This window comes from Gymnoscopelus braueri (genome assembly GCF_963280865.1).
Source record: "Gymnoscopelus braueri genome assembly, chromosome: 1".
In the NCBI taxonomy this organism is placed as follows: Eukaryota; Metazoa; Chordata; class Actinopteri; order Myctophiformes; family Myctophidae; genus Gymnoscopelus; species Gymnoscopelus braueri.
In genome coordinates this window covers 42656585-42726939 of record NC_137603.1, presented here as the reverse complement: position 1 = coordinate 42726939, position 70355 = coordinate 42656585, and the positions used below count along the sequence as shown (strand labels likewise).

The window sequence follows — 70355 nt, the reverse complement described above, 5'->3', positions numbered from 1 at the left end:
CACGAAGTTATGCTGACCCACCGTCTTGCCATCGTCGAAACCTAGGTGGCAAGCCGAAATGGCCGCCAAATACACTTTCACCGTCGAGAAGGATAAACCTTGACTTAACCTTCCCTGTAGAAAAGTAAGAACGCTGCCCACCGGTGCCTGGACAGCCACCACCACTGGTGACTGCTCCAAACACCAAGATGCGAACACATTCCATCTGACCTCGTAGGCCTCCCTTGTGGACATGGCCCTCGCGCCCTGGATGGTAGCCACCACGTCAGGGGGGAGGCCACACGAAGTCAAATTCGCCCTCTCACGGGCCAAACCCATAGGTCTAGGTCCCGAGGGCGCTCGTGGAACAGCTCGTTCCCTCCCTGCCTCACCAGGTCTGCTAAGGGAGGGAGGGCCAGAGGCGCATCGTAAAGGAGCGGAGCTATCTCCGACCTCCACGTGCCCCACGCTGGAGCCACCAGCAACACCGACAACCCCTGGAGCCTGACCCTCTCCAAGGTGGGGAGGATCAACTCCATTGGCGGGAAGGCATAAAGCAGTTCGCTCGGCCAACTGTGTGCCAAGGCGTCCACGCCCATGGAACGGTCCCCCGCCTTCACTGAGAAAAAGCGAGAACACTTCGCGTTCTCTTTGGAGGCAAACAAATCGATCTGGGGCCGACCGAACCTGCACCAGATCTGTTCCGCCACCATCGGATTGAGTGACCACTCTCCGTACCGGAGACTGCCTCTGGACAGTAAGTCCGCTCCGCAGTTCTGGAGGCCCGGTACATGAGACGCCCGTATGGACGCGAGCCGTGAATCGCCCCAAAGTGTGATCTCGCGTGCTAGACCATCCAACACCAGGGAGGTCAGGCCTCCCTGCTTGTTGATAAAACACATGGTTGTAGTATTGTCCGTTCTGACTGCGACATGACAACCCAAGATCTGTGCCTCGAAATGCTTCAGAGCGAGGAAAACCGCCAGCAGTTCCAGGTAGTTGATGTGGGCCGACCGCAACGTCGGATCCCACACTCCCCTGGTCCACCTGCCCTCGTGGACGGCTCCCCACCCTGTCAAACTGGCGTCCGTGGTGATGACCTTCCACGAAATCACAGCTCCTACACTGACCCCCTGGGACAGAAAGGCTGCTTGTGACCATGGTCTGAGTGCCTCCACACACCATGGAGACACCATCACAAGCCGACGACCTGAGGTGGGTGGGATCCGAAGGGCCCTCAGCCACCTCTGAGCGGGTCTCATGTAGAGCCTGCCTAAGCGGATTAAGTGAATGGCAGAGGCCATGAGACCTACAGCTTGCATGCATTGTTTGTAAGTAACTTTCCGCCCCAGGCGAAAAGACCTCACACAAGCCAAAACGCTGTCTATCCTTTCCTTGGATAGACGTGCCCTGAGCGTGTTCGAGTCCAGCGAGATCCCCAGGAAGGTGGCCCGCTGGGACGGAACCAAAACGCTCTTCTTGACGTTGATTGTGAAACCCAGTGACGTCAGGTGGGAGATGGCCATGGCCGTGTGCCGCGCCACCTCCTCCCCCGAGCCTGCGGCTATCAACCAGTCGTCGATGTAAGTCGACAACCGGATTCCTTGTCTCCGTAGTGGAGCAATGGCCGCGTTGGTACACTTCACAAACACCCGTGGGCTCAACGACATACCAAAAGGGAGAACCGTGTACTCGTACACTTCCCCTTCGAAGCCGAAGCGCAGGAATTTCCTGTGCGGGGGATAAATCGGAATGTGGAAGTAAGCATCTTTCAGATCGATGCTCGTCCACCAGTCGCCCTGACGCACCGTGCGTAATAACTTCACGGTCGTCAACATTTGAAAATGAAAAACCGACAGGAACCTGTTGAGGCCCTTCAGATTCAAAATGGGTCTTACGCCCCCCCCCTTCTTTTTCACCAGAAAATATTCCGAATAGAACCCCAGACGGTTCTGATCCGGAGATAATTTCTGTATCGCGCCCTTGCGCAGAAGGGAGGCTACCTCCTCTCTTAAGGTTTTGGCCGCTTGACCCGACGCTCGAGTGTACAATACCTTGTCTGTCATGGGCGGCTTCCTGGTAAACTGCAGTCTGTAACCCTTGCGAACGGTGCGCAGCACCCAAGGATTCGGCTTGCAAAGTTTCCATTGATCCAAGCATTGAGCGAGCGGATTGTCGCTGGATGCTGCCGTCGCTAGTTCCACTGGTCGTAGAAACGTAACCATGGGAACCGGAGACGCTAAAACTCTGCTCAGCGGAGCTACAGCTGTGGAGCCCGCTAGAGACAAAAGAGGTCGCGTCGATTCTGACGTCCTGCGTGCAGAGATCACGTGACCTAGTGCGGAAGTGTTCCACACTATTCCCTTGTTGCCTACAAGGCCCGCCGCCATCTTGTCTAGGCCCCTCGGCCTGACTAAAGGAAGCGACGGACCCGCCTCCACTGACGGAGGCACTCTGTTGCCCTCCAGAGGCTGGCGTGACACGGTGCACGGCCGGCTGTAAACATTGGGGTGACCCTCGACCCGCGCCGCCATTTTGCAAACCCTCCTCTCCACAGTGGGCCTCTGGCGCCCTCTGCTGGATGGATGGTAGAAATGGGATTTTTGGCGTGACCCTTGTACATTGGCGTTTAGAATTAGCAATGGATTTAATACCTTTGTTTTGTTCATAGCATGCACAGTATTCATCCCAGCAGCGCTTGGACAGTCTCCAAAGGGACTGTCCAAGTGCTGTGGGCTTATGGTTGGAGGGCATTGATACGGAGGGGCCCCCCCAAGGGGGGTCCCTCCGCATCGCAGCTCTGAGGCGGGTGAAATGATGAGAGGTTTTGTAAATTTCAGAACATTTATTCGAACCACATTTGACACACATACACCCTGGCAAACAAAATTCTGACACGTTAATACAGCAGAGGCCTGGCTCTGTAATATTGTCATTTTTTGTCTTTTCAAGTCCGTCGGGGCCATGAAAGGGCCAAGTCTCTTTCCCGAGGTGACCAGGGGGGCTAATCCCCCCCCACTCCGTCCGTGTGGATGTGGGGGGGGCAGCCGAACAACCGGTAACACCGGGGGGCAATTGTCAGGTATGTTGCCCGCGACCACGTCCTCTCCCGCCGCGTCGTGTGGATCGGGGGGAAGAAGGAGGGGGGGGGCGGGGGTCTTTGCGACGGACGTCGCCGGCTCCCAGCGACATGGGTCCTTCTGCTCTGGAAGGACGAGCCGAGGAGTTGCGGGAGCTGCCGCTGGCACTCGGCTGGCGAGACGAGGAGAGTCTCCCCCTTATGGCAGACCTCTCCTGGCGAGGTCTGCCAGGTTGGGAAGGCTTCGGGGCCAAAAGACCCGCTGCTGCCTCTTTTCGGGCCCTCGCCGACTCCGTGGAGTCCTTTAGGTACTTCTCCGCCCCGCAGAAAAGATTACCTGCTGTGAGAGGAAGGGCTAACAGCTTTTTCTTTGCGTCCAACTTCTGCGCGTCCCTTGTGAAAGTGGCGAGGTCGAGCCACCTCACCCTCTCTATGGTCGCGCAGTCATCCAACACCCGGCCGGTCCAGTTGATGGCGTGTTGGGTGCAGGCGATGGTGAGCTGGTTAAGACGCTGCAGCTCCTTCGCGTCATCGCCCCATGTCTTCTTCAGCTCTGCGAGCCGCACGGCAGAGGAGCCCTGGAGGATGGTGACGGCGTTGAGGGTCTTTGCGACCTGTCCAGCCGCGGCGTAGGTCTTTTTCAACGCCGCGGAGGATTTTCTCATTTCGTCGTTATAGAAAGACGGTGTGGCGCCTCCGAGCACCACCGTGCCTGACTGCATGTCCTCCAGCCCCTCTGCCAGCACCGGGTCCATGGGAGGGACCTCGATCAGCCCCAGGTCCCTGGCGGAGATCAGGTCGATGGGGAAGGCTAATCTTTGTGGGTCTTGATGATCCCCCCAGGAGCTCATCAAGGCCGTCTTGAACCCCATCGCTTCAGGGAGCTTCTTGGACTCCACCACCCGTGTTGGTGGAGCCTCCAAGCCCTGGAAGCCTACTGCGAGAGCGGTGGCGCTGCGGCTCTCCACGGGCTGTACCAAACCGCACCTGGCGATGGCCCGCTTAAACACCGCCGTTACCGGTTCGATGACCTCTTCGACGGTTTCGCCTTCCCCGTCGGCGTTCGCCATGGACACCTCCTGGACGTCCTGGTATGGCGCGAGCTCCAACTCATCCTCCTCCTCCTCCTCTTCGTAGGCCAGCGACTCCTCGCTGTCGGCTAACGAAGCGGCCCAGTCGTAGTGTCGACGGGGGGAGGTAGAGGCGCTGCTGGTGAGCTGCGGCGGCGACATGCTTGCAGCGGCGGCAGGTGGCGTCAGCGTCGTCGCCGCTAGACGCTTCTGCTTCGGCATCGGCACCGGTGGGGGTCCCATGAGTGTCCTCTCGGGCGGCACTCCTGGGGTCCCTGTGCTGGTGGCGGCGGAAGCCTCGCCGGGGTCGCTCCTGGCCCAGCCGACCAGGGTCTCTACCCTGGCAAGCCGGGCGTCGAGCTGCTGGCTGGTGAAAGACGCGCACCCTTGGCACTCGTCCCTCTCGCCCTGGCGTTCCTTGGCGGTGGCGGCATGATTGACCCCGCAGCAGTAGATGCAAACACTGTGGGGGTCGTCTGCTGCGACGAGGAGGTCGCAGTGCGGCCGGCTGCAGCTCCTCGGAGGTTCCATCCTGGTCTGGAACACAGCGGTCTAGACTGTGTTTGGCTAGTAGCACCTAGCCTAGCTGCTACCAGTAGCCTAGCCGCTGGCAGAATGAATGAAAAGGCGCTAACCGGCTTTTTCACAGGACCAGGAAAGGAAGTATACTGTGGATAGACAAATACAATAATTATTAAGTTCCGGGAGAGAACTTTCTAGCAAGGTTTTCCCGTGGGGAAATACTCCTTATTCCCGCTTTGGGTTACAGTTGAAAATTCCTTGCTTATCTGTGTGTGAATTTCTGCGCATTCGCATCTGCAGAGTGGAGAAAAGAGAAAAGAGAGCCTACGTCACGAGGGAGCTTTATACTCCCGGGTCTTCCGGACTCGTGACATACCCTTAGCCAATCAGTATTGGCGTCGGGAGCGTGTGTGTTGCTCTGTCTCATCGCCTGAGGGCGCTGATATCCCATAGTGAGTAGTAAACGGAGAACCGTGGTAAAACAATGTATAGGGCTGATTGACAGACAATCAGTTCAATTGACTACAGGTGTTTATGCTGAACCAAAACCTTGCAGCCAATAAACCACACCCACTGCCACAATATGCAATGGAGCAATATGCATCTGTGTATATCATGTTGAGATATGGGCTGTGTCTGAAATCCCTCCCTGCTCACTGTATAGAACACTATACTGTATAGTTATTGATTACACCATTTTGTAGTGGCGTCCGAATGTATAGTGATCATTATTATACACATAGTGGACTCATTTTATCCCACAGCATCCTGAAAAGTAGGGCACAGCTGACTATCACAAAACCTACATACATCATGCATTATGCTGAAAGAAATTTTGATCTGGCACGTTTTAATTGTGCGTCAGCAATGATGTCATTAACATCGACCCGTGTAGTGGTTTTCTGCCAATGAGTTCACTATAGTCTCATACATAGAACTCCCTGTATAGGGAGTAGTGAATGAGAGTGGTTTCAGACACAGCCTTGAAGACTTAGAATATTGTTGAGTCAGCAGGAAGTTGTCACACAACTGCGGACTAAACATACTGTAAATACTTTAAAAGAAAACACAAAAAGTAATGTTCTTTTATTTGACCGTCAGATACTAAAGTCTTTATTAAAACTCACATAATTGTGTGTATTTTTATCAATAGTTGTGTTCATATTTATATCATTCTGTGTGACTGTTTGTCTCTAGTAGTAGAACATCTTTTATTCATTTTAAGCCTCTGAATTCATTTTGTTGGCTGTTCTGTAGTCTGTCTTATGTAGGCTGTTAATTGACTTAACTGCACAACTTGAGTCCTTGTCTTAAGAATTGTAGGATATGAAGAGATGTTTCAGTCTGGAACTTGGCTTTATCACTGGTCTTTACCCTTAAAGCAGATCCAAATCTAATATATTTTCTGTGTACATTTCACTTTATTCTGTGACAAAATTGACTAATTTGATTAAGTGCTTTAAAAAATAAATCCTGGAAAAATCATTTATGTCTTAAAGACACATTTTGCCCAAAGGTTCGGTTCACCTTTGCATTTTCAATATTTTATTATGAAACTGAATGAATACTCTGGTCTCTACTTTGTAAAGAAGGTAAACATAGTTTCTGGTCGATTCCTCTTTTTATCCTTTTATTTGCACTTGTTCTCTGACTGGTTCAGATAATGATAATGATCGGGTTTAAAAATATGAAGATTATTGGACATAATTTTTGGCATGGTAGGATTTTATTTTCTCATCCTGTGTTCTTTTTAAGGTGATTTATTTTGAAAGGTAATTTTCTCTGTCACATTTATAGGTTGTGGATATTTTTATGAATTACCTGTCATTTGTTCCTAATGATGATTAGAAAGGGGTGAATGATGAATCTGTACCATTATTCTCATCAACATCAAGATAAGGGGCATTTAGGCATTTGTAAGTTGACTCCTCTGACATCATCCAGCTCAATATAATTTCATTCATTTTGATTGTTTATCGTAAATCAACTGAAATGAATGTATGCAAAGAGATTAATCAGTTATTTTGTGAATCCATCTTTTGGCAATGGCATATTATATTTAATATTTTCATGAATACTTTCACTTTGTTTTGAAAGCATTTGTCAAGGATGTGATTCTGATGATCTGTTGTTAAAGCCGTCAACAAACAATGCGTCACTGTCCGTTAATTAAGAATGCTGGCTCATCTCGTCTGTTTTATATTAATCAGTCAGTTGGAAGCTAACGCTTTGTCTGGAGTGACATTACCCTATACATTTACATTTCATGCATTTAGAAGTGAACTATTAAGTTTTGTTCAGGTTAATTGATCTAAGTCCAATTACACTTTACTGTTAGGGGCAGGTCTGGAGGATGAAAAACAGAATTAAGTGTAATATGACAAATATAATAGAATGGCAAATATTTAAAGTAATGTGTTGTAAATACTGTATAACTGAAACACTTAGAAATGCTGTTTATGCTTCTCATACTAATTCTTATACATTTTATTTCAATTTCAATTTCCATTTGATATTAAAGAGCATTATACTGAACAGTCAACATTTCAGCACAACATTAGCATCTGTTTTACATATGTTTGTTTATAAGCCTGATTCTTTGGAGGGGGAAGTAGCCTACTGCCACTGCAGAGCATCTGAAACATGAGAGAAAGAAGTGTGCCTCCAGGACTGGGTAGAGAGGCCGTCTGGGAATCAGAAGATCCCAGTTTCAATTTCCGGCCCCGGCAGTGTGTCGAGGTGTCCTGAGCGAGACACTTAATCCCTAACTGTGTACAGCATGTACAAGCACGTTGTAAGATGCACTTAAAGGACTAGTGTGCGTGCTCTTAAGGCCTCAAAAGGCCTCAAACAGTACTACTTCCATGGGAGTATGCGCTGGGTTAGCAACTTTCATTGAAATGAGTGGGCAGGGATTTTCTGTGCCTCCTCCAGTTCAATGGTTAAAACATCAGAGGGTCATGGCTAACAAATCTAAATTATTATGATGTTGTTTGTGTATGTATGACAGTCTTCAAAGCTGTCCACCACATGGTGCTGAACTATGCACTGCTCCAGGTTGCCTTGTTTTCATGAACTTCTGCCCATGGATCCACTAGAACTTGATGTGTGTTCAAGGAGAATGATTCTTGTTTCAACTCTGACATCATGGGTTCCAGTCCAAAGTCCAAAGCCTACGTTGTGTTTTTCAGGACTGAAGCACACATTTTGTCATGTGTCCTGCTTCCACCTCGTAGTCTGCACCCTATCCTAGTTATGTCATCATTGTACCATGTCAATCATGCCATGTCCAATTATTTCCAAGTATGGAGGGGCCCAAATATGGAGTTACCTGGAATGTAATCATTATTTACAATGACATCACTATGATGTCAGCTATGCACAAATATGCAGTTCCATGTGTACTGTCACTGTTAGATCACTTACTTGACACCACATCACCTCATGTCATCATCATAAAAATGGACTCATTACTCTGAGACACTGCCAGTGTGTAAAGATGTGTTATGGTGTTTTTACTTTGCTTCACAGACTCAGTGTTTCTGACTTTGTTGTAAGCCTTCACCCTTAACTTGCTTAATAAATCTTCAATGGAACTAGCGCTCTGCCATGCTGTTGTCTGCATGTCAACCCTAGGCTACACTGTGATGAATTTAGAGTGATCGGAACTTGACAACCTCTTTAACCACTCATCAAACCATTTTGAAACGATATGGAACCCAGTCAACCATTATTTTAAATAATGAGGTGACTGAGGTTAGGCATATATAATAATATAATATGATAATATAAAAATAACAATACTATAATATATATAATAATAATAATAATAATAATAATAGTAAATAATAATGCTCCAAGCAGCAATACCGGGGGCCAAGCAATTCTTTAATAAACAGGAAATTCATTTTCAGGTGGGTTTCCAATTGAGTCCAATCAGGAGAGAGTACCCATTTATCAGCTTCAAATGTAGTGTTCCAGTTCCAATTGTGTCCGCTCACTTTGTGTCATCACTAGATAACATTGTTACACCGACCTGAAAATGTATTTTCTATTTACTAAAGGGCTGGAGAGACTAAACAAACAAGTTATTTAAGACTTATTTTAACAATTATTATTTTTACTGCACCTGTAAGGGGGCCTTACCTCACTGGCAAGAAGTTTACGTAAGACTGGGCATGGTCGTTATTTTGGGCCATTCTCTATTTTAGACCCCAAGGCCAAATTAGGCCAGTCCAGTGGGAGAAAGGTTACAAAAAAGCTTATAACTTAAGGATGCTGCTCACTCTTATCTTCATCAAATTAGCAGAGGTATGAACTAGGTGTCTGCCCTACAGCACCAAAGAGTCAGAATGTAATATACCAAAATAAATACTAAATTATAGTATCATACATTTAGTTTAGGTGGAAATGTTACTTTTGTAGAAAAGAGGACTCCTTCACTTTTCTCTCACTTACAAGAAAAACATGAATTGTTGTCACATATAGTATGCTGTTACTGCATTGTCTAAGATGCCCTAACCCTATGGAGATATCTAGAACACAGCTTTATTTCAAATTAGATTTCTTTAGATATACCCCTCCTCTGAAACAGCCAAATTGGGTAATTTTGGGGGATAGGTGACATAATAATATAAGCTGATGATGGTGGTTTAGGGTGGCTGTACTACATCACCAAAAGTAAGGTTTATTAAAAAACACATTGAGTATGCAAGGCATGAACAGAATTATTTGTCTAGCAGGAGGTGCCCTCAGATTGAGGTACCTCTCCCAAATTATAACAAAACTATTTGTATTCCCCCTCAACTTCAGGGCCTCCCATTCATACAGTCAGGCCTACTCAATCACACTCAAAAACCTTTCTCTTTTGCATGATTCTCCCTCAAATGAGGGCTTTCTAGACACGTAGATGTGGGCAGTAAGAATTGGTACCTTACCAGCAGGTAGTGCTAGCTACAGTAGCTGTATCTCCCTTTTCTGTATCTTCCTTGTGTTTCTCTGCCATTGAGGGCATTGACAACTGAATTTCCCCCACTGTCTGTCTGTGTGTGTGTTGGTCTGTCAGTGGTGGAAAGTAACTAGGTACATTTACTCAAGTACTGTAGGCTAAATTTTTTAGGTATTTTTTACTTTACTTGAGTATGTCCAATGTTCAGTACTTTTACTTCTACTCCACTACACAACTTTAGTTTCTAGTTACTTTGTAGATTTTGATTATTATTAAACATACATTGACCACTTCAGCCACATACATTTCGGCCATTTGAAAATAGCAGATCTACAAGCTCACGTAATTTCAAAAAGATTTTAATACATTTTATACATTTGAACACTTGTGAAATGGGGACATTCTGCATAATGAGTCTGTCTGTCTGTCTGTCTGTCTGTCTAAAATGGATGGGCTTGCGAGGTTGTGACGTCATGACGCTGATCGCACGTTCAATGCGGAAGTAAACAGTGTGATTGGCATCACATGCAGGATCAGGACCATGTCTTCTAAAGTAGAACGTTTTGCCAGTCTGGGTAAAGGAAACGGACTGCGGGCGACGAGGACAATAAAAGCGGGAGAGCTGGTTTATTCTGCCCAACCGCTGGCCAGTTGTGTGTCCAACAAGCTGGCTAAGAATGCCTGCCATCACTGCTTCAGACGGTAAGACGAGCCTGAACCCCAGTCCTGTATGTATGCTGCCTGTCACTGACTCCCAGTGGTGGAAAAAGTACTCAATTTTTTTTTACAAAATAAAAGTATCAATACCGCAATCTAGAAATACTCTGTAAGTAAAAGTACGGAATACAAAAGTATTCGCATTAAAATATACTTAATTACTTAATTAAGTAAAGGTACTCATTTAGCAGAATGTCCTATTTCACAAGTTTTCAAATGTATAAAATATATATATGCAAATCTTTTGAAAATAGCTGATCTACAAACTTACTATAGTAAAACATACCTCAAAATTGTACTTAAGTACAGTACTTTAGTAAATGTACTTAGTTACTTTATAACACTGACTGATCTCTAAACTGAAGCTCTTTTGCTTCATATTCATGTTTTGACCACCAGGTGGAAGCATGTCTCTTTGGTCGTTTCAGACTCAAACCCCAACACTATGCTGCTGGTGAAAAGACCATTAATAATACAATAATAAACATAATAAAACATTTCAGACAATTGATTCTCGTTGCAAAAACGATTCTGGCTGTAGGCTAATTGCCTTATACACAGTATATTCACATCCTGTTCATATTTGGAATTAAATTACAGATGATATATAGAAGGGTATAGGACTTCAGTGCTGTTGTGGAGAAACATAATCACTTTATATAGGCTACTGAGACTGAACAAAGACTCACTGCAGCTCATATGAAAAACAAGACATTAGATGTAATCAGACAACATTCATAAACATGGTTTCGTTTTTTATTTAGTCTATATATTGTATACAGTATAGGAACGTCTGTATTTATGCTGTATATTTAATGTAGTATAAACACCATTGAGGGGTATTATCTGAGGCTTATATACTATGGTGGTCTATATATTATTATCCCATTCCCTAATAGCAGTCAGTGAGTTGGATAGTTAATTAGGTAGGTAGTTATTTACCTGGTTGGTTGGTTGGTTGGTCGGTTAATTCAATTGTACATTTTATAAGAGTGTTGTAGCTTTCAGAAACTGAACAGGCTTTCATTTGTTGTTTGTCAACAGACTGACAGGAAATTCAATCTAGACTTTGATCAAATCAAATGTTTTCTCATTCTCTGGTGTGTGTGTGTGTGTGTGTGTGTGTGTGTGTGTGTGTGTGTGTGTGTGTGTGTGTGTGTGTGTGTGTGTGTGTGTGTGTGTGTGTGTGTGTGTGTGTGTGTGTGTGTGTGTGTGTGTGTGTGTGTGTGTGTGCGTTCTCACTGATTGTTAGGATGTAGCTTAAAGTCTCTACACTCTCTCTCTCATCTCTGTCTCTCTCTCACTCACTCACGCACGCGCGTGTGTGTGTGTGTGTGTCTCTCTCTCTATTTCTGTCAAAGCCAAAGATATAGTCATAAAGCCAGAGATCAATATTAAATCAAATGGTTTGAGTAGCAAGGTGGCCTGCAGGGAAGTGTGTGTGTGTGTGTGTGTGTGTGTGTGTGTGTGTGTGTGTGTGTGTGTGTGTGTGTGTGTGTGTGTGTGTGTGTGTGTGTGTGTGTGTGTGTGTGTGTGTGTGTGTGTGTGTGTGTGTGTGTGTGTGTGTGTGTGTGTGTGTGTGTGTGTGTGTGGTGTGTGTGTGAGAGAAATGGGGGTCATGTGCAGAATATGTTTTCAGGTATTGACTAAAAGGCAGCTACTCTCTTCAGTGTGTGTGAGAGAGAGAGAGATGTGTGTCTGTTGGCTGGTTGGTTGTATTCGCTATACACTGAAAGTTTATGTCACCATAACAACCGTTGCCGTAGTGCGACCACGTGTTCTGTGCCATGGTAACTACAGATATGGACTACTGCTATGTTCCTCTCTTCATTACACTAGTTCAGTTATGATGACTGGTAAACTGTAGCTGACAACTTTACAACTGGAACAATTTATAATAAACTGAACTGGTTCAACATTTCCTATCTGAAAAATAAATTAAGTGTGCGTGCGTGCGTGCGTGCGTGCGTGCGTGCGTGTGTAAAGCAGGCTGATCTCAGTAGCTACTGTCTGCAATGTCACAATGATTTCAGGTAGGCAGTGACACTGACACTTGTGGACCATGAGTTTTGATCTAGGGTCAAACTGACTCAAGAACGTTTTTAGTTTGTTGAACAGCCAAAATGATTCTATTTAAACATCAAAGCAAAAGGACAGAAAAAAACCCACAACATCTGTATCTGGTCCTAGGTCAGATGGGTAGTTGTTCTTGTCCTCAAAACATTTTAATACTTTACATTAAAGTTTTAGGGTGTATTAAATGATGCCCCTGGCTAACACAGATGTGAATTAATGAGCTAGCCTTATACGGTCAGAAGGATTTTATTGCATGCTACGGGCTAAGTACCAGATTTTCAGTTTAGAAAAACATTTCTATGTGTTAACTCATTCTGTTAATTCAAAGTATTAATGTTAACTTGGTGTGTCAGTTACTCAGCTTGTTAACTCTGGATTAACTGTGTATTGTATCAATGCGATAACTGAGGGTATTAACTCAGTTTATTACACGGTTTGGTTGAATGCTTGATTCTGATAGGTCAATCACTGAATTCAGCAGTGTATTATTATTTCTGAATAATGACCGCTGAGCTCTATAACAGACCGCTGTCTAAGGCTCAGAGCATCTACTGTGCTGCTCGATTTTATGCCGTATCCAACATGGTAGCCATTGTAAACAAACACACAATGTCATTTACAACTAAACATTGCTCTTAAGAATGTTTTTGAAAACATTTGAAGCGAGAAATAGACAATGCAGTAACTGAATATTGATTCTATTTGAACAACACTTGCTTGTTTTCCGAGGCGACCGCGTTGCGCTGGACGGACGGCCAGTGCAACACTTATGGAATACTTTCATTACCGTAAGCAAGGAAATACTTCATTTTGTTGTTACTTTTGGGTCAATTCATTGATTTATTTATTAAGTAGAAATTAATAATCCTGTCAAGGATTATTTCTCAACAACGACTGGCGCGCCTTCAATTATCCCTTGCGTATTATTAAGTCAGTGTAACTCAGTAATAGAACACGCTGTAATAGATGTAGGAAATATGACTTTCTTCCTTTGTGTTTCTTTGTGTCTGTCTTCAGAAGGGACTCCCTGCTGAGATGTTCTCAGTGTAAGATGGCTCACTACTGCAACACTACTTGTCAGGTACTGTGTGTGTGTGTGTGTGTGTGTGTGTGTGTGTGTGTGTGTGTGTGTGTGTGTGTGTGTGTGTGTGTGTGTGTGTGTGTGTGTGTGTGTGTGTGTGTGTGTGTGTGTGTGTGTGTGTGTGTGTGTGTGTGTGTGTGTGTGTGTTAAACCATTCTCCTGTCTCTGCTGTCTCTGAAAACAGAAACATGCCTGGTCTGCTCATAAGAGAGAGTGTAAGTGTCTGCAGAGCCTCTCACCCAGGATTCCCAGCGACTCTGTCCGCCTAGCTGCTAGGATCATCTTTAATCTGGTAAATCCATCACTCCTACCTCTCTGTCTCACCGCTTCCTCTTCATAATTGTCTGTCTCTCTCACTCCGAGTGTACACATGTAACCATTAAATATTTTGTGTACACTCTCTGTGTTACAAATTGATAAATTAACACTGTACTGAGGATTTCACTGTATACCTCTGTCTCACCTAGGGCTGGGCGATATGACTTCAAATCAATACAGGATTATTTCAAACTTTTGTCTCGATTATGATCAATGAACAATTATTTCTATTTTAAACATGAATGAAAATAGCAAGTCAGCAAGTCTACATTGAAAATGCCAAAATCCAGTCAAAAGATTAAAGCTCTCTGTCTCGACCTCTCTTCTTTCTCTGTTTCTCTCTCTCTTTCTTTGTCTAGAGTTCTTCTCAGAGCAGTAGTGAGGAATTGTACACCTTAGAAGAACATGAGTCACGTAAGTCTTCAAAATCTTTGTGTATCTGTGTTGTATTACAGAGCTGAAGCGATGGAGAATGGATTGAGGGATAGACAGCTGTATAACAGAGTGTTATTTGTTTTAGACTTGAGCAGTATGTCGGACCAGAGGACAGAGGGCCTGGCTCAGCTGGCCTCCATGTTACAACTGTACCTGCAACAGGAAGTAAATAACCACACACAGGAAGTGACATCAGCACTGCCGCCCTCCTGCCAGGAACCTCTCGGGCTGATTGCAAAGGTGGGCTTTACACACATGTTTTTCTTAGGTTACTGTTTACCAGTGTTGGGACTAACCCCAACACTGGTAAACGCAACTGGTAACGCAACTACCTTTTGCGGTAACTAGTGGACAGTTACTTTTTCCCAGATCGGTAGCGTGTTACAGTTACTGACATTTTAATGGCTGTGTTACTCGTTACTTTATGTGAAAAGAGCCGACAACTTCAGAGGATTAAAGGTTCATTTTGATCCGCCTTCTTCTCTCACACTAGCCGTTTCTGCACTTCACTCTCCCCTCGCTCGGTGTTCAAACTGTTGTTGTTAAGAGGGGACGGTCGGCGCAATCAATTCTTACCTTTTTCTGTATTGTATCAAAAAAGGAAAGGTATAATCCCGTTATAACAGATGCCTGTAGTTCCGACCGTCTGGAAAAAAGTTAGCGATGGGTTGAAACAACCTGCCAGATCAGATCCATGTTGAATATAGATGCGCGTTCATGGCCCGGGAACGTGCATGCACTGCACATTCGTCAACTTGGAGGCGCGTTCAAGATCACGTTGAGCCGTTGTTGTGCCAGAATTTGTCCACTGCCGAGAAATGTCCGGACCGCTTCGGGAGTGAACAAGCAATAATAAGGTTGAGACCCTCCCCAATAAATGTTCAGCCCACTTATTTCGAGAAAAGTTGTTTTCATCAATACATAATATAGAAAGGACCTTCTAGCTGTGAGGCTGGGTTCGATTCCCGCAGGGGACGCTGGGGGCGTGTCCTCTCCTCCGTGTCATCAGTGCCCATACCCTAGGTGGGGTTGGCGAAAGGGCTTCTTTGTGGTGTGGAGTTTGTATATTCTCCCCGTGTTCCCTAGGCCCCTAGGGTAGGTACCCTCACAAAAACATGCAGTAATCCTGATCACTATACTGCCTCCCCCTGGCCAGTCAGGGCGCCTGATGGAGGGGAAAGGAACTGGTTGGAATAACGTGTTCCTTCCACGCGCTACGTCCAACCTGGGAAACTTCCCCCCTGTCGGGTGATAAGAAGGCTTGTTAGCTCTCATGCATTCAAGGAGGCATGAGCTCGGCTCTGACCTCTCCCTAGGTTGGCAGAGGGAGTGTAGTGCCCAGGATTACTTAGACAATTGGCACTGTTGTCTTCTTCTTCTTGCATGTTGACTCCATAGCACACTTGCATAGGATGTTCTGTTAAGATGGTCTTTGGGGCTGTTTGGAGTTGGCATAGCCATTTTCATTAATTCACCACTCACCTGGTCTGAGAAAAGGGGGGTGGACAGTTCCTGGCAAGCAAATCGGTATTGCCGAATCGATCCGCCTCCTTTAATTTCTGTTTCCGGAATGAGTGGCGTCAAATAGTGCTGGCATCGTGTCTTTGCGGCTGTTTGGAGTTGGCATAGCCATTTTCATTAATTTACCACTCACCTGGTCTGAGAGAACTGTGGGTTGTCATATGTGTGTGTATGTGTGCATGCATATTGTAGGTGTGTGTGGGTGTAATTTATTCTCATGGTTGGTTTGTATATTTATGAACCATCTGTTGAGAAAGAAAATGAGGTACAGGCAGACATACTGCTCCGCTGTGGCCATTTGAGGTAATGCAGATGGGGCCACTGTCGGCGGTGACGGTGGTAGACGGTGCTCGTTCATGAGTCAAGCCCCGGCGCGCTCACAAATAAACTCTATGACGCAAAACGCATCGTGTGACATAGGCTCGTAGTAATAGTAAGAGAGCCAGGTGGTGGGTTGACTGTTTGTTTTTCTTTGGAACAGTGTGACTGTCTGTCCCATGTCCTAACCAGTTCCATAGACCGATGTCGAATTATTTAGGTAACAAGTCAACTACTCTGTTGTCCAGTGAGTGCTTGGTACTGCGCTGAGCAGTAAGAGCAGATTACTAAAAAGGGGAGGGGCATGCATGAGGAAAAAGAACAGATCTTCAAGCTAACAACGCGTTGAGTCGCGACGTGTTGTTAGCTTGTAGATCTGTTCTGCAAAAGTGTGACGAATATTGCGTCACACCACTTCCGGCACTAGTGGGAAAATGTATTGTACAATAATGGAGTTCTACAAACTGTACATCGCGCAAGTACATTAAGGGTGCGGAAAGCAGCTGAACTTATAGCCAGAATACTGAGCAATATTTGTGCAAAGTGTGGAGTTATTTGGAGCACGCGTCTGCTGTGAGACCATCCCCAACACTGACTCCGAACTCCATGGGTTTCCTCCTCAATTCTGGTAGAAGGATTTGTAAAACCTTGCACATACACAGGACCAGCTCAATGCACAGGATGAAAAGGAGCACTCCTCTTACCTTGTCATATGAAAAACAAAATCAGTAATATATCCATGGAACGGCATGGTGAATATTGTAAATAAGTTGTAGGCGCAGTGATACTGATACATGCAGTCCTAGGTGTGTGTTTATCAAGTATTTTACCATGGCACTCAACCAATCGGAATGAAGAACTGGAATTTTCCATTTTAGAATTGTTTATCTCTCCTCTAAAATAATAAAGATTCATAGTAGTAGGGGGGATTCTAAGGATGGTATGTTACCGGCACACACGTAGACACGTTTGTCAGCACAAATTGTTAATTTTCAGCCGAATATAGGATTTTTTATTATTTCAATAGAGTGGGTTAGTTCTGATTTGTTCTCTCTCTCTCTCTCCTCCCTTTCTTCCCCTCTCTCTGTCCTCCTTTCTCTCTCAGTTCAATAGAAACATGATAAACATTGTACCACACAAATGTATGATATCAGATACAACATGATGTTATTAACTAACAATCACACACACCGTCTGACACACATTACTATTGTTTGCCAACACCAGATACACCCTGTTACATGTGTCAGTAGTGTGTCTGTGGAAGAGTGTGACAGTAGAGTATGTAGGTCAGAGAGTTGGTCTGTGAGTGGGTGTGGTTACTTCCAGGTGCTGCCTATCTGCCGAGTGCTTGATGCCAATCATCAGCCCTTCCAGTGATTGGTTGGGGTTGGCTACTTAAAGACACCAAACACCGTAGGACTTTGGCAGTACTTGTTGTAGTGCTGTCCCCTGCTCACCTGCGATATTGTTTGTTCTGTTGATATCATGTGTTAACTTTAGTCATGTTCAGTAAAACCTTCATTAGGCTTGCTGGTGCAAGTAGTTCTGAAGGTACATTGATGGTTAAGTTTGTTACCAGTTTGGATTCTTCCTTTGCTGGTTAATAATGGTGTATGGGCACCAGCTTTTTGTACCAGTAAACTTTTGGACAGATTAATTTAGTGCAGTTAGGTTAAAGTAGAACTCACTCTGTAATCTTTATTTTTATGTTCGTTAGATTAGACAGTAGTTCAGATTGATTTTGATTATTTATTGAGTTGCCCCATATATCATGTCTACTGTTAAGGTTTAAAATCATGTTTAAAATCAAGTGTTGAAAATCATGTCATAAAATAATTCATGCTTTGTCAAATCATGCAATTCTCACAAGAAATAAGAAAAGAAATGGTCATATAAAAACCAGACTTCACTTTCCAACCCGTATGTGACAATCCTTCATTTCCCCTAGACCAAAGGATTGTAAAATAAAGGGAGGCTCGTCCGGGATAAAAAACCTGTTTGTAACATTAATGGGTGCTCGTTTTCGGTTGGTGAGTGAAATCTGTGTTTGTTTAGCAGTGTTCAAGTGTGTTCAGTAGCAGGAAATGGCAGCTTTTGATTGGGAAGCATTTGTGGCTGATCCGTCAATTGGTGAATGTGATTGTAGGAGGGGTGATGTTGTTCATTAAGAACCACTTCAGAGTTATGGTAAACAGGGGGATGTTAAAAGTAAAATCAAGGAGTAAACTGGGGGACATGGGGGTGTTGGTTCTTCCAGAGCGGCCCGTTCCGAAGGTGTCTGACGTTGGAGTATCTGTTGACAAGGGGGGAGCCGATGTGGCATTAATAGGTTGTGTCTGAAAGGGGGATATGGATGGGGCACAGCTTGATGTGAAACCCAAACCTCCTGGCACATCACAACCGCGCCTAGATTTGGACTCCTCTGCTGGTTCAGCTGGCAAAAAAGTGCATTGCACGTATGGAAATGGAGGAAGGGGAGACAGAAAAAGCTTTCCAAATAGAGCTCAAGGAAATTGAGTCGAGGAAAGAGATCCGCATTCATGGATGCGGTGAGGAGATCTGGGTCTCCAGAGGCCTTGGGTACCGCTTCTGCTCCTTGGGTACCGTGCAGGCACCCAGTCCAGGTACAGTTCAATTCGAAAACACCTAGCACATTGGTTTAGTGCACCCCTTTCTGTGAGTCTGAAGTGGATTCCGTTTATGTTTAGAAAAAAATAATTGCCCATCAGGGGTGGATCAGTCACAAAATGGCGATGCAGGTTCGTTGTTTTTGTATTGTCTGTTATGTAGAGATTATTACTTGTGGATGTTTAAATGTAGTGATGTCTACTTGGTTTGTGTATGTGGTGGTAGTTGCTACTCTGTGTTATGTAGTAATATTCATTACTGTGTTATGTAATGATGTGGACTATGTTATGTAGAACTATCTCTATTCGTAGTTATGTGGTGCTCAGGGTGTGTTTGGTATGAAATGTTTGTGTCTAAAAGTTTAGTAACACTGCATTCTTGGTATTCACCCCTCTTGAATTCTGGAACCGGAAAATGTTCTGTTTTGATCTAAAACGTTGGGTGCTAAATGTTTAGTAACTCTCCGTTCTTGAAAGGTTGAGTCTGCTAAGGGGTTAGTTAAAATGAAGAGTTTCAGGGCAGCCTTTGGCTGACTGTTAGTCAGATTACTAGTCAAGCAGTTAACTTTTGAGTGTGTGTGTGTGACTGAGCAAGTGCAGGGGGCGTCTTTTTAAGATGTTTCCTCGCTGGAGAGTAGTTGAGGCTACTTCTCAATTAAGCCTGTGTGTCAGGTAATGCTCACTTGAGTAGTTGTGGCCACTTTTAAATTAAGCCTGTGGGTCAGGTAATGCTCACTTGAGTAGTTGTGGCCACTTTTCAATTAAGCCTGTGGGTCAAGTATAATGCTCGCTTGAGTAGTTGAGGCTACTTCTTAAATAGACCTGAAATAGGGCTTTCAGCGTAAATCAACTTAAATCCTCGTAAATCTGGTAATCCCTCGTAAATAAACAAACATCAGGTTAGATGTTTGATTTTAAGGGTGGGGGTGTTACATGTGTCAGTAGTGTCTGTGGAAGAGTGACTATAGAGTGTGTAGGTCAGAGAGTTGGTCTGTGAGTGGGTGTGGTTACTTCCAGGTGCTGCCTATCTGCCGAGTGCTGGATACCAATCATCAGCCCTTCCAGTGATTGGTTGGGGTTGGCTACTTAAAGACACCAAACACCTGTGGATTTTGGCAGTACTTGTTGTAGTGCTGTCCCCTGCTCGCCTGCCATATTGTTTGTTCTGTTGATATCATGTGTTAACTTTAGTTATGTTCAGTAAAACCTTCATTAGGCTTGCTGGTGCAAGTAGTTCTGAAGGTACATTGATGGTTAAGATTGTTACCAGTTTGGATTCTTCCTTTGCTGGTTAATAATGGTGTATGGGCGCCAGCTTTTTTGTACCAGTAAACTTTTGGACAGATTAATTTAGTGCAGTTAGGTTAAAGTAGAACTCACTCTGTAATCTTTATTTTTATGTTCGTTAGATTAGACAGTTTCTGAAACTCCAGATTTTGTTCAGATTGATTTTGATTATTTATTGAGTTGCCCCTTATATCATGTCTTCTGTGGTTTAAAATCATGTTTAAAATCAAGTGTTGAAAATCATGTCATAAAATAATTCATGCTTTGTCAAATCATGCAATTCTCACAAGAAATAAGAAATGATCAAATAAAAACCAGACTTCACTTTCCAACCCGTATGTGACAATCATTCATTTCCCCTAGACCAAAGGATTGTAACACACACACACACACACACACACAGCATGTTCTCTCAGATAACTTATTTTACTGGTTTCATGTGCAGCAGCACAGTATTCGTTTGACCAGTAACATTAGGGGGCGCCGTTGTGTCATTCTCTTTTATTCATTCTGTCCCTCTCTACCACTCTTTTTCTCCATTTTCACCGTTCTTCCTTACTTATACTTATGTTGCTACACAGAAAAATCCTGTACATAGGGTACCATGTTCTCGAGGGGGGCACCAAATGAGGCACCATTAGACCATTATGGGCAATATAACATATACATATCTGCTCTAAATAATGGCTGCGATATCAGTGGTGCCTCTATAGAAGGCCCGTAGGATTTGGGGATTTAAGTAAAGTCATTACATACATGAGTCCCGAGTTGGTGTTGGCCTGTCTGCACACTTATTACATCGCATAACCGTGATTATACAGCATTATAAGCCTATTACAATATATTTATAGTTAAAATGTTTTACAATATGTTATGATTATTGTTATAAAAGCATTATGAGTACTTATTAGTTATGAGAAGATTATATTGCATTTATAAGTATGTTCATAATGCATTACAGAGATGGGATGCATAGCAAGTGTTACCCAGTTGGTTTTCTATGAAAACGTCTTGGTGTAGATGTAGCCTGAGACCTCCAGATTTGAACAGCAATGACGCTGCGTGTGTGTGTGTGTGTGTGCGCTCACTGCTCAGACCACACCACATTTCATTGTTTTCCCTGGTGTGTGCAAGTGCAGTAGGTTCAACATGAAGGTGGGAAGGATGCAAGGAAGTAAGAAAGGGAGATGGGAAGGAAGGTACAGCTGGATAGAAAGGAGTTGGGACACACCCACATGTGTACGCATGCGTATGCTCTTGAGAACCAGACTTCCAATGTGAAAGTATGTTGTATATCAGCCATGGAGACAGTTTAATACACACACACACACACACACACACACACACACACCTGGTTTCATGTATAAGGAGTGTTGGGAATAAATTCACACCAAGCAGTAAATTTTCAGTAAATTGTTTTGGCTTCAATTATAGAAGCAGAAGTGTGTGTGTGTGTGTGTGAGGTTTTCACTGGCTTTGTGAGAGTGTGTATGTGGGTTGTCATATGTGTGTGTATGTGTGCATGCATATTGTAGGTGTGTGTGTGTGGGTGTAATTTATTCTCATGGTTGGTTTGTATATTTATGAACCATCTGTTGAGAAAGAAAATGAGGTACAGGCAGACGTACAGCTCCGCTGTGGCCATTTGAGGTAATGCAGATGGGGCCACTGTCGGCGGTGACGGTGGTAGACGGTGCTCGTTCATGAGTCAAGCCCCGGCACGCTCACGAATAAACTATGACGCAAAACGCGTCACCTCTGTGACGCGCAGTGGCCCCAAATAGGCCTCGCCCACCACATTTCAAACCCGGAAGAAGGGGTGAATTCGCTTCATGCGCTGGGTGAGCAACTCAATGCAAGAGGATGGGAGGGGATATCCGGTACCCTCTCTATTATTTTAACTCTATGATCGTGACCCATACAAATCGGTCCGCGACCCAGTTAGCTAACATTCACTAACAGTTTCTCCGTCTCAAATAGAAAACATGCTGTCTTCTAAAGACACTGAGTTATGAAGTTAGCATAAATCAGTGATTCTCAGGAATCCCAGGGGTCCTTTAGTGGGTTCCAGGGGGTCCCCAGCAAAACAAATTAATAGCATCAAAATCAGTTTAACCACTTTAACCCTATATGTATCGGCTATTTTCAAACAATCTTGAAAGAATGTGAAACATTTGGAATATGTTTGAACATTTTTGACAGCACAAATCTTCCATGGGTGTCCCTGGCACAAAATATTTTCAGATGGGGGTCCACAGCCAAATACATATTAATTTGGTAGGTCCATGATATGAAAACATTTGAGAACCATGCACTAGCATAAATGCTGTCTGCTAAGGTGCTTTCTCCTTCGTCCAATTCCGAGGGCAGCATCAGAGTATCCTTCTCAGGGTAGTCATTATTGTAATATACAGTAAACCTTAGCGCAAAGCGTAAAACACTGTTTCTCAACGTCGGGTTTGGGGACCACCAGCGGTCCAAATGGACCTCTGAGAGTGTACAACTGGAACCAAATGGACCCACTCTCAGAGTTTAATGAACACTGAGGTTTTTACAGTGTAGACTGGGGTTCCAGAGATGAAAATGTGGTATCAAATGTGGTTGCATGACATATGGCCTAATGCATATCAATCTGGGGGTCCTTGAAATGAAAAAGGTGAAGTTTGTGTAGCACAGGCTGTGGGAGGATGTCTCAGATAGGACTGCTGCGAGCATGTAAAGGTTCACCATGTCAAAGCACTGTTCAAGGTCCCTGAGCAGTGGTTTGATCTAGAGCAGGGGTTTGATCAGACCAAGGACCCCTTAGCTGAGAGAGAGATGAAGCAGGGACCCCCACTAGTACATTATTATTCATAGATTTAATAGATGGCTTCATAGACCTGTTTGACAGCACTATCATCAGTGTATGTTGGATTCATGTTCAGACATTTAACCACTTCAACCCTCAGTACTTAGAAAACTTGACTTTCACTCTGTACTTGGTCTGCTCCTTTTTCCCCTCTACACCAAACGTCTTTGCCGAAAATATCCCATCTACAAGCTCACTGCGAGGCGTTGTGAGCTTGTAGACCTGCTATTTTTGGCTGAAGTTCTCCTCAGAAAAGGGATGCTAGGGTTCAAGTGGTTGAAGTAAAAAAGAATCCTATCACTCAAAGATTTGTTGGCCCCCCTGTAGCAACTCTGAGGACCCCCGACCTGATCTAGAGCCCAACCAATGCCAATCCTGTTTTTAGAGAGTCCAAGACCACCGATTACCAATGTTTTGACTGATATTTTGTCCAAATAAAGGGCAAAATTAAAGGTTCTATTTGTGAACATTTAATTTTACTTACAAGCAAGAAAAATAAAATAAAAACTGATAGCTTAATATTAAAATTGTATTAAACGTCAGTATATGAAAAGAACATTTAACTTCAATTGTACAATGCAAAAAGCAAACAAGTAAAAATATACTTGCTTACAGTATTCACACAAATATTGTATTCCAGTGTGTATGAGACTGTGTGCGTGCGCCTATCCAGAGAGAACCACACCCTCTCTTTCTATTTGTTGGAATCTCTCATATTCTCATCTCTCTCTCTCTTTATCTCTCTCTCTCTCTCTCTCTCTCTTTCTCTCTTTCTCTCTTTCTCTCTTTCTCTCTCTCTCTTTCTCTCTGTCTCTCTCTTTCTCTCTCTCACGAGTGTGGTAACAACAAGGAATCTGCACACGTTTGCAGTTTTCAGTGTCGTTGAACAATTTATCATCCTGACTGGCCAATATCCTCCTCTCCTCTCTCTTTTATCCGTCTGGTAAAGTGCTCTATTTGACTAGATATCTATTTAGATATGTTAAAAGTATGTGTGTGTGTGAGAGAGTGTGAGATATAGAGACAGAGATCATGTTTAGTTGAACTCTCTTTCTGAAGGTCACAGACTCTCTTGTTCATGTAGTACAGTTCTCTCCTCAGCTCATTTCCCATTGGCCAGTGGCTGTTGTTACCATGGTGATGCACAGTAGTGACTATTAATGGAGAGACTTCTGTCTGAAGGAAGTGTTATTTTGTCATCCTCTCTTCCTTGCCTGGTCTCTCCTTCTCTCTGCCAGCGTGTCTCTACAGTCTCTCTGTCTCTCTGCAGCCTCTCTCTCTACAGTCTGGCGGTTTGCCTCTCTGCAGCCTGTCTCTCTCTACTGTCTGTCTGTCTGTCTCTCTGCAGTCTGTCAGGCTAACGCGCCATATTTGTAATGCTTAAAGTGTGTCTGTTTTAACTTGGGACAGTAATGCTGTACACCTGGACTCTTTGCTAGTGTCCCCCTGGCTTTCTTGAAGATGCTTGGTAATACCCTATAATTATTTTTAACCACAAATTTGAAGATAAGTCTGGAAGCATTTTTTCCCCTATCATGATTGCCTGCACTCCAGGTATGTATTGTAATGTCCTCCACTTTTGTGGATTTTAAATAAAGAGAAGTTGAATCCAGTTAGCCTGCATTCTTGAAACATTGCTTCTAGTAGTCTTGTTCATACACACTAAGTCGGGGAATGCGGGACTACTGGTGTACTACTGGTTTGATTTTACAATGCAAGACGACTGGTGTCGAAGTGTCTTTGAGCAAGACACTGACTGAACCACTAGTGCTTCCACCAAGTAGGTTGGTCCCTCTCATGGTTGCGTCCGCCATCGGTGTGTGAATATGTGTGTGGATTAGGGCATTAACGAATAGTGATTTATGGTATTCGAATTATTCGACCTAAAAGTATTCGAATAGTCGATTATTCGGTTTGATTATAAAAAAAATTAAAATTAAAAAAAAATATATATATTTTTTTTTTCCAGTGGCATTGATGACTCGACTCAAGGAATGCGAGTTGACGTCACACCAGAGCTCACAGCTGCGTGTCTGCTCTAGAAGAGCTATACAAAAAAAAAATCTTAAAAAAAAAAAAAAAAAAATTAATTTATTTTTTATTTTATTTTTTTCGAATAATCGAATAGTGGTTTGATAGTCGAATAGTCGGTTTGATATTCGAATATTCGAATATTCGACTATTCTGTGAATGCCCTAGTGTGGATGGGTGAATGTGAGGCATATATTGTAAAGTGCTTAGTTAAAAGTTAAGTTAAAAGAATGATATAAATGGAGTCCGATTTACCTGCAATGTACCATAGTGTTAGATTTTACAATGCAAGAATACTGTAGTAATGTTAGATTTTACTACGCGAGACTACAAGTTTTAGATTTTACAATGCAAGACTAATGATATGTAGCCTGCGAGTTAGTTCAGGCAGCATATACTCGAGAGGTTACACACTGCGGTTATGCGGGTGCATACAGAGTTACTACAACGCTATTACGCAGACCATACGTCATAGCTGACGTGACAATCAGCTGACCGATCAGCAGGTTATTTAAGCTCACCTCAGTCTCGGTTCATCCTCCTGCTGTCATTTGTCCCTGGTCTGTTGGTATGCAACTGTTTACTCCCACCACCACCCCAGCACCACCAGTGGGCATTGATTCTGTGCCCCATGGGGGGTTGTTATGGTATATCTATCTCCCTACTCTTAATGGTTAATGATGGCTGTATGATTGTGCTGAGCAGGGAGAAAAATGTTGTAGAGCCTGAACGCCAAGATAAATTATTATATCCACACTTGTATTCACATTCATAATAAAATATTGGTTCAAACTATTCGTGAATTATCTGACTGAACTGTAGTAATGTTAGATTTTACAACGCAAGACTAAAAGTTTTAGATTTTACAATGTAATACTATTACTGTTGGATTAAAATCCAACAGTAATAGTATTACATTGTAAAATCTAAAACTTTTAGTTTTGGTTAGTTCAGACCAAAAATGGAACAAATCGTCTAGAAAACCACATGGTGGGCATTTAATTTTGAGGAAAAGTAAATAATGTGTTGTTTCTATATAATTTGTATGTGCTGAATCCATTTCTGCCACATGCCAAGCTGTAAAAGTCACTGTTTAATCTTTTGAGTAATTAGCAGAATGGGCTAATTAGTCATCAAAACCTGGAAATGGCTATAATTGTGCTATTAGTTAACTTAAAGTTGATCTAAGAGTCTAAGAACACGTTTGATATCCAGAAATGCATCTATTACCATGGTGCAGTCATGCCACCTTTCCTTATTAGCATAATTTGAACATTGAAACAGAAATGGCTACATTTCTTTTTAGTCAACTTGATGTTTATTTGAAAGATGTTTGTATTTTCTGCAATTTTCGCCCTGTGTTTGCCTATTAACTCATTGAGTGCCCGAATTATTTCTGGCCATTTCTGGCCAGTGCGATTTTGATATATATTTTTTTAAAGTAAAAAAAAAGTGCTTAGGAAGCGAGATACAGCCTTTTTCAGTTATAAGTTAAACAAGGAGTGGATGGAGCTGCAAATCTTCGGATAATGATATCTTGGGTTCTATTTTTTTCAAAAACACGTGAAACACGTTAATGGCACGTTGCACCATAGCGGTAAAACATGTGAAACACGTTAATGGCACTCAATGAGTTAAGACATGCCTAGAATTGGGATGCTAGGGTTCAAGGGTTAAAGTATAGTGTCAAAAGAATTGTCAAAGCATGGCTGGCATACTTAGTACAAATAACTGTTTTGTTAAATGCAAAAAGGCCTATGTGACCATCTACATACTGTATAGGCATTTTGCTACAGTATCTATTATCTCTGCACAGCCAGTAGGCCAGTAGCCTCATATTCTGCTGCTGCTGCATCTGATGATAATAATGATAATAATAAACTTTATTTATATAGCACCTTTCATACAGGGTTGGAGTTCAAAGTGCTTCACAGGCAGACATAATTCAAATACTTCATAATTAACACATTTGGTGCCAGAGTTTTATTAAAATAGTGTAAGTGTACACTGTTTTGTAAGTCAGATATAGAAATTAACATTAAAACACTAGGCAAAAACACAGAATATGCACAGAATCATGAGGACGGGCATAGGATCAGAATAGTCAACACAAAATATGTAAAACGAAATAGTAAAATAAAGAAACAGTCAGGCATAGGGTTAAACTAATAAGAAATCCTGAAAATAACATTCAATAACTTAAAATCATAGGAATCAAGGAAACTTTATTAATAATATAATAAATAAATAAATGATTAATTAATACAAAACTTTAATTAATAAAGTGCTGAGGAACCATATAAGGTGCTAAGAGAGGACTAACCTAAAAAGTGCTATGAGCAGGCAATGATGAGCAGTCAGTACCAGGAATCCAGGATCAGCCATGAGCCAGGATTCCTGAGAGGACGAATAAAAGAGTGTGTGTCCAATGCTAAACATGCAACTTAAGGTGCAGGAGGCATTTATTTATCTTGAGGAAGCGGGTGGGAAAATGAGCTGGTCTGAGGCATGAAGTGTGTGTGTGTGTGTGTGTGTGTGTGTGTGTGTGTGTGTGTGTGTGTGTGTGTGTGTGTGTGTGTGTGTGTGTGTGTGTGTGTGTGTGTGTGTGTGTGTGTGTGTGTGTGTGTGTGTGTGTGTGTGTGTGTGTGTGTGTGTGTGTGTGTGTGCACGTTATGATTGATTTTATCTAGCAGAATGTGTTTTGTCTCGTCAGCAGAAACTCCTAGACCTAGAGGAGAGAGAGTTGAGGTTTGAATTCCAGGGAGAATATGATCAAAAGACAGTAGAATAGATGAATTAAAACAAGGAATGTTCTGTTTCGCACACACACGCTACTGCAGTGTATGCATTTTGAATTGATTCACCCACAACACACACACACACACACACACACACACACACACACACACACACACACACACACACACACACACACACACACACACACACACACGGTCTCAGTGGACAATAGATTACAGTGTAATTACAAAGGGAAGTTCCTTTCCTCCTGCTGATATACTCCTGAGTGATGTGTGTACTGTGCATGCATGCATACACACACACACACACACATTTCTGTGTGAAGTAAAATTATGTTTAAACTTTGTAATAACCCTGCGATGTTTTACACACCCATTACACACTGTCTTTTCCTTTGGGGGGGGGGGGGGATCAGAGCCTAGAAGGAGACTTTCTAACTAAGCTGTTAAAGTATCAATCTTGGGTATCGATGTAGGCCACTACGTTTTTTTATTTGGTAGTAGAGGACAAGGAACAGGTCTCTGGGCCACTTCTGGAAGGTTAGGCCCAAAGAAGGCACTGGAGCACATTATGATTATTGATTAATGTTTTTAAGCTGGAAATGACAGGTGTTTCGACACGTCTTCTGCATAATAAAATAGAGTTAAAGGCCCAGAGAGCACGGCGAGTCGTTAGTTGTTTGCATAATATAAAGTATTCAAAGTGAATCGTGTGCTCCAGTACCTCCAGTTTGGGGACCTGTTGTACTGTCCCATCCTCTGTTTGCGGAGTTGCAGAAGTGCAAGATTGGCTACAAATCCTGTACTATTTGGTTATTATTATGTTATTTGTGTCCGGGTAACTCAGTTGGTAGAGCACTCGCCTTTGGACAACAAGGTTCTGGGTTCTGGGTCGATCCAGGGCACCGCCAACTCAGCGTAGAAATGGGAGTTCTGTAAAGTACTCCCATTTCTAATGAAGCTACTTTATTAGAAATGGGAGTACTGTAAAGTTATAGGGAGCTTTGAAGACAGGGTGCAGATTATTTCTATTTCAGTCTACGTGTCCTTATTATCCAGCACCCCATGATTATTTTGGGATGTGCGTGCATCCGTGCACCTTCTACACCGCATGAGAACCACATGAAGCCATGCAGTTATTGGACCCAGTCTTGTTTATTGACATTGACAACAAAGCTCTGAGGGTGCTATTGTGGGTGTAGTACCTAGGGATCCTTAGTCTTCCCGGTAATGGATTGGTAGAATGAAACACTCTCAAACTTGAAGTTAGTTATATCAGCAGAAGAGGTTTATTACAGTAAGCATAGCAAGGCTTAAGCATTACAGCAAACGATGTTGCCTCTCTGGGCTCCCGAATATCTCTCTCTGTCCCTTTTCGGTCTATCTCACTAATATATCTGGGCATCCTCCTCCTCATTACACAGTTAATTTCATTCTCTCATCATACAATTATTTGTTATCTCTCCACTGTGTCCCACATGGGACCACAGTGTCGAACACCACCTGTTGTTTGCTTGCTTAGTTGTCAAGTCATCTTGACATGACTCGTATCTTTTAACGAGTAATTGATCCTCCGTGTCGAGGCATTCCCCCTCCCTTATGTTCTTCTAGTTCTTTCTAGCTGTTTCTACGTTGTTTCTTTATAGGCCTGAGGTTACTAGGCCACGAGCGCTCCTTGGTTGCCCCCTAATCAAGCGCCAACCAGCTGTGCTCAGCTGTAGACCTTGTTCGTCATACGCTGTCAGTAGGGATGCTCCTCTGCCTGATTTACCTCCCATTCTGGCCATATAGTATTCTTTTGGTTTACACCCACTTCTGGGCAGAGGAGTGGGCAGCTTATCTCGATTTACTGACAAATCAACTGGAACTGGAAATGGACTGGAACTGAAATGGAAGTCCACTTCTTCCAGTACCTTCTCTATTAATACAATTTAGTTTAGCAGGCCAGGGTCATAGGTCACGACCTTCTGCCCCCACATAATCCTTCCTCTAGACAATAATTTGTCTATCTCTGCCAGGTCGGGATTGCCAGGTCGGGTTGTCTATGAGATAAGTATGGCTAAATATGGCTAAGTATGGCTTTCACTTCATAAAGTGCATAACAAACATTCTAATGTGCAGTCAAACATTCTTATAATGCACTCAAACACTCTATAATGCACTCAACATAATGCACTCAACATTCATGTTTAATAGGCTATAATGTGAGACTAGTCAATTACTCTTAACTTTTAACTCGTTTTGGTATGATGCACTTTTGGTCGTTTTGGTATGATGCTGGTCGTTTTGGTATGTTGCACTTTTGGTCGTTTTGGTATGATGCACTTGTAAATACTCTTAAGTAAAAGTAATACACGATTGTCCTCTCACTGTACTTTTGTAAATGAACCACTCTACTTGTTTACTCTACTCTACTTTACTATTTACTCTACTCTTATTACTCTAATAAAGTAATAAAGTACTCTACTTTAATAATAACTGTTACTCTACTTTAATAATAACTGTAATAATAAATGACTTGTATAACTGCTGCTGTAATAATAATAAATGACTTGTATAACTGTAATAATAAATGACTTGTAATAAACTAGTCATAACAAATGGAATGTAATATAATAAACTGAAATAATAAATGACATTTGGAATGTAATAACAAAAAGGAATGTAATAAATGACATTTGGAATGTAATATACTGCAATTCTGCGTATTCTTTTCTTATAACAAAGCTTCCCGCGTCCTTCATCTAATATTTGTCTTCCGTACTCCGTCCCATAGTGCAAAAGCGATAGTTCAGAAAACCTTCGATGTGACAGTTCTTCCTGGTACCGATCGTACCCCTCAATCATCCCTTCCTCTGTCACGGACACGTGACACTTAACTGTCCAGTATCCAAGTCCACTTGTGCTGTGCCTAGAAATACACAGCCAAGTATAGTTGTCCATTTCTACTGCGGTGTGCGGGAGATGTTTGCCAGCCGGAACTCCGTCATCATGATGGACATAAAAGAGAGGAAATGCATGTCTTAGTAATATATATATCACTCTTTTTTTCTTTTCTTTTTTTCTCTTTTCTCTTTTCTATAACACATACACATATACACATTGAGGGATTATATAATGATCACCTTTTGGGATTATATAATGATCACCTTTTGGGATTATATAATGATCACCTTTTGGGATTATATAATGATTCTTCCTCTAATGTTTCCCTAAACTATCTTCAGAGTCCTTACTGGCTCAGACTACGTCCAGTCTCGCCCAGCCTGTCTCCACAAAAAACAAACTAAAATAACAAACAAAACAACAAACGTAATCCCCGAAGACCCCAGCCGACCAAGCCGTCTGAGGTTGGGAATTCCCTATGCTTAGAAAGAATCATTTTATCATTCTTATAATACCAGTACATATGTAGCTGTTGTACCAGTTTATATGTGTTATATGTATCTGATGCAGGTTGATTTTGGGTTCTTACCCTTTTTAATTGCTTTCGTTGTGTTCGCTGTCCTCTCTGGCCTCTCTTTTGGTCTCTCCTGTCTCCTGGTCGTTGCGGGTCCCTCTGGTTCTGCTTGTCCTGTCCTTGTGGTCTCTGGCCCTTCTGGTTCTTCCGGTTCTGCTTCCGTCTCTCCCTCTCCCTGGCACCTGGGACGTGGTTGGATGCTCTGGAACACTGGTCATCGATGATTTCTTATCTGGAGTTTCATCTATTGTTGTTCTTCCCTCGGTAGTGTCATTGCATCTGTTGCTTTCTCCTTGACTGCTCCCTGGGCTGTTGGTTGGTCCCTCTGGTGGCACCTCTTCTTTGGACGTAGTATACTCTTCTTCTTTGGACGTGGTAGGCTCCTCTTCCTTGTACATGGTAGGCTCTTCTTCTGTGGTAGGCTCTTCTTCTTTGGACTTGGTAGGTTCTTCTGCTTTGGACTTGGTAGGCTCTTCTTCTGGATCCTCCTCATGCGTGGAAGTGTCTGATGCTCTTGTATACCATATCTTTCTTCCCTGGTACCATACCTTTCCTCCCTGGGTGAGTATGGTCCCTGTTCTGTCTGGGGTGGTGTGGTTTCAGGTGTCGTTGGGTCCCACTGGTGACAACCTTCTTGACAAAAACAAGCTTCCTCTGGGTTTTGTCGCTCACCTTCCTCTGGCGGTTCCTCTGGGTTTTGTCGCTCACCTTCCTCTGGCGGTTACTCTGGGTTTTGTGGTGATTTTTGCTCTTTGTCTTGACTCTTGTTGGTCTTCCTTGTCTTGGGGTTGGTTTACCTATAACGAAAAATGTTCATAACTAATTTCTTGTAAACCAACGAAAAATGTTCATAATTACTTTCTTGTATTGTCTCCTCCTATCCTCCTCTCTTCTATACGCAGGTTTCTTGTCCTCCTCCTTTTTGGTCCCTTCTGTTACTTCAAACTTCCTTGCTTCTTATTCGTTTTTCGCCATCTGGATTCGCATCTGGGTCAGTTTTCTGGTTTGTGCTGTATCGTTTTCCATCAATCTGGTTTCTTCATTTCTGTATTTTTCCAGGACATGTTCCACATGTTCGCAAAACATGATAAAAGTCATGGAAGTGATCCCCACGAAATCATTCAGCGATGAGCGCACTTTATTAGGAAGGCCACTCAGAACTGCCCCCCGGAACAGTGTTCTCATTCCGTTCTCATTTCCGTCATTTTCCGGATTCGTTCCCATCTCCAGTCTCCAGACTTTCTGTATTCTCTGGATGTAGACCCCTGCTGTCTCTTCATTCTTTATTTTTTTTCCTGTCAGCATTCCTGGCTTTATCCGAGCAGGGTATCTTCTCTTCATTTCTTGCCACAGTGAGTGTCGATAGTTGTTGAACAGATCTGCGTCTCTTGCTTGTGTATCAATCGTGTGACACATCGTCGTCTCATGAAGTAAATCTTTCATCTCATGTCGTCCTAGAGCGCGACAAAGAACACTTTTTATGTCGCCGACACTCAAGATGTATTGTACGGTGCGTTCCTCAAATTCTTGTATGAATTTGTGGGCTCCTTCGAATATGTTTGGGATTTTTGATAGCAGACTGTCCATGTCTCCAGCGGAAAATGGTGTGTAATCGAAACGCTCTCCTCTGATTATCACTGGTCCCATCATCTGGCTCCCTTGTGTGTCTGGTTGTACCGTCGCTGTTTTTTGGGTGATGTTATCTCTCTTTTCCATCCTTCCTGATATTTCCATTGTTGCTATTGGTATGATGAATGGTGGTTGCTGGTCTCCTTGGTTTGGTTCATTGAGGCTGACATCTGTGCTGCTCTCTAACACAAAAACTGTCCCTCTGTGGTCTTCCGTACCTTGGCTTCTGGACTCCCTTTGATGCTGCTCCTCCCCTGGGGCTCTGGGCTTCCCTTGATGCTGTTTCTCAAACTGTCTGAATTTTTGGAGTGCTGTCCTCATATTGTCATGGTGGTTTTCTCTTTGTGGTGATGTCATGTCTCTGCCCTCTTGATGGTGTTTTCTGGCCGCACCCCCTCTGTTGTGTTCTAGTGACATCCTCTCCATCTTCTTCCGACCGGTATCCTCATCTTCGGCTCCTTCTGCTTGTCTGAGTTTCTCCATCACAGTCTGTTCATATCCTCCTTGCTTCTTTTTCTTTGGGCTTGTATCTGTCTCTGGATACAGCGTGCCTGATCTCAGTGTTCTTCTTGATGGAGCCTTTGATTCTTCATCCTCCCTCTCATATTCATAGTTTCCGCACATTGTGATTTTCTCAAAGACTGGAGCTTGAACGTGATATTCCGGTGGTGCGCTTGCATTTTCCTTCATGGCCGTTCTTCTGCACGCTAGGAGATTGTCAGCAAGCTCCTGTCCTTTCTTCTGGTACATTTTAAGGATTGCAAGTTCTTTCACCCTCTTCTCTTCTCTTTTCTTCCCGTTCTTTTCCTTCTTGTGATTTCTGATTAATGTGTGCATTTGTTTGCACACATTGATGTCAAATGTGCCCTCTGGTGGCCAGATTGTGGCCTTTTCTTTTGTTCTCTTCGCCCATTTGTTATTAGTCTCCTGCAGTACTTTTTCCAACATTGGGTATTCTTCTGTCAGTATTGCCTGAGCCGTTCTCTGGACCCCTGGCCCATCTTCTTTGCCTTTAATCACGGAAACATTCTTCTTGTTCTCCAAACTTGTTTTCTTCTTTGTCTTTAATGACAATGCTAGCTTCTTTGTCTCTGGTTGCTTGTCCATTCTTTTTCCTGGCGGCCGCCTTGAGTTTTGTCGACAGGCGAAGCCCGAGATTGGTCCGGTCCTCCTCTTGTGAGCCCTCTTCCTCTTCCTCTTGTTTCTGTTGCAGGCCTCAGAGTTGTCTGTTCTTTAGCTGTAGTGGGAGTTATAGTTGTCTGTTCTTTAGCTGTAGTGGGAATTGTTCTTTAGCTGTAGTGGGAATTGTTCTTTAGCTGTAGTGGGAATTATAGTTGTCTGTTCTTTAGCTGTAGTGGGAGTTATAGTTGTCTATTCTTTGGCTGTAGTGGGAGTTATAGTTGTCTGTTCTTCATGTTGTAGGGCTGTTCCATCTTTAGCTGTAGTGGGAATTGTTCTTTAGCTGTAGTGGGAATTATAGTTGTCTGTTCTTTAGCTGTACTTTCTCTTGAACTTCTGTGGACTTCAGTGATCACAATGTCATTATTCTTGTTCCCTCATTCACAATGTCATTATTCTTGTTCCCTCCTTATCCTTATGATTTACTCTCTCAAAATATTGCTGATAAAAATAAAATGAGACAAAATTAAAATAAAATAAAATTCAAAAAGAGAAAAAATCGTGAATACGTAAAGCCGACCTTTAATTAGTTGCATGATTAGTTCATAAAACCATCCAAATTTCGATGGCAGTGACTGTATGTGAACACTCGTTCTCAATTCACAAAACCGGGGTTACGGAAGTAACCTTTAAATCATCATTCTTTTTAAAACCATCTAAAAAATGTTATGGCAGTGGCTGTATGTGAACGCTCGTTCTTTATTCACAACCCCTGGTTACGGAAGTAACCTTTAATTCATTAATTCTCTCTAAAACCATCCAAATTTCGATGGCAGTGGTTGTATGTGAACACTCGTTCTTAATTCATAAACCATGGTTACGGAAGTAACCTTTAATTCATTAATTCTCTCTAAAACCATCCAAATTTCGATGGTAGTGACTGTATGTGAACACTCGTTCTTAATTCATAAACCATGGTTACGGAAGTAACCTTTAATTCATTAATTGTCTCTAAAACCATCCAAATTTCGATGGCAGTGACTGTATGTGAACACTCGTTCTTAATTCATAAACCATGGTTACGGAAGTAACCTTTAATTCATTAATTCTCTCTAAAACCATCCAAATTTCGATGGTAGTGACTGTATGTGAACACTCGTTCTTAATTCATAAACCATGGTTACGGAAGTAACCTTTAATTCATTAATTCTCTCTAAAACCATCCAAATTTCGATGGTAGTGACTGTATGTGAACACTCGTTCTTAATTCATAAACCATGGTTACGGAAGTAACCTTTAATTCATTAATTCTCTCTGAAACCATCCAAATTTCGATGGTAGTGACTGTATGTCTCTCTCTCTTTGTGTGTCTTAACTCTTTGACTGCCAGAGTCGTTGACTGCCAGAGTATTTTCATTTGACTCCCTCAGTGGTTTTTTCTCTAGAGCCTCCAGTCCGCCTCTAGAGAGCAGCACATGATAGCTTAATGAGCTGTCATGTCAGCTCGCACCCCACACACACAGTCAAACAGTGAATACATTACAACTGATGTGACTGATTGGTGACTGATCGGCAGATTGTCCAATCGGCCAAAATTACGATGTGATACACGACAGTGATGACTGATCGTCACCCAGACCATAGATTATAGCAGATAACATGTCCGTTCGTTTGTTATACCGTGTGAAAAACTTTTTTTTTTTTTTTTTTCCTGGACGAAAATGACCAGGGATAAAAATCAAAAACCGGAAACGGAACCCAGGTCATGAAATCGGATGCAGGTGTGGTTGAAGCAAGTGGAACTCGAAAATAAGATTGAAATAACTTAACATTATAGCACAATCAGAGATTAAACAATGAACGCGCGTCCAACGCGTCTAAAGCGTTGACGCGTTTTCGAGTCAATGACGTTTATAGAGTCTTTCTCTCTCTGTGTGTCTCTCTCTCTCTCTCTCTCTGTGTGTCTCTCTCTCTCTTACTGTACCTACAGTAATTATGGACCTCTCTCTTACTGTACCTACAGTACACTATGGACCTCTCTCTCTCTCTTACTGTACCTACAGTACATTATGGACCTCTCTCTTACTGTACCTACAGTAATTATGGACCTCTCTCTTACTGTACCTACAGTAATTGTGGACCTCTCTCTTACTGTACCTACAGTAACTATGGACCTCTCTCTTACTGTACCTACAGTAACTATGGACCTCTCTCTCTCTCTCTTACTGTACCTACAGTAATTATGGACCTCTCTCTCTCTCTCTCTTATTATCTCTTTGTATATCTCTTTGTATATCTCAGAGTATCTCTGTATATCTCTGTATATCTCTGTATATCTCTGTATCTCTGTATCTCTCTGTATCTCTCTGTATCTCTCTGTATCTCTCTGTATCTCTCTCTGTATATCTCAGAGTATCTCTGTATATCTCTGTATATCTCTGTATATCTCTGTATATCTCTGTATATCTCTGTATCTCTGTATCTCTCTGTATCTCTCTGTATCTCTTTGTCTCTCTCAGAGTATCTCTGTATATCTCTGTATATCTCTGTATATCTCTGTATCTCTGTATCTCTTTGTATCTCTCAGAGTATCTCTGTATATCTCTGTATATCTCTGTATATCTCTGTATCTCTGTATCTCTGTATCTCTCTGTATCTCTCTGTATCTCTTTGTCTCTCTCAGAGTATCTCTGTATATCTCTGTATATCTCTGTATCTCTGTATCTCTTTGTATCTCTCAGAGTATCTCTGTATATCTCTGTATATCTCTGTATATCTCTGTATCTCTGTATCTCTCTGTATCTCTCTGTATCTCTTTGTCTCTCTCAGAGTATCTCTGTATATCTCTGTATATCTCTGTATATCTCTGTATCTCTGTATCTCTTTGTATCTCTCAGAGTATCTCTGTATATCTCTGTATATCTCTGTATATCTCTGTATATCTCTGTATCTCTGTATCTCTGTATCTCTCTGAGAGTCTCTGTATATCTCTGTATCTCTGTATCTCTTTGTATCTCTCAGAGTATCTCTGTATATCTCTGTATATCTCTGTATATCTCTGTATATCTCTGTATCTCTGTATCTCTCTGTATCTCTCTGTATCTCTTTGTCTCTCTCAGAGTATCTCTGTATATCTCTGTATATCTCTGTATCTCTGTATCTCTGTATCTCTGTATCTCTTTGTATCTCTCTGTATCTCTTTGTATATCTCAGAGTATCTCTGTATATCTCTGTATCTCTGTATATCTCTGTATCTCTGTATCTCTCTGTATCTCTGTATATCTCTGTATATCTCTTTGTATCTCTCTGTATCTCTGTATATCTCTGTATCTCTGTATCTCTTTGTATCTCTCAGAGTATCTCTGTATATCTCTGTATATCTCTGTATATCTCTGTATCTCTGTATCTCTGTATCTCTCAGAGTATCTCTGTATATCTCTGTATATCTCTGTATCTCTTTGTATCTCTCAGAGTATCTCTGTATATCTCTGTATATCTCTGTATATCTCTGTATCTCTGTATCTCTCAGAGTATCTCTCTGTCTCTCTCAGAGTATCTCTGTATATCTCTGTATATCTCTGTATATCTCTGTATATCTCTGTATCTCTCTGTATCTCTGTACATGGGATCATCATTCATAACACAACGTTACTACACTTTCACACACAACGTTAAAACACACCGTCACCTGTTTTGTCTTCCCTTAGTCTCTCTTCTATCGCCCCTAGTCAGCCTCTCTGCTGACTGCCTCTCCTTCTGTAGGGGTTATAACATTTACAACACAACATTAATACACTTTCAAACCACAACGTCAACCACACCGTCACCCGTCTCTCTTTATATCACAAAGGTTCCTTAGCAGCGTTGTGATATATTCTTTTGAGGTAGCTGTATTGATAAATGTTCTTGTATAAATTGTTTATGGAACCAATGTGGTTGCTTGTGTGTGTGTGTGTGTGTGTGTGTGTGTGTGTGTGTGTGTTTGTGCAAATACAGCAGCATTTGTGATGTTTGAGGTAGACCTGAGGTAGATTTCAAAAAAGAAATATTCTTCTAGATTTTCAGAAACCCTTAAATCTAATACTTTACAAAGTTTTAAAATGTTCACGCAATCCACACATTATTTTAACGTCAAAAAATGTTGGACGAAATGTATTGTTTTAGCAGAATACAGATACGCTGTTCTATTACAGGGGCCTATATAGACACAGAGAGAGCGCTACGAGAGGCAGAGGTTAGCACGGGTGGGGGCGCCTCCTTAACATTGGATCCCCCTTCTATTCACAGTGAAGCTGGCTCTCCCATTTTTCCTCTCTCTCTCTCTAAGCTCCAACCCAACTCGTAAATCAAGTTAGGTTGTCATCCAGGCTTCACAGAGAGAGAGCCACGATAGGCAGAGAGGCCAGCACGGGTGGGGGCGCCTCCTTAGCGTTGGATCCCCCTTCTATTCACAGTGAAGCTGGCTCTCCCATTTTTCCTCTCTCTCTCTCTAAGCTCCAAACTAACTCGTAAATCAAAAAGTTAGGTTGTCATCCAGGCTTGGGGACGCATAATTTGTTTATTTTAAATTACCACGTTCAAATGGCATGCTTCGTGTCATTAAAATAGGCCACTTTAAGACATTTTTTCCCAGTAAATTATTTTGTCTCTATACTATGTTATTTTCCCTTTTATTATTCTACAGGTTCAGCATAATGTAACCTTTTCCCGATTCGCGCATTTTTCGCAAAACGTTCCGTCTATTTACTTTCGGTGATCTAATTAATTATTGTAAATTATCGCGTTTAAAATGGTCTAAAATGCGTGCTTTATTTCATTAAAATAAGCCAAATTAGGACATGCCATTCCAATAATTATTCTATCTCTTATACCATGGTTATATTGCTTGTAATTATATTGCAAGTTTCAACAGAATGTAACCTTTTCCGATCGCATATTTCGCTCTTTATAATTTGTCAAAACGTTCCGTATATTTACTTTCTTATTGGGTTACCACAGTGCCAACCATCCAAATGACTCTATTTCTCTGCATTCTACATACTTCATTCACTCACTGTAAAATTGTCCCATTTAAGCCTTCATGCGCTCTTTCAGATCCACACTGCATGCCCTCCAAATAACTCTATTTCTATGCATTCTAAATACTTATTTCAATCACTGTAAAATTTCCCCATTTAAACCACCATGCGCTCTTTCAAATTCACACTGCACGCCCTCCAAATGAGTCTATTTCTATGCGTTCAAAATACTTCATTCACTCACTGTAAAATTGTCCTATTTAAGCCATCATGCTCTCTTCAATCACGATCATCACACTCACCAATATTGCACCTAGTTATCTCAGCCTGTGATTAAACCAGCCATGTAATCCACACTGCCATTGTTCTCTTATTTCCACTGTCTAAATTCTCCAGGTTTGTCATGACTTTATGCACTCTAATTAATTTGATTCTACAATATATATATTATTATTATTATTTTTATTTTATTCTCTGTGTAGCTACATTTACTCTATCTCCTTATATAAATACCTTGACTCTCAGCCCGTCGGCTGATTTATATAATTGCTTTCTACTCTTTTAAATTTTCCTAAATTATCACATGTGAGCTCACCATTCATTTCTTTTTCTGTGTAACGTTACTGGTTCTCTTGGCCTTTTTACCTCTTTAATTATCTGAATACAGCTTAATCTCTTACGCAGCCTGATGGCTGTATTATTTTCAGACTTACAGACTGTCATTTTTATCTCTTCAGACTCTCTCTTAGTCTGTTGTCTTTTAAAGCTCTATATTGTAGCTTTTTCATGCATCTGTAATTTTTCTCGTCAGACTCTCTTAGTCTGTTCTCTTTTAAAGCTCTATATTGTAGCTGTTTCATGCGTCTGTAATTTTCCTCTTCAGACTCTCTTAGTCTGTTCTCTTTATGTTTTGTTTGTATAAATCTGCGCAATATCTCTGCACAGTTTACTGCAAACTCTTAAATTTATCTCTTTAACCCGTTCATCTCTCGACCTTGTTTTCCAAATTGTGGTCATAAAATTTTTTCTTTTGCCGTTTGCTTTGCAAGGCTCTTGAAGCTGAGAATTTTAGACATGCTTGTTTAGCGTGGTTAGTATTATTAAGCTTAATCGTGCATTCATTCACCTTCCAATCCGCTAATAACTACATTTATTTTTGGTACTATCCTCCCCACACAGCTTCTTTTATTTATAGTTTCGCTGTTTTTTCCTCCTCCTCGCTCAGCGCCCCACAGCCCCGGGCCGGGACCCCTCCGTCTCCCCCCAGCGAGAGAACTCCACAAAAAGGCACTGAATCAAAGGCTCGAGTTTTATTACCTTTTCTCTGGTGGCCACCTTGAGTTCTGTCGACAGGCGAAGCGCGAGATTGGCCCGGTCCTCCGGCCGCTGCAGCTGCGCCGCCCGAGGTGTCAGTCAAAATCAACGAAACGCTTTATTAAACTCCCGTTTTCGTGACGCCAATCTTTGTGGGTGTAGTACCTAGGGATCCTTAGTCTTCCCGGTAATGGATTGGTAGAATGAAACACTCTCAAACTTGAAGTTAGTTATATCAGCAGAAGAGGTTTATTACAGTAAGCATAGCAAGGCTTAAGCATTACAGCAAACGATGTTGCCTCTCTGGGCTCCCGAATATCTCTCTCTGTCCCTTTTCGGTCTATCTCACTAATATATCTGGGCATCCTCCTCCTCATTACACAGTTAATTTCATTCTCTCATCATACAATTATTTGTTATCTCTCCACTGTGTCCCACATGGGACCACAGTGTCGAACACCACCTGTTGTTTGCTTGCTTAGTTGTCAAGTCATCTTGACATGACTCGTATCTTTTAACGAGTAATTGATCCTCCGTGTCGAGGCATTCCCCCTCCCTTATGTTCTTCTAGTTCTTTCTAGCTGTTTCTACGTTGTTTCTTTATAGGCCTGAGGTTACTAGGCCACGAGCGCTCCTTGGTTGCCCCCTAATCAAGCGCCAACCAGCTGTGCTCAGCTGTAGACCTTGTTCGTCATACGCTGTCAGTAGGGATGCTCCTCTGCCTGATTTACCTCCCATTCTGGCCATATAGTATTCTTTTGGTTTACACCCACTTCTGGGCAGAGGAGTGGGCAGCTTATCTCGATTTACTGACAAATCAACTGGAACTGGAAATGGACTGGAACTGAAATGGAAGTCCACTTCTTCCAGTACCTTCTCTATTAATACAATTTAGTTTAGCAGGCCAGGGTCATAGGTCACGACCTTCTGCCCCCACACTATCTTGGTGCAGGTGCCTTGGATTGGGGTGTAGCAGTGGTGTATTTTCTTGATAACTTCTCTGTGTTGATGTAGGAAGAGAGGTGAAATTAGTGTGTATTATTGCAACAAGGACCATATTTTTCTTTCCCCGCCATCAAACTGTGTACAGTGTGCTCATGTTTTGTGCTTGGCGGGGCAGGAGGATATTTGTGGTTGAAGAAGACCAGCATTTCCATCATCTTGTTGGTGTTGAGCTCAAGGTTGTTATGATCGTGTGCACCTCACTAAAATATGGTCCACCATTCTTAGGTGGAAGGACTCATGGTTAATGAAAACCACTTAAAGCCCTGTCATCCAAAAATTTCCCTCTTGTACTCACAAGAGGGGTGAGAGAATGCAGCCCTGGTGGGTGCCTGTACTGATGGACATGGGGTCGGACAGATGAGGGCCCAGTATCACAAACTACTGCCTTTCTGCCAGGAAGTTGGTGATCCATTGACAGTTATTGGAGGGTACAGCTAACTGGGTTAGGTTGTTGTGGAGCATCTCCAAGCAAGCTAACTTGCCTAAAATGTCCACAAGAATTGTATTTTATTTTTCTTATTCATTAGTAGTAGTAGGAGTAGTAGCAGTAGTAGTAGTAGTGGTGGTAGTGATAGTGATAGGGATAGGGATAGGGATAGGGATAGGGATAGTGATAGTGATAGTGATAGTGATTTAAAATCTCTAGTGTTGTAAACAGCTGACAGGATGTTGACAAGGGTTTTTCTGAAGACCTGTACACCTCCAGGGCAAATATTAAAGCTGGCACGACTGTGACAGACCCCCCCCCCACACACACACACACACACACACACACACACACACACATACACACACCTCAGCAGACACCTGTTCACCTAACTGCCATCTCAGAGGTGATAAAGATCCACTGCTGCCACCTGGTCTGCTCGCCACCTCCACAGCTTTCTTCCTGAAGCCAATGGGCGCCTTAACAACCACACCTTCTACCCCACTGCTATTTTAGCCAAATGTTAGCCCCAGAATGGGAATGCAAGGGTTCAAGTGGTTAAAGGATACCCGTTAGCATTCCAGTTAAGAATGGAGCTCATATAGGTGATGTAGATTCTAAACCCCAAAATAGAATTGTCACATCACAGGTTTTCAGGTGTAAAACATTGGGTGGAATTCATTTTTGTGCAAGCTCCATTGTTTTTTGTTTTTCCAGAAAGAGAAAGAAAAAGAGGGGGGAGGGGGGGGGGCAGAGGGAGCAAGTGGGAAAATAAATATTCCAGTAATTGTAAACTGTAGAGGAACAGATGTATAACAGTACATATACTGTACAGCATGCATTGTGTTCACTGGTTTAGGTTTGTTCCTACTGGGTTTGATGTGTGTTCTAATTGAACAACTGACGAGAATACAGAACACTTCAAGTGGAAGGAGTGACCATTGCCTCCCCATGCCTGGCGAGTGTGTGTGTGTGTGTGGGTGGGGGGGAGATGGATGAGGGTAATTTCCATTGGACCAAGCCGCACTTTATCACTATAGCGTACACACACATGCCCTGAGGGAGTCGTTTATCTCTATAGGAAACAGTGTGTTTTAAATCAAAGAAGATTCCATTCTACTACAGTACAGTGCACAAATACACATACACAAATATTATGCAGTTCACAACACACACACACACACACACACACACACACACACACACACACACACACACACACACACACACACACAGGTGGAAACACACATAACCCACTCATGGATGCTCTTACAAGGACACACAAACATGTAATGCACAAGGTCACCCTGATGCATACTGTGTATGACACACACACACACACACACACACACACACACACACACACACACACACACACACACACACACACACACACACACACACACACACACACACACACAGAGTTGGCACTCAGTATTCAACATTCGTATCAGGTACTGTAATCAGTACAGAGAGGGAGAAAGACAGAGCATGCTAGCGTGTGTTAGATTCTACAAGAGAACCTCAGTATCTCCAGTTATGATCGATTAATAAGAGACCATGGATTAGAATAGTCTGCTGAAAAGAGACTCTTCTATGGATAGCTACAATCAGAACAACAAAGACATTTCACTATAAAGCACACGCATACACCACACACACACACACACACACACACACACACACACACACACACACACACACACACACACACACACACACACACACACACAGACACACACAGAGTCCCTGAGGTTGTAAATAGCAATTATCTGCCTCTTCCGGGATGACCCTTCTGTTAAAGGTCAAATGCATCCAACTGTCTCTGGACTGTGTGTGTGTGTGTGTGTGTGTGTGTGTGTGTGTGTGTGTGTGTGTGTGTGTGTGTGTGTGTGTGTGTGTGTGTGTGTGTGTGTGTGTGTGTGTGTGTGTGTGTGTGTGTGTCATAGTACAAAGCTGTAACATTAATGGTGTTTTTATGGTGCAGATAGTGTTTAATCAATACTCATCATAATACAATGATGCCTCCGTTTTGACTTATGACTATGCCTTGTGTGTGTGTGTTAGAGAGAGACCAAAAGAGAAGAAGTACATCAAACTATTCTTATTCTGTGGCGCAGTGTAGTAAAATAGAATAATACTTTTGTTATATGAGAGTATGAGGATGAGAGAGAGAGAGAGAGAGAGAGAGAGAGAGAGAGAGAGAGAGAGAGAGAGAGAGAGAGAGAGAGAGAGAAGAGAGAGAGAGAGAGAGAGAGAGAGAGAGAGAGAGAGAGAGAGAGAGAGAGAGAGAGAGAGAGAGAGAGAGAGAGAGAGAGAGAGAGAGAGAGAGAGAGAGAGAGAGAGAGAACTAAATTATTAATTTATCCATGTAGGCATTTAATGTCAAGAATAGCCATAAAATGTGTGATAGACCGTTTTACTCCACAACTCCCACCCCTCCAACCTGACCTCCACACACACACGCAAGTGTGTGCTCTTGGCTGGTTACTTTTTTGACCCAGCTGGACATTGTATATGTCACAGTACGTTTGGAGAACCAGTACGATTGAAGACAGAGCGCTCGTTTTTAGGCACGGGGCTCCTTCGGGGCGAGGCGGGGCTTTTCGAGACAGGGTTTATTAGCGAGGCTCGCGAGGAGGAGGAGGAGGACGGCGCTGCGAGGCGGGGGGGTTATTACGCGAGGCTCGCGAGGAAGAGGAGCCTCCTCCTCCTCCTCCTCCTCGCGTTTTAAACCGTCCCGTCCTCTCCTTCTCTCCTTCTCCTCCTCCGAGGAGGAGGAGAAGGAGAGCGCGGAGAGGCGGGGCTTTGATGCGCCGACGGAGACCTGTCTTTTGTTGTTCCCCCCCACATAGCAACCAGGAAGCTACGCTAGGGGAACCATAATATCTATGAGGGGAACGCTGAACACGCGTTCACACGCACGGCGCGCCGACTTAGTGGAGCTTGAGGCCGAGGAAGCGCGCCCTCGCGCCTCCAGGCGCGAGTGCCCGCGGTGACCGGCCGACGCTCCACTAGTCGACTCAGCGCCGTTTGATTTGTAAACCGATAGGGACAGAATAGTTCTTTTCATGGATCACTGTGTGTGTGTGTGTGTGTGTGTGTGTGTGTGTGTGTGTGTGTGTGTGTGTGTGTGTTTGTGTGTGTGTGTGTGTTTGTGTGTGTGTGTGTGTGTGTGTCAGGGAGAAAGTAAAACAAAAGCCAGAACACAATAAAAGTATCTAAACAGTCCTGCTTTCAATAAACCAAAAAAAGCATGAGCGCGTGCGCGTGTGTGTGCGCGCGTGTGTGTGTGTGTGTGACTGTGTGTGTGTGTGTGTGTGTGGCCATATATGTTTGTGCACAAGCCTGGCTTGTGGCTCCCTCTAGTGCTGGGTGGGTGGTAAAAACGAGCGCGCTTTCTTCAATCGTACTGGTTCTCCAATCATACTGTAACATATATACTAATAGAACAGGCAGATATTATTGTTGGCCACCGGGTGTTGTCCATTATGACCATACTCTGTTGTTGGCCACTGGGAGTTACAACCCTAGTAAACAGAATGAGGTTGTGTCCTTATGTTGTAGTGTATCATTTGTATTTATGTGTGTGTGTATATATATATATATATATATGTGTGTGGCTTATCAGTGAATGTGCCAACACTACAAAATTACAAGATCACTCTTTTTCACCATGTGGGATGATTGGTCATCACCATGGAAATGAGTCGTTAGAGACCAGGAAACAATCTCCTGTTCTATTACACACAGCCTAGGGCTACTACTACTACTACTGTGTGTGTGTGTGTGTGTGTGTGTGTGTGTGTGTGTGTGTGTGTGTGTGTGTGTGTGTGTGTGTTGTGTCGCGCCGCGTGCGCGAGATTGTTTTGGGGTGGCTGGGGAGGCATACACTCGTGTGTATGTACCGTATGCAACCACAATCACATATTTTCATTATATTTAACAAAGATGTTTGGGTGTGTATGAAAAACAGACAGGACAGTTATTGATATTCTATTGGACTGATCAGTGCTCAATACACAATTTGACATCTTATCCTATATTAAAATCGGTTTAAGGGATGACCGGACCTCTGGCACATGTCATGTGCTCATGTCACCATGACTCAGCCATAACCATATAGGGAGTTCCCAATGTAGCTATGTCCAAATATGGAGTGTGTTTTCTAACCTCAATGTGTCGTCATGGCATCAGGCGCAAACAAATCAGTCAGCTCCATATACAGGTATGGGCACAAAAGGGGGTATGCCCATATATGGTGACATTAGTGCTCTCCATACAGTATGGGCATAAAAGGGACAAGAACTGATATATGAGCATTTCAGTTGGCTCGGCGGTGCAACTGATTGATACCAATAAAGAACCACTTAATGCACATGTAATTTGAGCCAATCTGCAATTCAATAATGCTAGAATTTGCTGTCATTTTTTAATGGGGAAAAAAGTCTCCTGGTGTCTCTCTTGCCAACCAACTCTGGTCCCTGACAGTGATATTGCATCCGTAACACTCATAGCACATTCATTCAGTCATCTGAGTGATCATCTGCCCTTCCTTTCAAAGTTGGTTTAATATCATGGAAATGTAAAGAAAAACAAGATTCACAGAACTTCACTGGTTCTGGAAGATTTATGGAAGGTTCTGGGTGGAAGAGTGGAAAAGCACCAATAATGGAAAGTCCGTTGGAGTGAACTGTCAAGTTTTCCCAGGATGCACCTTTCTAATTGAGCCCTGCTGCTCACATTCACGCATAACGAGTTTACTAACGACTTCACTAACGAGTTTGTACACACTTCTGTTCCCCTCCCCTCTCTTTTCTCTTTCTCGCTTCCATCCTCCTTAGTTTACCTAGCTTCTGATTTCCTCTCCTGCTCCTCCTCCTCCTCCCCCATCAGTTCTCTCCTCTTCTGCTCCACCCCTTCTTCTCTCTCTCTCTCTCTCTCTCGCTCTCTCTCTCTTTCTTTCTCCACCTCCTCTCTGTTCTGAAGTGGTTTGGTATGGAAGCTGTCACACAGCTGTTTCACAGAGACACTTTTGGGAGTTGTGTGTGTGCATGCATTCATGCATGCATGTGTGAGTCTATTTTGTATTCCACTAAAGTTTGCTCTCATATTAGCGCTGTCACATCTTCCTCTCCTCTCCTCCAGGATGTAAATATATGAGACACATTTTGGAAAGTCATTTCAGGAGAATTTCTCATTTAAAAGACGGCTCTTGTCAATGCCAGGCAAATGTATTTAAAAAATAATTTTATTTTGAGAGGAGAGGAGGCGAGGCGAGGCATGCCACGCTGAGAATGGGGACAAACAGGTGGAGAGGAGGAGGAAATGTAGATGGAGGCTAAAACAAAACAGATGGAGGGAAATTGATGGAAATGGAAAAATATGAAAAAATCGTTTTATTAGATGGAAGATAAGAATAGAGATGAAAGAGTAAATGACCACAGAATGTGGTTAAAATGATAACAAGCATTCGATTTCAATGTATATCTGACTGTATGTGCTGATAGATCTGTTCTCAGCATTGCCGTCGATGTTGAAAATAGACATTTCTATTGCTTCTGACTCTATGTTGTTGCTATGCATCTCATGTCTACAATGCATTATACACATACTTATAATGCATTATAATCTGCTTATTAACACTGTAAAATTGTAGTTATAAGCACTAATAAATACTCAGAATGCTTTATAACCATAAAACACATTATAAAGCATGTTATAATGACTTATAAGGTCAAGTATTATAATTGTCCATAATCTTGCATAAATTTAATATTTTCTTAAAACAATACATTACCATTTATAGTGACTTATAATGAGAGTATAATGGATTTTAATGCTGGCTCTGGTTAGGTGGGAATGAACTTAGCTACACATCTTAAAAAGATTGCAAAGATACACAGGAGCACTGTTGATGTAGATGTTATGTACCATGTTCAGCTGTAGTTGAACTGGCTGCCAGAGGGAGCCAACCCAGCTGCTGGAAATGCTGTTTTCCAACATGGTCCCTCGGAGATAGCCCTAAGACAACCCTGGCCAGCCTATTTTGAGAAACCTGAAACTTCTCTTTTAGGGCTTTGGTTAGGCCACCATACTATGAGCCAATAGCATAATCGAAAAAACATAAAACCACTGAGTTTGCTAATAAACGAAGACTGGCTGAGTCCAGAAACTGCGCTTTCCTGGCTAAGAATTTGGTTCTGTTATTCACCTTGCTCATGGTCTTAACACATTAACTGCCAGAATTATTTTCATATTTTTTTAGCCAGTGCCAGAGTTTTTCATTGGAAAAAAAAAAGTACTCAGGAGCCGAAATACAGCATTTTTAAGTTTTAAGTTAACAAGGAAGTGGATAGGAGTCTAGATCTTCAACTAATCATATCTCCTTGGTCTTTTTTTTTTTTTTTTTTTTTACGTAGATCTACGCGATTGGCACGTGGCGGCTTTAAAGCGGTTCGCGTAGATCTACGTGATTGGCAGTCAATGTGTTAAGAGCCATGGTTTCACCACCCAGGCTGCGATCTAGCAAGCAACCGAGGTAGCTGACTGAGGATTTAGCAGGAAAGGTCTGGCCCCTAAGAGTAATGCTGGGTGTTTGTGCAACCTGGGCTGAGAACCAAATCAAATATATTCAGTTTTGGCCATATGAAGGGATAACTTGTTTTCTAGAATTCATTGCCACGGGTGGCATGCAACTTACAACCACATCCACATCTGAGGCTAGGATGGCAACAAATGAACAGAACAAGCAGCTTGGAGGTCGTTTATAAAAACAACAGGGGGCCTAAGACACTCCCTTGCGGGACGCCACAAGACACAGGCAGTGCCTTTGAGAGATGGCCTTGAAAGTCTGTCATTTGGTCCCTAATGTGGATCTCTGACTTCATGTGGCCGATGTCAGACGATGACGTTGCTGCAGACATCCCAATTACCTTTAGACTTCAAATATTGTTCTATTTGCAACAGCACTTTAAGGCAGGAAGCAACTTCAATCTCAAAACCACTACATGATAAACTGTGTCCCAGCTGACCTTAGATCAGCTCCACTCTGATTTGTGATTTAGTACATTTTTCTCTCAATGATATAGGGATGGAGAGTGAATGAGAGAGAAAAAGGTAGAATCATTCATTAAGGTTTCTAGTCTCAGTGTAACCAGATTCTGCGTTTTAGGGGTATGCACATGCATGTGTAAAACACTGCGCATGCATGTGTTTTACCAACCTCTTGCAGATGTAGATCTTCTGCTAGAGTGATTTTCATCCCCTGAGACTGAAAGAGAGCGAGAGAGAAACAGAGAGCTCTGCGCTCCACCATTGTCTGTTTGACATCACCTCATATCTCTCTCCCAGTTTCATTTCTTTATTCCTTCCCTCCTTTCTCTCTGAAACTATCTTCTCTAGGGGTGTGCCGATAATGTCACGATACGATACACAATATTGGGCTCACGATATCGATGCGATATATGGCACTTTTTTATTATGAAAATATATGGGGGGGGGGGAAGCTTATGAAAATATATGGGGTGGAAAAAAAATGCAAACAAAGACTTCTGTTTTCGCATTATTATTATTGCAAAAAACAAAGTAAAAAAAACAAAACAAAAAACGCCAAAACGATACACATCGTCACGAAAACGTATCGTGATATATCGGCACACCCCTAATCTTCTCTCATCCCTCGTCTTGACTCATCCCTTATTTCAGACCAGTTAATGAACAAACACTCCATAGCAATGATTACTATCAGAATATAGAGCTATTCAACCCTTATTTTAACAGACAAATATCACTTACTGCACCTTTAACTAAATGAATTTAAATTCCATGAAATGCCGTACACCGTGGTATTTCTTAGATAGATATACAGTTCTTGCCTAGACTGTACTGTATATCTAATTGACTCTGTGTGTGTGTGTGTGTGTGTGTGTGTGTGTGTGTGTGTGTGTGTGTGTGTGTGTGTGTGTGTGTGTGTGTGTTTACTGACAGATCAAACAGTTCTTTGAAATTATTTTGAGTTTTCAGTGTTTAGTTTTTACTCTTATCTGTCTGTTTCTCTCTCTCTCCCTCTCCCCTTTGATCCACTTTTTCAAACAGTTCGTTATTCAGACTGATGTGTTGCTTTCTACTGAAAGCCAGAGTCATTAATAAATCTTTGATCTGTGCCTTTAATCACACCAGCCATTTGCATTGTGGGACGTCTGAGAGATCAAATCTAAATGACTTCTATTGAACATTAAATGCTGGATGTTTCACAAAACCTTTAACTTGAAAGAGTTCATACTGTACCTCTGTAAATGCTGTGCAATTGGTATTCCATTTCCACATCAGCAGCTAGATCACCACTACTGTTTAATAAACAATGTTCACACTTGCTTTAAATACCTGCAATTTACTGTATCTAAAATATTTTGCCATCATGTACGCCGATTTGGAATGCCAGTGTATCCGACAATATTACGTTACCTTATCTAGTCAAAATGAGCGCATTGTTATCACGGCACTTGAGTGTGAACTTTCACTCTTAATTTCATTTTATTGTCCCTTTTTATGTTCTTATTTATTTTATTGAATTGCTTTTATGTTTTTTGCTTGTGCTTATGTCTGTGAAGCACTTCATAAACCTGTTTTTGAAATGTATTATATTATTATTATTTTGCATGCAAGGCATGCAGCGCAGCCTCGTTGCGTTGAACGTAATGGTAGATCGTTGGCAATGTAAAATCACAAATCTGAATACATTTAGGTCAGAGACGATCGTTATGGTTAGGAAAGACATTAGTGTTGAAGTTGGACTGAAGGTGGAGCCTGTAGATATAAGACACTGCTAATGAACGATGAAGCCCTGTTTATACAGTACTTGGCGAGAGAGAGCATGTGTGACAGCCCACAGCGGGGCTACCTACCACACATGCTGTGTGACAGCGAGGTAGCTCGTCCCAAATACATATTTTAGCATCCCCAAATGCCAAGTCTCGCTGGCTTATAGACCCCTCTTGCTTGATCATTAAGTACTGTACTGCAATTGATGTTAATTTATTTCTCAGAAATGTACAGGTATTCTAGTGTAAACACCGCTTTGGATGTAGGCCTATATTATTTGTTAAGTGGCTGGAAATGAGCTCTCCAGTGTTTGGTTTTGTTGGACCAATAATGTAAGGGTTTACCTCTTACTGTATATCTCTGTTAGGCACACAACGTTTCATGGTGTTACAGTACTTCAATCCATTTTAAAATTGGTTGTTTTTTATCAGAAGCCATGTTCACTGCCATGCCCGCTCTTGGCCTATCAGTTTAAAAAGTTGATCAGTTCTCCCTTGTTTCCTGCAAAACCATTTATGACTTCAACGTTCAAACTGAAGGGGTTGAAAACATAACCCCTGTCCAACTCCGTTGGTGAAGGTTATCATAATAATAATAACTAATAGTTAGCTAAACTAATTTACCAATAAAACATGTATATGATTTATCTGACCTCCACATTGTCTATCTCTAGGTAACCTGCAATTGTTTCACCATCAGTGATGGAGAGCTACAAGAGATTGGTGTGGGACTCTACCCCAGGTAACACACACACACACACACACACACACACACACACACACACACACACACACACACACACACACACACACACACACACACACACACACACACACACACACACACACACACACACTCATGTCTTGCAAACATTTGCGAACATTGCATTGACTTTCATTCATTACATATCCCCTTACCTTAACCCTAAATCTAGTCTACTCCCCTCAGGACCTAGGTAAGGGTGGGTGGGCAGATGTTAGGGCTTGTTTTGTTGTATTGTTGCGGTTTTCTGTGTTTCCAAATGTATGTCTTGTATTTTAAAATGGAAAAAACCTAATGAAATACGTAAAAAACAAAAAAACAGAACAGAACCTTAAGGTCCAAAGGCGACGGCGAGTGCTCTACCACCTGAGCTACCCGGACACACCGTCTTGTTTAAGTTATCTGCTATAGCTAGCTTGATAATCCTGCTTTGTGAAATACTCCCCAATATTGATTAAATTGTTGTACAGTTGTCGTTTGTTTCAGTTAAATCTGTTATCAGGCTTATACGGTGCATTATATTTGTGCTACATAAACTGCTAAATATTACAGTAGCAACTAGCAAGTGAAATAGATTTAAGCATTCTCAGTTGCCCTGCATGTACATTTTCTTCCACAACATTGTCTTGGCAACAGTAAAATTTTAACTACATTTAATATTTGCGGTATTCGTACAATGTTGTAAAATTAAATTCAGGTAATGGCCCGGATTCAACAAAATCTTCTCTGTAATGTAAAATAAATGAATGTCCCTTCCTGGGACCACTGCCTACTGCAGATCTCATGTACCCCTGCTCATCCTCATCCAGGCCAGGATAAGCTCAATCAGTCAACAACCAGGTCCATGTCCAACATTTGTCCCAAAGTGTGGCCTATGTCAGGAGCACATTCTCTCACTCACTCACTCACTCACTCACTCACTCACTCACACACTCACACACACACACACTCACACACACACACACACACACACACACACACACACACACACACACACACACACACACACACACACACACACACACACACACACACACACACACACACACACACACACACACACACACACTGTGTCTCAGAATGTCTCATTCTCTCTTGGACAGAAAGAGGAGATTGACAGCTCATGTGCCTATGAAATAATTTATCTTCTGAAAACATAACATTAAACATTAATAATACACACTGACAGTGTTCTACCTCATCCAACACTCTCTCTCTCTCTCTCTTTTCTTTCTCTCTCCCTCTCTTTGTTTGGTGATAGGCTACGCGCGCGCACGCACGCACGCACGCACGCACGCACGCACGCACGCACGCACGCACGCACGCACGCACGCACGCACGCACGCACGCACGCACGCACGCACGCACGCACGCACGCACGCACGCACACACAGCTTGGTGGTATGCTCTGTAATCCCTGTATTGTGTCCCAGTGTGAATGCAAAGGGATTTGGCCTGTCACTGAACATGTTGTTAGCATGGATACACACACACACACACACACACACACACACACACACACACACACACACACACACACACACACACTACAGGCATGCAGGGAGTATATCTGGCTAAGGTTGAGATGTCAGATGGTCACAGAGGCTTAACCAAACCATGTGTGTGTGTGTGTGTGTGTGTGTGTGTGTGTGTGTGTGTGTGTGTGTGTGTGTGTGTGTGTGTGTGTGTGTGTGTGTGTGTGTGTGTGTGTGTGTGTGTGTGTGTGTGTGTGTGTGTGTGTGTGTGTTAACTGATGTTTTGGGTTGCCTAGCAACCATGGGTTTTCCTGAGGAGAGGATAAATCTGAGGAACCCACACCTCTAGATTCAAGATTGGAGATTGTATTTGTTACATCCCATACAGTCAGGTATACAGGAGATACCCCCTAGTAGTCTAACTCTTTCTCTCTCTCACTAGTTTGTGTGAGTGTGACAGTGTTGTTAATGTGGGATGTGGTTTGGTTAATTCATCTAGTTAGTATGCTAATAAGCTACTCACCATCTTGGAGGTGCGCACGCGCGCACACACACACACACACACACACACACACACACACACACACACACACACACACACACACACACACACACACACACACACACACACACACACACACACACACACACAAATACATATATACATACAAGATACACACTCCTTGATTGTTGTTGTTTTACCCTTTGAATATGATAGAAATTATAAATGATAACACGAAGATGGTAAATAATAACAGATAAAATGTACATGATAAATTATAACTTATTCTCTACCCCACAGCGACAGTAGCATAGATATGATAAATGATAAATTATAGCATATCTGATGTGATAAACGTACAATAATTTGAATATGACAGAAATGATAAATAGTAATGGATATGATATAAATGATAACAAATATGATAGATATGCAGTGACATGCACAGGAGTTTGTCGTGGAACAGTCTACCAACTATCACTGCTTTTTCACTGCTTTTAAACTTAACGTAAAAATGTGTTACTAGAACACCAATCACGCAACAACGTATAAAAAGACTTTCATGGTCTCGGACTGACTACCGTTCTTTTTTAGCTTGTAATGTAATTTATTTGTATTATATTGTATTGACCTACAGTATTACAGTACTCTGTATGCTGTGTTTTTTATGTTACCCGTTTTTATGTTGGGGCTACGGATGAAAATTTGAATCTTTTGCTAAATCCTGTGTAATTACAATGCATTATACAGTATGTATTGTTCATTAATGTTGTCCCTCACAAATAAACACATAAATGAAATGAAACATGAATATGACAGAAGCCATGTTCTGTGTTTCTGTCTCACAGTCTGTCTCTGTTAAATCACGACTGTCGACCAAACTGTGTGATGATGTTTGAGAAAACCAAACTGAACCTCAGAGCCATTAAAGACATCACACCTGAAGAGGAGGTAACGTGTGCGTGTGTGTTTATAAATATTTGAAAAGTACAGATGGGCAATTGAGCATTCTCAGTTCTAAACCTAAACCTGTAAACATCCTGAACATTAATGCCCACACACTCCTCTCTGAACCAGTGCACTCACACATGCATTCATACTAGACTATATCCAAAGTGAATGAATAAGTTAAACAAATGATTTATAAATAAGATAATATGATCAACTGATAATAAACTGAAACTGAAAATAATCAAATAACTGTCTGTCTGTCTGTCTGTCTGTCTGTCTCTATCTGTCTAGCTGACTATCAGTTACATATCATCAGTATCGGTGTCGTCAGACAGACAAACTCAGTTGGACGATCAATACAACTTTACCTGCCACTGTCAGACATGTGACTCTACTGATATGGTAAGACGCACGCACGCACGCGCGTGACATTTCTAAATGAAACTCTTTGTTATGCTAATTTATATGCTCATCTCTATTAACACATTGAGTGCCAATCGCGTAGATCTACGCTAACCTATTTAAAGCCGCCACGTGCCAATCGCGTAGATCTACGCGAACCGCCGGTTCGCGTTGATTTCACCAAAAGTGCACTTTCGGATTTTTTTTATATCCATTTCCGGTTCCGGTTTGACCACCGGAAACAGAATTATTTGGGATCCGGTTTTGCCGATCCCGTCGGCCCTCGTTCTAATGACGAAACTGAAACTCCATTTTCTCCTTGTAGTTTTTTCTCCTCGCATATCACTGTTTAACGTAAACCGTTCTAACTACAACAATGGAGCTCCGTTTGACACGTGGTTTGGACTGGTAGAATCAGTGAGATGTCGGCGATGTTTACAAACAGTGCACAGGTCAATCTTAACACATACAGTGCCAAGATCGCATCGATACGTTCTTTCAAATCCATCGCTTGAGTGCCAGGATTCCAAAGAACGCGTTGACCCGTTGTTTTGAATTTTCATTGTTTAATCTGTGATCGCACGGCTGTGTTTATTTCTCATCAACACTTTCGTTTTCCACTTACGTCACACTCACCCGGAGCCGGATGTAAAAAAAAAAAATCTTTTCCGGGTCACGTTGTTTTTCTCCGGTGATTTTCGGCCAGAATAAGGAAAAACACGGTTTTTCACACGGTATAAAAGACAAACGGACAGCTCAACTTCTATTTTCTTTGGTCCGGGTGACTAACAGTCATCGTCGTAGTGTATCACATCGTGTTCAGGCCGATCAGCGGGCCGGGAATTGTCGAAAACGTCACATCCTTTGAATGACCGGATATGACGTGGGCCTGTTTGGTAGGGGGCGAGCGAGGTGATCAATGTTTGGATGTGCTGCTCTCTACTGGTGGAACAATCGTAGGTGCTTGACAACACAATCAGAGAATGTATTTGAATGAAAAATTACAAAACAAAAAAATTAAGAAACACGCAAATTGCTGGCACAGGGGTGAGTACATTATGAATAAACTCTGGCAGTCAATGTGTTAAGGAATTTAACAATGTCTATGGCGACGTGAAAAAAAACAAAAAAACAACAATAACACGTTGGCACTGGTGAGTACATTATGAGATTAACGTCTGGCATGGAATGTGTTAATAATTGAAAATAATAACAATAACAATTTTAGATCTTTGGCTATTGAGAATACATTCTAGGCTCCAGCCATGTAAGCCACCCCCTACAGTAGCTCTGGCTTATTCCAGAGAACTGCTGCTACTAGCTGCTACTAGGATGCCGAAAATTTTGGAGGGTGTTTTTGGTTGTTGTTGATTCTACAACTGTTGTGATGAGGAAATAGTGGACGAGAATAACAGTGGACAGTATGATCTGAAGTCATTCTTATACATTCTCCCATTGGGCTAAATTCTTGTGAAATTAAACTGTTGCTGAGGGATGCCCTAGAACCCCCTAACCGACCCCTGGTGGTCCGTGGACCCCACTTTGAGAACCTTTTGACAGTGGGTGATTGAATAAAACATCAACTGTGTAAAAGCTACAAATGGATGGAGATGGAGAATTCTCTCCTTGTTTGATGGAAGTTTGATGGAAGTCAATGAGAGCCAGCTGAACAAGCATTATGAATTAACACTAGTCTATATATTTGAATGGTTGTGACCTTTGTCAAATAATCAGTATAGGAAATAATTATCCATATATCATACATTGTTTCCTGATCTTTAGTTTTTCCAATGTGAACGCCATATCATTTTATTGAGTTATCTAAAAAGCACAGAGTAAGTATTTGACTGGCAATATTGGCTGTCAGCGCTAGTGTGAACAACGGTATTTGATGAATTGGGAGTGAGAATGTATTGAACTGACATGTGTCAGAACGTATTGAACTGACATGTGTCAGAACGTATTGAACTGACATGTGTCAGAACGTATTGAACTGACGTGTCAGTGACAGCCATTTGACCTGTGGTATATACTAGTATTGTTTTTGTATTCGCTCTCTGAAATGTGTGTGTGTGTGTGTGTGTGTGTGTTAGGATGCCATAATGCTCTCTGGTGAAGAAGCTTCATGGTGTCCTCTGAAGGAGTCCATCCCTCGGCTTGAAAAGCTCCAGACAGATCAGGGTATCCTTCAGCGCAATGCAGCTCAGTGAGGGGAGGGTCTGTGATAATTGCCATGTCTCTGTTATGTCCTTAACATTCCTTCCAGACTGGCGATCTGTCCTGGATGGATGTACTGATCTGTTGTCAGCCAACACTGCTGTCCCTGACCACAATATATACAAGCTGAGAATAACAGACTTGGCCCTGGATGCCTGTATTAATCTTGCCTACTGGGAGAAGGCACTGGTTTATGGAGTTAAGACATTACCAGCCTATAGGTGAGTGAGTGTGTGTGTGTGTGTGTGTGTGTGTGTGTGTGTGCGCGTGTGCATGCATGCATGCATGCATTTGTGCGTGCATGCGTTTGTGCGTGCGTGTGTGTTTGTGTACTTTTTGACAGCGCAGGCCAGTCATTGTTTACTGTTTATACTTCACAGCGCTGTGATTAGTAATTCTGTTGAACCACTAATGCAGTAGGCTGGAGGAACCATAGGCTTTCCAAGGTATAGAGGGGCGGATCCAAACCTAGCGCTGGAATCAAACACCGGCTCCCTATTGTTTCACCAATCTATGTCCCCGCCTCGCCTCCCCCCCTCCCCCCACCCCCGGCCTGTGCACGGAACACGCTGACGTCAGCAAATTTAGAGCGACGCCCCTCTGCACTCTGATTGGTTAGGAGATAACAAGGTTCACTCCCACTCCTAAACCACCGTTCCTGCAAGGTTCCCCCAGGCTTTTTTTCTTTTGAAACAAAAAAAAAGGCATGGGTTTCCGAGGCTACTAATGCAGTTAAGCCAGTAATGCTGTTAGAGCAGCAATGCTGTTAAACGAGTCACGCTGTAAACCAGTGATGCAGCTAGACCAGTAACGCTGTTAAACCAGTAGCGCTGCTAAACCAGTAACGCTGCTAAACCAGTAGCGCTGTTAAACCAGTAACGCTGCTAAACCAGTAACGCTGCTAAACCAGTAATGCGGCTAAACCAGTAATGTGGTTAAACCAGTAATGCAGACAGTTAAACTAGCAAAGCAATTAAACCAGTAATGCAGTTAAACCAGTAATGCAGTTAAACCAGTAAGACAGTTAAAACAGTAATGCAGACAGTTAAACCAGTAATGCAGTTAAACCAGTAATGCAGTTAAACCAGTAATGCAGTTAAACCAGTAATGCAGTTAAACCAGTAATGCAGTTAAACCAGTCATGCAGACAGTTAAACCAGTCATGCAGACAGTTAAACCATTAATGCGGTTAAACCAGTAATGCAGACAGTTAAACCAGTAATGCAGTTAAACCAGTAATGCAGACAGTTAAACCAGTAATGCAGTTAAACCAGTAATGCAGTTAAACCAGTCATGCAGACAGTTAAACCAGTAATGCAGTTAAACCAGTAATGCAGTTAAACCAGTAATGCAATTAAACCAGTAATGCAGTTAAACCAGTAATGCTGCTAAACCAGCAACACTGTTAAACCAGTGATAACCACTAATACTCTTGAAACAGGAACATTGTTTGTGTAAAATATTATGGTTGAATTAGCCTTGCTAAACGCTGGGTTAATAAAATGTGCCCTTATTTGCATGCATATGTGAATGCAGGTTGTGTGTTGTGCACATGTCTTATAAGAGATGGCAGAATTTGCAATGCTAAACACAGAACAGTCTAATGGAATGCTAATTCCACCCATCACTATTTGATGAGAGGACTCCTCTGCCGTTCTACTCCCCTTCACCTCCTCTTCACCTCCTTCTGCTACCTCTTATATAGATTACTGTAGAGAAAACAAATTACCTTTAGAAGTAAGTCAGATGTTATCTTAGATGATTTCCCCCCATCTTGTGGTACATACAGTAGTTACAGAGACTAGATGAACAAGTTAATGAATCAATTAACAGATTTGACTTATTGCATCAAGCGCATAATGAACACATTCCACATTTTTAATTCATCCTGTTTTTTGTGGGTGTTTTTTAATATAATCTAGAGCACAAAACCTCATAGTTTGGAAAGTGTTAGACTATGGGGATAATTTTCTATCATCAATAAATTATTTATAGAAATTAAACGTTTTGATTGACTTTGATTACATGCTGTTGAGATCTATAAATGCCGATCAAACCACCAACAGACTTCAACACACCTCAATGGGTGTAGAATGGACAGTTACTTCTTCTGTTTGTGAAATATTCATAGTACTGACTTAAAGTGTCTTTCTCCTGTCCAGCTGAATCAGAAAAGACCCAAATTACCTCCCACACAACAAAAGTCAGTATTAATTTAATTGAGGGTGTTAAAAACTGTACACTCTAAAGGCGGTTACACACCGGCGAATATGCGAATATACGCAAAATTCGGACTCGTTCCGAATAATTAAAAGACGCTTTTTTCGCTCCGCGAAACTGGTGTGGAAGCTTGCATTGACTTTATAAGGTTTTAAAAAAAATGTATTATTCGCATGAAAAAAATCGCCCCGGTGTGTAAGGACCTTAAGAGTTAAATTGACACAGGATTTTGCTGTGCAGACTACATAACCCACCTACCAATGTGAATCACTGCTTCAAAGTTAGCACTGTGTCACCAGCAGTATAGTTTCACACTGTATTTAATGCAATTCAGACAAGTCATCATCTGCATTGACAATGAGAGTTGATGACAGATCAGTGAGAAATTACTGCCGAATCTATAAGGGCCCCTCAGACTGGGGCAATCCCATGGCTAGAAATTCGGCCATTTCAGGGGCCAAGAGAGCCTGAGAGACAGGAGGTCCTTAAATGAGGTTCAGATCAGATAACTTGGGGCCAGTTGGGTTCCACCAGAAGGAGGCTCACCCCTTCCACCTGGACTTTGTGTAGCAGTTGGTGTAGGACGACAAAGGGATCGAGGGAATGCATACCCTGTGGCCACTGATGTGCCATTGCATCCATGCCCAAGGGATCGGCTCTGGCTCCACCGAAGCAGTCCCAGATCTCACTCACAACCTCTGGATGCAGCCTCCATTTTCTTGGAAGGGCCCCTCCCTGGAGAGCTGAACTGCTGCAAGATTCGCCTGAACCGACACCTGCATTGCCCTCAGGGACTTGAACTGTGGATGTGTCCACTCCCTATCATCTGAGCCAATCTGCAAATGCAAGGGGAGTCCAGGCCCCTCTGCCTGTTTATGTATGCTGCTGCCACTTTACTGTCTGCCGTCACCACTCACATGGTACTTCAGCTCTGGCTGGAAGTGCAGAAGTGCTAGATCGATCACATTCTGGAAGATTGATGTGCTGTGCTAAACAGGGTCCTTGCTACTGGCCACTGATGTCTCTGCCCTTGTAGACGTTGTATGCCACCGCCGGGTAATGTAACACTTACACCTGTGCATTGCACCCTGTTAAGTTTCCACCAACAGAGAGCTATACGTGCAATCTGTGGGTCATCAGCACTCTGGCTTGCAGATTCTTCTGTGGGCAAAGTATGCCCAGGAGGGAGCACTGCACTAAGGCTGATACTGTATATGTGCAGTGTCAGTCAACTTACACAGTGTGTCTATAGATAATGTGCGTCACATTCAACCTTGTAGTGTCTACTGATAGACATGAAATCATGTGTGCATCCTGTGCAATCTCATCCAGTCCAGAGTTTGCATGTTGCCATGTGCATGTCCATGTTGGCCCCATGTACCTGTCGACGACTGTTGCTAAGTAACCGATTCCATGTCGGTAGATTCAGGTGTGTAACCATGGAAATGTTATGGTGGCTACTGCTCTACACCCAATGCTGTGTGTGTGTGTGTGTGTGTGTGTGTGTGTGTGTGTGTGTGTGTCTAATTGATCTTGTGTGTGAAGGACAGGGGTCTAGTGGCGCGCCCTCTTAGCTGTGTAAGCACATCGCCAAGACACACACACATTCACAGCAGGGTCTGAACAGCATATCCATGGGAGAGAAACACCAGCAGCCCATCAATAAATAACTAGAGAGAGAGAGAGAGCGCCGTGGGGGGTTGGGTGCAAGAGGAGAATAGACTGAGAGAAAAATAATGTGCAGTGAAGAAGCAACAGAGAGAGAGAGTGAGAGAGAGAGAGAGAGAGAGAGAGAGAGAGAGAGAGACTAGGTGACAAACATTATCCCTGACATAGGAGACAAGGGAGAGGTGGGGAAACTGAGAGGACGAGGAGGAATACAACCAGAAGACGTGTAAAATGTGGAGAGACTGGATGAAAGATATCCTTCTCTTCCTTCATCCTCTTCTTGTTTTGTCTTGTTCTTGTTTTCCATTCCTTTTCTCCAGAGAGGCGTGCGAGCGTGCGTTCTTTCTTTAGGGCTGGAGGTAGCATTGAAATTTGATGACCGGCAGCAGTTCCGGTAGGAGACACAAAGAGTCTCTTTTGTGTCTCCTACCCGAACCACCTGGTGGTCATCAAATTATTGGCTTAGGAATGCGACAAAAACAAAAATATATCCATGAATTCAAGTCTCCATGGGGTGACTAATCGTCGGGTAGGACACCAACTGGTGTCAAAGTTATTTGAAGCAGACGGCACACCAGATTGCCTTAGCACACTCTTGGATGGCACTGGTCTGTAGCATGGAATATGGGCTTGCTACTGTACTGACTTATCTTTTGCCATTCCTTGTTCATTCACCTCAAATGCATTTCCAAACAGCACTCCTATGTTTTCTTGTTTCAATCATAAATGGTTGGGAGGCTCTTGCCATATACAAGCTAACACCTTGACAAGACCCTCAGACTATTTTCAAGTGAAGTGGAGGAGGGCTGAGGGGTTACCTTGGATCATGATGCAACTCCCCATATATTGTAGGCTGCATGGCCATTTCCGCTTAAGTATATTTTCCGCCATTTTGCCTTTCTTCAAACTACAAGTGCCCAACATTTAGGTACAAATGCTCAAGTTGTACCGTCTAATATGGTTTTGATACTCCATACAGTTTACCTGTAATTATATATATATCTTTAAAAAAAAAACATATGTCATAAATGCATCATCCAATCATACCCAAATTAGAATGGCATGTTGAGGGACCTCTATACATTTCCCTCCACAGCTTCCTTGTGTCTTCCGGCTGCACGCCATGACTGACACAGCCCTGGCTAGGCAACCCAACCTGGCAGAGATCTGAGCTTTGTTCTGTTAAAGCTCAATGAGTGCCTTCAAGCAGATATTTTCTTCTAAACGACAAAATTCATTAGTTCCACTGTTATGTGGAATATTACATTTTTGTTAATAATCATAAAGTAATGCCCCAGAGCCTCTAACTGAGAAAAAAAAATAACAAAGTTGTTTTATTTGCTGTAGAGGAAATTGTAATTGGTATTTGCTGTATGTGTGCGTGTGTGCATGTGCATGAGTGTGTCCATGTGTGTGTCAGTATGTCCAAGATTCCTGGTTGTGGCCTGCAGAGCTTAACGAAGCCAGGGTCATTAGCATATGCTAATGAGGTTGGCTAGATCATTAAGCCAGCAAGGTGGAACCACAGCATTCCCACACACACACACACACACACACACACACACACACACACACACACACACACACACACACACACACACACACACACACACACACACACACACACACACACACACACATTCTGTGTGTGTTTATACATGTAGACGTATATCGGAGGGGGCGATATAAGACATGTTATTAATATTCACACACAGGACAAACCTCAAATATAAAATGAAGAGAGGAGAGACACGGAACGGATGGAGAAAAGCAGATGTCAGTGTGATGGAGGGACATTAATAGTGGAGGAGATGGATGAGAGGGGGAGAGCAAGATGAAAGGAGAGAATAGAAATGTCTGATGTCTTTAATGCAGCGGTTACGGACCCCATCTGAAAATGTATCGTGCCAGGGAACCACATACAAGAAAATAGCAGACCTACAAGCTCACATCGTGTCATGATGCGATGTGTTGTGAGCTTGTAGATCGGTATTTTCAAATAGCCGAGGTATTTACCACGGTTAAAGTGGTTAAACTGATTTTGATGAATTTGGTAAATTAACTCATTTAGCTGGGGACACCCTGGAACCCCCTGAGGACCCCTGCGGGTCCCCACACCACACTTTAAGAACCACCGCTTTAATGAGTAGCTCATCCAACTCATTGATCATGTTAGCTCTATCGCCATGGTTACGTATCGATCAACCAATGACGGAAGGTTGTATCTCGGTCTGTGCACGCGCACAAGCGTGTGTGTTCTTGCGTGCATGCGTGCGTGTGTTGATATGAATATAAATATGTGTTGGGCAGGCTATGTGTTTATATGTGAGTGCATTGGTGTGCGGGTTTGTGTATGTGAGAGTACCCTTGTGTGTGTCAATGCGTCTGCTAGCATGCAAGCAAAGTGTGTGTGTGTGTGTGTGTGTGTGTGTGTCAGAGTAGATACAAAGTCCTTTGTTCTGAGTAATGCAGGGGCTGGGAATACAAATATTGAGGGAGACTCTCACACACACACACACACACACACACACACACACACACACACACACACACACACACACACACACACACACACACACACACACACACACACACACACACACACCATTGTTTTTGGTAAGAGGAGAGTGAACAAACCGCTATTCCAACCTCTTTTCCCATGTGTTAATATTAACACTTACTTATCCTCTTGGTGATCTATATTGTGATGTAGTGTAATGTAGTGTGCAAGCACTTATTCAGCACACAAGTGCATGGGGACATTTTAAACAAGTGGGATGAAAAATCGAACTAGATGAAAAAAATCTATGTGTGACACCCCAGTGTCTCAAAGAAACACCTCCTTCTCCTCGTAGCATTTAAACAGCATCTCCATGCAGATCAAAATCCATAACTAAATCGCTGGGGGGTTTATAGCGAAACATCTGCAGCCCATGCAGTCGTGGAGGATGCAGGATTTCAGCATTATTCAAGTGAGCCGTAGGGCTGTCACGATTACAAATTTAAGTTGACAATTGTCACTCAAATAATTGCGATGAACTATTTAATTGTGTGTTTGGCATTGAACATTGGAACATATGAATAAAAATTACATTTCTGTTTGCCTTTTAGGCTTCGTATTAAAAAATTGCACACGGCCCGAACCTCTAGTATCTTAAATATACAAAGAAATTATTAACTTAATTAATAATTTGCGTAAAAATAATAAAATAGCTGATCTACAAGCTTACGATGCGTTGTAGATAAGCTTGTAGATCTGCTATATCTGCTTTCTTACATTTGAAAATGTATGAACATTGTTCAACATGGAAACGATTATGCAAAAATAATTGCGATTGGACGATTATGTAATTGCAACAGGCCAAGTGAGCCGTGCTGTCCAGTTTCCTGTCGACATTTTAGTAACACAGAAATCAAAGTATTTTTATTATGAACAGACATGGCTAGGAATTGTCAAGTAGTAGACACGTGTTTACTTTAAATAAAGCCTTTCGTTTTTTAAACTATGGCTTTGAAATAATTTGGATTTTATGCGATTATTTTTCTTTTAATGCCTCCAATTAATCAAATTGCAAAAACTCTAATTGGTCACATCCCTATTTATATAACAACAACACCAAATAAATGGATCTGCCTCATTGTGCCTGACCAATACAACCACTGTGTAATCACTCACTGGAACAGAAAACGTTTACTGATCATTCCATGGTCAAAGTTATTTAGTAGCTGCAGAGCAAAGAAATCATGCATGCTTTTGATTTAAGTATGCTACTATACGTAGCAAGCATTGGCAACTGACTATCATCAAAGACTATCAACAGATATAAATCAAACAGATCCATAGATGTTTACCCTGATAAAGGGTCTTGCTATTGAATGGACATGCAATGAACTACAGAAAATGTATGCTTGTCATATTTACACAAACTATACCAGCATGATGCTAAGATATTACTAAAGTATAAAGTTAGAATATTCGCTTCTTTTCAAACATCTTTGTTACACTAAACTTTCTTCAGTGGCATTTTCGTTCCATTATGTAAACACAATCTGGCCAGCACAATCTCATGGTTGGTCATCAAGAATATCAAGTTCTGCATTCTGACTCATATGGCTCATATACTTAACATATGGCTCATATACTCATATACCCATATACCCAGCGGTCTTATTAGAGAAACGGGCCATTTACACTATGCAGTGTGCACATGAATGTGCACATTATGTGCGGATCAAGAGGGGGCAATGGGATGGGGAATATCTATCTGTTTGACTAGTTTGCTGTGCTTGCAATATGAATCTAAAAGCCCCATTAGATTCAGTTTTCCTTGGTGGAGTTAGTATATTATATTATTAAAGCTTTTAAGTGAACAAAGGCAAAAACATGGCAATTGTGGGTGTCGCTAGAAGAAAGGGCATACATGCTGTTGGCATGTTTCATGGCGAAAGGCACATTCGATTTTAAGATATCTTGTGTGCAAATGGAGATTTTGGCTTAAGGATAATGCTACAGGAAAAAACACAGATTGGAAGAAATCTGAGTAGCACAAGATATGTAACATATTACAACAACTCGAGCGCCCTACTGTTGACTAAAGTTAGGTTTATTTACATACATCTGATGATGTCATATTACATGACTGAAGCATAGCCTCTGTGTTTCTGTGTAATTTATTCAGTGTTGATAAGAGTTGAGTAAAGACATGAGAAATATGTGAATTTCTCTCCAGGCTGTACTATCCGGAATTCCATCCTGTCCATGGCATCCAACTGATGAGAGTTGGAAAGATACAGCATTACTTAGGACACATAAGAGAAGCCATGGCAACACTCACACAGGTACAGTAGGAGGTGTGTGTGTGTGTGTGTGTGTGTGTGTGTGTGTGTGTGTGTGTGTGTGTGTGTGTGTGTGTGTGTGTGTGTGGAAAATAGTGAATAATAGTAACGAATAGGTAATGACTGTTGAAAACCGGAACAAACATTGTGTTTTACAGACACAAATCGTCCCTAACATTCCCTACCCCCTTCTTCCACTAAGGCTTATAACATCATCAAGATCACCCACGGCAACGACCACCCTTTGACCACAGAGCTGTTAATGAAGTTGGAGGAGTGTCGCGCTGAGATGGACCATGCCTAGTAAACAACCTACAGTACAGTCATCTGCTGTCCATAGCTAAAGATTGCACAAGGAACACCACACTGTTATTAGACACTGACTTTTTAATGTTCTTTCTTCTTGCGATTGATCAATAGTCTACAAATTGCGATATCTTTCATTGCAAGCGATTAATAATCAGTATTTTAATTTTTACCCTCGACTTGTGCCTCTTCTGTAAACAGTAAACACACACACACACACACACACACACACACACACACACACACACACACACACACACACACACACACACACACACACACACACACACACACAAAACAAAACACCACATGCTTTTTTCCCCCATACCATTGGTCACTTTGGTTTCTATGAACAATAAATCTACTGTTGTGAAAAGTCCATGAGCACTTCCCTTCTATTATTTTGTAGTTTTTGTTTCGTTTCGTATTGTTGCCAGGCTCAGCTGAGACTTTGTCAAAACACAAAGGTATGAGAGAGAGAGAGAGAGAGAGAGAGTCAAAAAGAGAGTGTATGAGTGTGCATCTGTTGGTTGGTTTAGTAAAATAGGGTTATCAATGTCCATCTTCCCTCTCTGTATCATCACACACACACTTCCCATGCTAATCCTAGTTTTGGCATGTGGATGTCTCAGTGTGTGTTTTTGCCTTTCTCTCACACTTCCCAAGTTAATCCTGAAGCTCCACTCTGTTCAAACAGATGACACTATTTCCGCTTACGTGTGTGTGTGTGTGTGTGTGTGTGTGTGTGTGTGTGTGTGTGTGTGTGTGTGTGTGTGTGTGTGTGTGTGTGTGTGTGTGTGTGTGTGTGTGTGTGTGTGTGTGTGTGTGAGAGAGCATGTGTGGGTGTGAGAGAGAGTGCATTTGTGTTGACAGCTTTCTTTCTTTTTGCTGTTCTGACTGTGCTTGCAGAACTCTCAAACCTACACCTATCCTGTGGACACTTGGTCAGGATTGGTCAATCAGTGAGGTCTCTTCATGCCTGAATGCACACTGTTCTCAATAACAGACCGCAGTTATGCCTCTCTTTACATTGGAAGTGTAATCTAATACAATTATTGCATCAAATTGTTGTCATTTTGTTTGAAATTATTCTAATAATAATTAGTGATATAATAATGCACAGTGAGGCAGTCATTGAATAAGTGAATACCACATAAATAGCACTGATGTATCCACTCCATACAGTTACACCTCCACAGAGGTTTAAGGGAGAGCAACAAATAATGGATACCTTGACTTATACAAACTAGTCCATATCTAGACATAAATGAGTTGCTTTTGTTTGGATAATTATCACAAAAATCACAAAAAGTTTCACCTGCTGATACGTCTGGGGAAATCTATAGTTGAATGGGAAACTAGTGCTAACAAACCTACGCCCACTGCTTTGAAACCAATGCTGGTACTGTACCATCCTGAAGGACTGCCCTAAAGCCATTGGTTTTGCGATGCTGTTATTTTTTACATTTCAAAATGGTTTCCACCCAGTTTTAGCCTAAGTTGACACGTTTAACTATGCTTAACACTGGTGCCTGTCAGTGAACCGACGTTTCTAAAAGAGACTTTGGGCTTAGTTAGTTAAACAGCTTTAGTTACAGTACATGTAGTTAAAACCTAGCTTTAGTTAGATGTACAATAGTTAAAGGTGCAGTTTTTTTTTGTTAAAGTTAGTGCTATATAGAATAGTACTAAATTCAGATAGCAATCTATATAGAGTGTTTGTTAAGTAACAGGGATCTCCTCATCTCTCCAGCTCTTTAGTAAACAGAAAACACATTTTCAGGTTAGGATACCAATTTTATCCAGTCAGGAGAGAGAACTCCTCAGGATACCAGATAAATAAGTGAAATTGGAAGTGATGACACAAAGAAATGAGCAGACTAAAACTGGAATACTGACATTGAAGCTTATAAATGGGTACTCTCTCCCTATTGGATGAAATTGGCAACCCACCTGAAAATGTATTTTCTCTTTATTGAAAAGCTGGAGAGATTGGGAGACCCCTGTTATTGAACAAACATGGAATATAGAGCTTTTGTTTAGTTTTAACCTAAAAATATGTCTTACAATAACTTCAATTAAGTTAAATTAGGTGTAGTTAAACATAGATTCAGTTAAATGTAGATAAAAGCTTCAGGTAGTTAAACAGATTTGGTTAGATGTACTTAAACATAGTTATAGATAGAATGAATCAAATGGATTTGAAGGAACAGTGCACAGAGACACTTCATGTTTTTTTGCAAAAAGACAATCCTGCAGTATAATAGTGCTCTCATCCTCTATTACGCAGTCCATTGGCTCTGTCGTTTTCTCTGTCCCTCTCTGCCTTTCTCCTTCTCTCTCACCTCATAACGGCCTTGAAATTAAATTCACTGTCACCCAGCCGTAAAGCTCACCCTTTCTGTCTCTCTCCATCTCTCACCCACCCCGTACCACTCTCTCTCCTTCAGTATTCTTTCTCTTACCTCATAGCAGCTATCAAATATAATTCGCTATCCATAAGGATCTCGCTCCCTCTCTTGCTCTGAATCAACCCCTTTCTTCTATCTCCCTCTCTCCCTCTCTCTCTCTCTCTCTCATCTCTCTCTCTCTCTCTCTCTCTCTCTGTGTGCGTGAGTGTTTCAGAAAATCAAAAGCACATCACAGAAAATTCACTCCAGCTTCGTTCTCTCATCTTCCCCGATGCCCTTCGCTTATTCTGTACATTGTCAGCCCATTTTCCATTTGCACTTCCATTTCAGACGTTCCACAGAACCTTTCAGTCTCCCTGCACCCCACCTCTGCCTTTTTCTTAAGCTATCATACCCCCTCTCTCCTCAGCTCTCTCCTCCACTCTCTTCTCAGCTCTCTCCACTCATACTCCACTCTTAAGGTTCAAGCTTCATTGAACAAGGATTTATTCTACTTTAACTCATTGCCTTTTGTCTCATTTTTAATGAGTGTCAGTGAGTTGTATTGAAGATTAACTCACTTATCCTTGGACGATCTTACTCGAGAGTAGAGAGATAGGAATACACCCATCTAATTTAATCTAGAGTAGACAACCCTCCCATCTCTTTCTACCCCCTCTCTCTTCCTCTTGTTTCACTCCTCTTGTGGCCAAAATGCCTTTTTATTCAGAGTAGAGAGTCTGACAGCTTGCTTGAACTAGAAGAATCAGCCGTTGGCTTTAATACATTTAGATGCTAGACATGAGAGGTGAGACATGCTGTCTCACCTACAGGGAGAGGAGAGAACTATGAGACGGAGAAATGAAGCGAGGATGAGGAGAGGAAATAAAAGGGGAAAAGAATAATATAGCTGTTGCTTTCGAGGTTTCTAGAGAGAGACAGAGGGACAGGCAAAGACAGGAATGGGCTGACAAAGGAACAGGCAGAGGGGACGGCACACAAAAAATAAATATACTGATATTCAGGATATATCAATATATAGCACAAGCATGGAAATCTTTGTTAAATAATGCTGTTGATATTCGACAGCATGGTAATGATGAGTGTAAAACATCATTAAAGGTCTGTCTATCGAAGTGGAATTTTCAAATAATTCAGAAATCAATCCAGAGTAGGCTAATCCTTTTGTGCGAAATCTCAGAATTTCATGATATCCCCAAACTATCCCATGATGTTGCTTCAAGGAGTCCTGCATGCATGAAATTACTAATAAAAATGAAGGTCTCCCCGTTCATTAGAAGGACATAGTCACCTCAGTCACTGGCTGCAGCGACATGGGTTTTCAATGAGTCTTACATAGAGTTTGATGTTGATGGGCTTATGTATGAGGGTGTGTTTCCAGGGCCGGACTGGGACAGTAATTCAGGCCGGGAGTCATACACCCTTCCAGGCCACCCTACCCACACACACACACACACACACACACACACACACACACACACACACACACACACACACACACACAGTAGGCCTAATAGTCACTTCAACACACACTTCTATATATAGTATGTCACATACTGTATTGTAGGCCTAATAGTCACTTCAACACACACTTCTACAGTATATACCTTATGTCACAGGAAGACTATTAATCCAATCACAGCATTATTCTATTCCACGTGTACTAAGTAATCACTAAAGATCATTAATCCATAATAATAATAATAATAATAATAATGAATTGCATTTATATGGCGCTTTTCTAAGTACTCAAACTTACTCAAAGCGCTTTACAATGGTTCATTCATTCATACAGGGGGGGGCATTGGGAGGTGGAGCGGCGAACAGTCGACGCCAGCGTCCCCACTTTTCCCACATTCACACACCAATGGTGGCAAGCTAGCGCCGACCGAATCATTGGAGGCAATGTAGGGTTCAGTGTCTTGCCCAAGGACACTTCGACATGTGGACAGGAGGAGTTGGGATTCGAACCGCCGACCCACGGATCAATGGACGACCTGCTCTACCTCCTGAGCCACAGCCGCCCTATAAGGCAGTCACACAACAGCACTCTATTATACACAACAAGAATAACAGCAGCCCTCAAGATATTCATCCAGCCCTGTGCTTTTCTCTTCCCTACATACTGTACCATAACTTACTGTACCATAATTTTCACCAAAATGTGCTCCACAATACAACATTAAATATT

General features: G+C 42.3%; 1 protein-coding gene across 1 annotated transcript; it reads left to right on the top strand.

Annotated features, from left to right (window-relative positions):
- Window positions 1-10108: 10108 nt before the first annotated feature.
- smyd3 (SET and MYND domain containing 3) lies at window positions 10109-65984 on the top strand. Its single transcript, XM_080430623.1, has 12 exons — window positions 10109-10300; window positions 13409-13472; window positions 13657-13764; window positions 14150-14204; window positions 14311-14465; window positions 51088-51155; window positions 54002-54104; window positions 54396-54506; window positions 56600-56687; window positions 56773-56944; window positions 65342-65450; window positions 65650-65984. The coding sequence occupies exons 1-12, from the start codon at window positions 10140-10142 to the stop codon at window positions 65749-65751; spliced, it is 1296 nt and encodes a 431-aa protein (XP_080286749.1). The 5' UTR covers window positions 10109-10139; the 3' UTR covers window positions 65752-65984.
- The last annotated feature ends 4371 nt before the right edge of the window (window positions 65985-70355 follow it).

What these genes read in the sequence shown, in the direction of transcription:
- smyd3 (XM_080430623.1), top strand. Translation starts at nt 10,140, where the DNA reads ATGTCTTCTAAAGTAGAACGTTTTGCCAGTCTGGGTAAAGGAAACGGA. An exon ending in CTCTCGGGCTGATTGCAAAG is followed by an intron (nt 14,466 to 51,087) that starts GTGGGCTTTACA and finishes GTCTATCTCTAG; the next exon opens with GTAACCTGCAATTGTTTCAC. An exon ending in AAGACATTACCAGCCTATAG is followed by an intron (nt 56,945 to 65,341) that starts GTGAGTGAGTGT and finishes ATTTCTCTCCAG; the next exon opens with GCTGTACTATCCGGAATTCC.